Source organism: Carcharhinus amblyrhynchos, chromosome 20 (assembly GCF_965287045.1).
Source record: "Carcharhinus amblyrhynchos chromosome 20, sCarAmb.v2.hapA, whole genome shotgun sequence".
NCBI classification, from domain to species: domain Eukaryota; kingdom Metazoa; phylum Chordata; class Chondrichthyes; order Carcharhiniformes; family Carcharhinidae; genus Carcharhinus; species Carcharhinus amblyrhynchos.
The window spans coordinates 24,642,461-24,714,549 of NC_137343.1; the positions used below are offsets into that span (position 1 = coordinate 24,642,461).

The 72,089-nt window shown below is 40.9% G+C and overlaps 1 protein-coding gene across 1 annotated transcript; it reads left to right on the forward strand.

The window, feature by feature from the left end:
• Window positions 1-11,529: 11,529 nt before the first annotated feature.
• Window positions 11,530-53,060, forward strand: pes (pescadillo). Its single transcript, XM_080208237.1, has 15 exons — window positions 11,530-11,620; window positions 12,703-12,782; window positions 13,730-13,883; window positions 19,240-19,349; window positions 28,339-28,510; window positions 30,532-30,621; window positions 35,327-35,443; window positions 37,768-37,833; window positions 37,917-38,006; window positions 39,841-39,971; window positions 41,091-41,216; window positions 45,228-45,412; window positions 48,067-48,206; window positions 49,829-49,996; window positions 52,468-53,060. The coding sequence occupies exons 1-15, from the start codon at window positions 11,597-11,599 to the stop codon at window positions 52,552-52,554; spliced, it is 1,740 nt and encodes a 579-aa protein (XP_080064363.1). The 5' UTR covers window positions 11,530-11,596; the 3' UTR covers window positions 52,555-53,060.
• Window positions 53,061-72,089: the final 19,029 nt, after the last annotated feature.

A 72,089-nucleotide genomic window follows, 5' to 3' on the forward strand; every position in this document is an offset into this window, starting at 1 on the left:
AAAATAAATGCCAGCCTTGCCTGCAATTCCTGCTGAGTTTATCCAGCATTTTCTGTTTTTATTACAAGTTTCCATTCTTTTTCCCTACCCTTCAGGAGCACCAGTTCCCTCGGTGCAGGGAAGAAAACATCCAGATAAGTTCAAAATCAACAACACCTACAGCTCTCCACATCTTTCAATCTTAATATCTCTCAAGATCAGTACAAAAAAGGTAAAACCAGGAGATTCAATTTTAATAGGATGCATTAGGTTGGAGCGCCTGATAATATAACACATACCCGACCAGATATGCATGCTTGTAACTGCATTAGCATTTGGATAAGTGTGTTTGTTTTTATCAGTAGAGCCACATGATGGCATTAGAATAACACAACATTGCAATTCAGAGCAAATCTATATAAACATTTGGTGTTCCTCGTAGCGCCAGAAGTTAAGAGCCCACCGAATTGTCGCAGCATGTAATGTCCAAATTCTGTTAGGGGTCCAAAGGAAAAGATATGGTTATTCAAAATAACAGCAACAGGTTTGTTGAAAAAGATGTTCTCTGCACAGAACACAAAATGAAACTAAGACAGGGGCCTGTGAAACATGCCAATAACCTCATGATCAAGTCATGTGACCAGATCTTAAAACAATCATGCAACCACTTAAATATAAAACATCCCTCCCCTTTTACTTCTGTGGTCTTGACAAAAAATTACTACGATGCTATACAAAGGATTGACAATACTTGACACAGCACTATGTATCATTAATCATAATACATAGTCAATAAGAAAGTCGATCAGGAGTACATTTATTCCTCTTTGGTTGTATACAACATTCTGGAATTTGGCTGTCCTTGACCTTAAAAGTATGATTTTGAACTTCAGTAAACACTTCTCTTGGAACTAATTCCGCATCATTTTCAGATGGTATAATAGAACAGACACAATCACGAAGCAATTCAGATTCGACTCAGTCTTCCATAGTAGTATTCATGACACTAGGAACTAAAGAAGTTGGTACTTCCAGAGATGGTTCTGAGGAATCATTTCGAAATGACAACAATTGGTCAGCATGGTGTTACCAAAGCAGTTCATCTTTGATTTGAAACACATAAGAACTTGGACATGTTTTTGCTAAAACTATGGCTGGCATCCATTTCTCACTCATGGCATAAGTACAATCTCCTTGTTGAAATGAACATTGTTTTGCCCTCACTTCTTGTTTAATAACTTGAGATTGGTGTTGAAGCTCTATTATTTCTGAAGTTTCTGGAGGCATTAACAAATCAAATGTAATTCTCAACTTTTTCTTTAAGAGTAGTAATGCAAGTGAACTTTGGGTAGTCACATCAGTGAATATATAGGATGCCAAAAAGCTGTTCAACCAACATGATAATGAATCTTCCTCTCTTGAAGCTTTTAAATAATATTTTAAGGAGCGTATGAACCTTTCAGCTAATCCATTGGTTGATGGGTGATAAGATGTGAATATTATATGCTGAATACTCTTTATTTTGAGATAATTCTGAAACTCTTGTGAAGTAAACTGTGAATCATTACCATTAACAATCTGTTCCATTTTACCAGATCTTGTAAACATTTTGTCAAGTCTTTCAATGATTGTTCCGTTGTACTAAATTCGATAACAACTTCTGCCTACTTTGACTGTGCATCAACTATGAAGAAGAACACGTAACCAGCAACCAGACCAGCAAAATCTACATGCAATTTTTGCCATGGCATTGTAGGGGTGTAAAGGAGACAATAGTACTGTATTTCATATTTGTACACAGGATTGACACTGTCCTACTTTAACTTAAATCTGAGCTTCCAAACCCAATCACCAAAAATAACTACATGTTAATTTCTTCATCTGGGCTATACCAGGATGTCCTTCATGTGGTTGTCCAAGAATTCTTCCATGCAGACTAGGCTGAATGATCAGTTGGATTCCCCACAATAGACACCCAGCTAAAATGGTCAATTCAAGCTTTCTTGACACATATGGTTTCAAGTCAGGATGCATACAATGTTTTCCAGCTATCATTCCTTTCAATATCGTATTCATCACCTTCCCCATCATGGGATGATTTACGAGATGACTTGACAATGCCACGGGCAAAAGAATGATAGCAAAACTAGTTGGTGGCATCTGCTCAATAGATAAAGGTAAGCATGATAATGCATCAGCATTACTTTATATCATAACAGTGTGCAGATAAAGTCAGGCAGTGAATTCCAGACCTCATTCACTCTTGTGTCATTAAATAAGCAGCCGTGCTATTGTTCCCCTCTTCCTGAGACCATCCAACTCTGAACTGGAGTTGGAGGCTTGAGAGGAATATATGGTCCTTATTTTGATAGTTACCCACAAAATATTGGACAAATTAAAATCTGGCCTAACACCTGGGTAACTCCACATCCAACTCCTCAATCATCCCTCTGACAACCTCTGACCCAAATCAACTATCCCCCAGCCTCTCTGACTATCCCTCGATCACCCAAACTATCCTCCTGATCTAACCCAAACTCCCCCAACCCAATCTGACCCGAATACCCTGACAAATTAACGACTTCCCAACCGGGCCTGACTACTGCTGACCACCCAGTTACTTACCCAACCTAAGCTAACTACCTACCCCTCTGGATCACAAGACTACCGCCGATCACACAACTATTCTCCCAGCAATACCTGACACTGCCTGCTTCCCCTGCCCCAGATCTGACTACCTTTCCTGCCCACCCAACTACCCCCCTCAACTATGCCTTTTCTGAACCCCCTCCTCCTCTCCTGACCTGACCATGGCCACCAAACTACCGCTACAACCATATCTGACTGCCCTCCGAACCAATCTACTTTTCCTAACTATACGACCACCCTCCTAACCACCCACATATTGCTCCTCACAACTTGACAACCCATCCCAATTCAACCCAACTACTACCCGACCCAACTATCCACTCACCTTCCTACCACCTCATCCAACTCCCTACTTCACCCACCTACCCACTTCCCCATCTCACCGACCTATTCATCTATCCAGTCCATTCACTCACTCACCCATCCACAATCACCAAGAGTGAACCTTCAAACTTACATACGCCAGCCATAAAAAGACATACCCTGACTTCCCCCAACTCTACTCTGAAGGAAGTCCCAGAGGAATGTTGAGCTGCTCATTTCTATGAAAGCCAGGATCAACAGACCCCAAAGGAAATACTCAACAGCACTGAGTTTGTGTAATTTTCAAGCAATGTGCCTGCCTGATCATCATTGCTACTTCTTGGACCATTAGGTTCAGATACGAATAGACTTTTATCAGCTCTTACAATCTGGAGGCTAGAAAACTTGGCCCAACGTTTAGAAGAAAAATTCTGTTCAAATTAATTCTGCTCTCATTTCTCAGCCTGTAATTGCTCTTTGTGCAGCGTGATCCTCAATAAAGCAATTAAAAATTTGTGCTGCTGATCATATACATACATAATCCAAGAGAACTCAGGAGCAGTAATATATCAAGGGGTGCGGGTAATGATGTAAACTGAGAGAACAAGAAGTTCTATCAACACTATCTGACCCAATCGTCTATGATGTATTATTGTTTGGAATTGTACTTGTGCCATCATATTTCAAACTACATTGACAGGATATTCACTGCTTTTAATTATTCCTGTCATATATCATTTCATCACCTGCAGCCCAATGCAATGTGTACCAGTTTGAACTTGATTTCATTGCATTCATAAATTGAATGAGATCATATAATCAATCAGCTATTGTAATGTTTGCTATCAGGGCGGTTTTGTTTGTTTATTATCAGAAGTCAAGGAAATTTTCATTTTTTATCTCCCTGGAGGTTTGACCTACAGTTATTCAATTATCTCAATAGATTAAATAAATTGGGTAAAGTCCATCACCAGGCAGTTTGTACACGGTCTTTTGTTAGTAATGTATTAATCTGGAAAATAGTTACGTGGCAAAGTTATTAATCAGAAAAGTGACCATGAAGATTGCAATATTGCTGTACTATCTCAAAGGGTTCAATAATGTTGTTTAGGGGATGCAGCCTTACAACCCTATCCACTGTGGCCTACACATGGATGTAAAAAATCACTGCTAGATTCAAAAATAAGGGGTAAGCGAATTAGATTAGATACACTGGAAATAAATTTAAATGATTTCAGTCCAGTTAAGGCTGCAAATCCCTGGTGCCTAAATTAGCAGAAATGTCCTTTGGACAATCAACAGCCCAACATAATCGTATTCATAGAATTTTATCTACTAGCCACCATCCAAGGTTCTGGCAGAAGTATGGGCATGACGATTTACAGTAATCTGTAAGAAGTTGTATCAAGCCTGAAGACTGGGGAGGGGTATTGTTGTTGGTCTAAATATCCAGAGACCCAGGGTAATGTTGTGGGACCCAGGTTTAATTCCCACCACAGCAGATGGTAAAATTTGAATTCAATAAAATTCTGAAATAAAAGTCTCACGATGACCATGTTGATTGTCATAAGTACCTATCTAGTTCACTAATGTTCTTTAGGAAGGAAATCTTACGTCCGTATCTGTGTGGCTTACACATGATTCCAGATCCACAGCCATGTGATTGGCTCTGAACTGCCTCTGAAATGGCTTAGCAAGCCACTCAGTACAAAGACAATGAGGGATGGACAATAAATATTGTGTTAAGAGAAACCAACTACATTCAAACCTAACAGCCCAAAGCTAAACATCCATGAGGCTCGGTGGGTCATCAACGGCTGCAAAATTATATGTAATCAAAATCTGTGATCCCCTGGCCCAGCATATGCCTCACCTCTCCATTGTTATCAAGATAGGAAAGTAATATTAGTTCAATACAGAGTACAAAAGGGCATAACCCAGGTACCTTTATAGTGGGGATTTTAATCTTCACATTGAGTGGACAAATCAAACTGACAAAGGTACCCTGGAGGATGATTTAATGGAATCTATTCAGGATATTTCTCAGAACAATATGTTCTGGAACCAATCAGGGATCAGGCTATTGTATACCTGGTATTGAGACAGGATTAATTAATGACCTCATCCAGATAAGAATGATCAAAACATGACAGAATTTGAGGGTGAAAGTTCTGGGTCTGAACTTAAATAAAGTGTCTTAACTTAAATAAAGGCAATTACAAGGTTTAAAGATGGAGTTTGCTGAAGTGGTATAGGGAAAAAAGGGTTTAAAGGTAAGATGGGAGAGAAGCAGCATCCAATATTTAAGGAGATATTTCATAACTCTCAACAAAGAGGTATTCCATTGAGGAAGAAAGACACTATAAGACGGATGTACCATCCATGGCTAATTAAGGAAGTTAAGTATGATGTAAATTGAAAGAAAATAGGTAAAATGCTCCAAAGAGGAAAGGTAGCCCAGGAGATTGGAAACATTTTAGAGACAACAAAGGATGATTGAAAAAGATAATACAGAGGTAGAAAATTAAATATGAGGGAAAACAAGTAAGAAATAAAAAATAGACAAGCAAAGTGTCTTAAAATACTTTCACATAGTCAAGATCACATAGTCAAAAAGCCCAGGACCAGATAAAAGCAAAAAACTGCAGATGCTGGAATCTGAAACAAAAACAGAAAATGCTGGAAAATCTCAGCAGCTCTGACAGCAGCTGTGAAGGGAGAATAGAGCCAACATTTCAAGTCTGGATGACCCTTCATCAGAAGCAAAGTGATGAATGAATGCTGTCAGATCTGCTGAGATTTCTAGCATTTTCTGTTTTTGTTAGCCCAGGACCAGACCCGTTTTTAAAATTAATTTTATGGGATGTGGCATTGCTGGCTAGGTCAGCATTTATTGCCCATCCCTAATTGCCCTTTGGAAGGTGGTGATGAGCTGCCTTCTTGCACTGCTGCAGTCCCTGAGGTGAGCACCCACAGTGCTGTTAGGGAATATCTTGAACTAGTATTTTGACCCAGCAACACTAAAGGAATGGTGATATATTTCAAAGTCAGTGACTGCCCAGGAGAGAACCTCTAGGTGATGGTATTTCCATGTATCCCATGTGCTACCCTTCTAGATGGCAGTGGTCATGAGTTTGGAAGATGCTTCTGAAGGAACCTTCATAAATTCTTGCAGTACATCTTGTAAATGGGACACATAGCTGCCACTGTTCGTCGGTCGTGGAGGGATTGAAAGTTTGTGAAAAGGGTAGCAATCAAGCAGGCTACTTTGCCCTGGATAGTGTCAAGCTTCTTGAGTGTTGAAGTTGCATTCATCCAGGCATGGGGAGAGTATTCCTATAGATTCCTGACTTGTGTCTTGTAGATGGTGGATAGGATTTGGGGGAGGGGGTCAGAAGATGAGTTACTCGCCACAGGATTCCTAGCCTTTGACCTGCTCTGGTAGGCACTGTATTTATATGGCTAGTTCAGTTCCGTTTCTGATCAATGGTAACCTCCAGGATATTGACAGTGGGGGAATTCAGTGATGGTAATGCCATTGAATGTCAAAGGACAATGGTCAGATCCTCCCTTGTTGGAGATGGTCATTGCCTGGCACTTGTGTGGCTCAAATGTTATTTGCCGCTTGTCAGCCCAAGCCTGGATATTGTCCAGGTCTTGCTATATCTGGATATGAACTGCTTCCGTATCTAAGGAGTTGCAAATGAATGTTGTGTAGTCATCTGCGAACATCCCCATTTCTGACCTTACGATGGAAGAAAAGCCATTGATGAAGCAGCTGAAGATACTCCAAAGATTTGCGGGTTAGGTTCATTGGTCATGCTAAAAAATTGCCCCTTAGTGCCGTGAGATGTGTAGGTTAGAGGGATTAGCGGGTAAATATATAGGGATATGGGAGTAGGGTCTGGGTTGGATTGTGATCTGTGCAGACTCAATAGGCCAAATGGCCTCTTTCTGCACTGTAGGGTGTCTACGATTCTATTCTATCGTTGGACCTAGGACACTACCCTGAGGAGCTCCTGCAGCAATTTTCTGGAGCTGAAATGATTGACCTCCAAACACCACAACCATCTTTCTTTAAGCTGGTATGACCCCCATCAGCAGGGAGTTTTCCCACCAATTCTCATTGATTCCAGTTTTGCTGGGGCTCCTTGATGCCATTCTCAGTCATATGCTTGCCTTGATGTCAAAGGCAGTCACTCTCACCTCACCTCTGGCAATCAGCTCTTTTGTTCATGTTTGAACCAAGGCTACAATGAGGTCAAGAGCTAAGTGACTCTGGCGGACCCCAAACTGAACATCCATGAGCAGGTTACTGCTAAGTGCCACTTGATAGCGCTGTTGATGATACCTTCCATCACTTTGCTGAAGATCAGGAGTAGGCTGATGGAGTGGTAATTGACCAGGTTGGATTTGTTGTCTTTCAATTTTCCTGTTGTAGTTGTACTGGAACTGCTTGACTAAAGTCATAGAGGTTTACAGCACAGAAACAGGCCCTTCGGCCCAACTTTTGTTTTAAACCTCTAAACTAATCCCAATTGCCCGCATTTGGCTCATATCCCTCTATACCCATCGTACCCATGTAACTATGTAAATGCTTTTTAAAAGACAAAATTGTACCCGCTTCTACTACTAACTCTGGCAGCTTGTTCCAGACACTCACCACCCTCTGTGTGAAAAAATTGCCCCTCTGGACACTTGTGTATCTCTCCCCTCTCACCTTAAACCTATGCCCTCTAGTTTTAGACTCCCTTACCTTTGGGAAAGGATATTGACTATCTAGCTGATCTGTGCCCCTCATTATTTTATAAACCTCTATAAGATCACCCCTCAGCCTCCTACGCTCCAGGGAAAAAAGTCCCAGTCTATTCAGCCTCTCCCTATAACTCAATCTGTCAATTCCCGGTTGCATTCTAGTAAATCTTTTCTGCACTCTTTCTAGTTTAATAATATCCCTTCTATAATAGGGTGACCAGAATTGTACACAGTTTTCTAAGTGTGGCCTTACCAATGTCTTGTACAACTTCAACAAGACATTCCAACTCTTGGATTCCAACTTCTGTATTCAGTGTGCTGACCGATGAAACCAAGCATGCTGAATGCCTTTTTCACCACTCTGTCCACCTGTGACTCCACTTTCAAGGAGCTATGAACACGTTCCCACTAGGTCTCTTTGTTCTGTAACTCTCCCCAATGCCCTACCATTAACTGACTAAGTCCTGCCCTGGTTCAATCTACCAAAATGCATCACCTCGCATTTGTCTAAATTAAACTCCATCTGCCATTCGTCAGCCCACTGGCCCAATTGATCAAGATCCCATTGCAATTGGAGATAACTTTCTTCACTGTCCACTATGCCACCAATCTTAGTGTCATCTGCAAACTTACTAACCATGCCTCCTATATTCTCATCCAAGTCATTCATATAAATGACAAATAACAGTGGACCCAGCACTTAGCCCTGAGGCACACTGCTGGTCACAAGCTTCCAATTTGAAAAACACCTCTCTACAACCACCCACTGGCTTCTGTCAAGAAGCCAACTTTGTACCCATTTAGATACTTCACCCTGGATCCCGTGAGATTTAACCTTATGCAACAAACTACCATGCGATACCTTATCAAAGGCCTTGCTAAAGTCCATGTAGACAACACAACTGCACTGCCCTCATCTACCTTCTTGGTTACCCCTTCAAAAAACTCTTTCAAATTTGTGAGACGTGATTTTCCACTCACAAAGCATGCTGACTATCCCTAATCAGTCCTTGCGTCTCTAAATGCCTATAGATCCTGTCTCTCAAGATACCTTCCAACAATTTACCCACCACAGATGTGAGGCTCACTGGTCTGTAGTTCCCAGGCTTTTCCTTGCAGCCCTTTTTAAGCAAAGGCACAACATTTCCTACTCTCCAATCTTTAGGCACCTCACCCGTGACAATCGATGATCCAAATATCTCAATGAGGAGACCAGCAATTTCTTCCCTATCCTCCCACAATGTCCTGGGATGCACTTCATCAAGTCCCAGGGATTTATCTACCGTGATGAGCTTTAAGACTTCCAGCACCTCCTTCTCTGTAATATGTACATTCTTCAAGTCACTATTTATTTCCTTCTCTGTAATATGTACATTCCTCAAGTCACAATTTATTTCCCCAAGTTCCCTAACATCCATGCTTCTCTCAACAGTAAATACTGATGAGAAATATTCATTTAGGGTCTCACCCATCTCTTGTGGATCCACTCATAGATGATCCTGTTGATCCTTAAGAGGCCCTACACTCTCCCTTGTTACTCCTTTGCCCTTTATGTACTTGTAGAAGCTCTTTGGATTCTCCTTTGCCTTATCTGCCAAAACTATCTTGTGTCCCCTTTTTGCCCTCCTGATTTCTCTCTTAACTCTACTCCTACACTCCCTATACTCTTCAAGGGATTCACTTGATCCCAGCTGCCTATGCATGTCATGTGCCTCTTTCTTCTTCTTGACCAGAGCCTCGATATCCCGTGTCATCCAGAATTCCCTACTTCTGCCAGCCTTGCCCTTCACTCTAAGAGGAACCCTGGTTAACACACTTTTGAAAGCGTGTCATTTACCAGATGGTCCTCTGCCTTCCCACAAATTCTCCCAATTAACTTTTGAAAGTTCCTGCCTGATACCATCAAAATTGGCCTTGCCCCAATTTAGAATTTTAACTTCTGGGCCAGACCTATCGTTCTCCATAACTATCTTAAAACCAATAGAATTATGGTCACTGGTCCCAAAAGTGATTCCTCACTAACACTTCTGTCACCTGCTCTTCCTTATTTCCCAAGAGGAGGTCAAGTTTTGCCCCCTCTCTAGTCAGGCCATCCACATACTGAATGAGAAATTCCTCCTGAATACACTTAACAAATTTCTCTCCATCCAACCTTCTAATACTATGGCTGTCCCAGTAAACGTTGGGAAAGTTAAAATCGCCGACTATTACCACCCTATTTTTCTTGGAGCTATCTGTAATCTCCTCACATCTTTTCTGGGGAAGGGCTGACTTGTTCAAGAGGGATGACCTTTGTCTGCTCATCCTCCCCCTTAAGAATGTCCTGCAATCGCTCAGAGACGTCCTTGACCTTGGCACGAGGGAGGGAACACTCCATCCTGGAGTCTCGATTGTGGCCACAGAAACGCCTATCTATGCCTCTAACCAGCAAGTCCCCGATTACTACTGCTCGCTTGTTCTTTGCCCAACCCTCACAGCAGAACCACCTGTGGTGTCATAGGCCTGGCTGCTGCTGGTATCTCCCCTGACAGGCTATCCTCCTCAACGGTATCCAAAACAATATGCCTGTTTGAAAGGGGAATAGGCACAGGAGATTCCTGCACCACCTGCCTGCCTCTCCTGGCAGTCACCCATCTACCTGTCTGAACCTGTGGTGTGACAACCTCCCTGTAACTAGTGTTATTGCACTCTCTGCCTCCTGTGTGCTCAGTAAGAGGTCTCACAACACCAGCTTAAAGTCCAACAGGTTTCTTTGATAGTAAAAGCCACAAGCTTTTGGAACGCTGTTCCTTCATCAGGTGAGTGGAGAGTTCTGATCAGAAACAGGGCATATAAAGGCACACACAGTTTACAGAATACTGATTAGAATGCGAGTCTTTACAGCTAATCTGCTATTCAAGTCTTAAAGGTGCAGACAATGGTAGCCTGTCAGGGGGAGATACCACCTTTGTGTGGAGTTTGTATGTGTGGAGTTTGCACATTCTCCCCGTGTCTGTGTGGGTTTCCTCCAGGATCTCTGGTTTCCTCCCACACAAAGATGTGCAGGTTAGGTGGATTGGCCATGCTAAATTGCCCCTTAATGTCGGTCTTCTGGGTGGGCCAAACCAAGCAAACAAACTTAAATTACATTCGGACAAAGAAAAAGGGGGCAGCTCCCCAAAAGGAGGGGGAACGGCCCGAACAGAAACAAAAAGTACAAAGGAAACTTAAAACAAGTCAAATCAAAATGTGATTGTCGGGGTCTATAACGCACCTCAGCCCCTGCGGTGCCCAACGGGCACGGAAGGTTAATGTCAGGGGGACTCGTTAGGGTAAATGCGTGGGGTTATGGGGATAGGGCTTGTGTGGGACTGTTGTCAGTGCAGACTCGATGGGCCGAATAGCTTCCTTCTGCACTGTAGGTTTCTGTAATGACTCGATGATGATTCTATGAATTTGACTGTTTAGTGTTTATGCCAATTTAGCTGTCGTCACATGACCTCAATTCCCTGCCCCCCACACGGCCACGCAACCTGTCAATCATCACAGAGCCCAGCCTCTATAAGCTTCACAGTCTGTCCGAAGTTTGATTTTGACGATCTGTCCCCTGCTTACCAACCGGGGAAAGTTATGTCTCCATCGTGGCAGCATTTTACCCGTCTCCATGGCAACGCCAGCAAGTCCTACCGGGGGCCTTGTCACAGGCGAGGCCAATTCAGTATCCCCAGCCACTGCCTGAAATTAATGCATGTGGCGCTCGATGCTTTACAGTGCCATTTTTTATTTTAAAAACGCCCATTACAAAGAGTGATCCACGGAATCAGTTTGCAGCGTGGTTTCTGAATGTTGCACATTTTGAGAGTGGCATGAGGTAGCCAGCTCGGTCGCGGGGTCCTTCCTTGTTGTCCATGTGCGGAGCGGCGCGGTGGTGATGGGGGGCCTGGAGAAGAAGAAGGTACCGGGGCAGGGGGGCCGAGCCGGGCCGGGAGGGGGTGTACCTCGGGGTGAGGGCTTCCCATGGGCCGCGCATCCCCTCCCTTTGCAACGCCAGCTCCATGGCTTTTAATCGTGACAGGCCTTAGCCCAGCAGCTGCTACACTGACCCCTCTTCCTTCCTTCACCCTAGAAACTAGTATACCGGCCCAGCTCCCCCCCCCCCACCCCAAATAAAACCGGTACACTGGCCCAGCTCTCTCCACACCACCCCCCCTCCTCAAAAACTGGTATACTGGCCCAACCCCCCCCTCCCCCGAAACTGGTATACTGGCCCTTCTCCCCCACCCCCGAAACTGGTATGCTGGCCCAGTGCCCCCTTACACCCCCTCTGGAAACTGGTATACCAACCCACTGCTCCCCCCGCCCGAAACTGGTATACCGGCCCTTCTCACCCACCCCCGAAACTGGTATACTGGCCAAACTCCTCCTCCCTGAAACTGGTATACTGGCCCTGTGCTCCCCTACACCCCCTCTGGAAACTGGTATACCAGCCCCCTGCCCCAGAAATTGGTGTACTGGCCCACTGCTGCCCCCCTGCGCCCTGCCCTGCTGAAACTGGTATACTGGCCTAGTGCCCCCACCCCCCTCTTCCAGAAACTGGTATACCAGCCCAGCACCTCCCAGGAACTGGTGTAGTGGACCAGCTCCCCTGCAGAAACTGGTATACTAACCCAGCTCACCATAGAAACTGGTATACTGCCCCAGCTCCTCCTCCAGCAGCAACTGGTAAACTGACTGTACCACCCAATCACCCAGCAGTTTATATACTGACTTCTCCTGGTACCTGGTATACTCAACACCATCCCTTCAACTCCCGGCAGTAAATCACAAAGCCCTTCCTTCAGTCCCTCCCTTTCTGGACCCTTTTAGTTTTCTTATACTAATTTATGACCCTTGGTAGTTGACAAACTATCTGTGTCCTGCCCACATTGTAGTTGGTATGCTGACCATGCCCCCCCAAACTTCTATAGTTGGTATTTTGATGGCATGTGTTAATATTTTGTGTTTTGCATGAAAATAAAACACTTCCTTTTTTATCAGCATGAAAGAGGAGCTGCCACAAACTACATTACCAGAAATAAAGCCAGGAAGAAATTGCAGCTCAGTCTCGCAGATTTCAGGTAAAATACCTTGCAGAATAAGGTTTAGAAGGGGTGGAAGTTATTCAGAAGAACTGCATTATTTATTCCCCTGATTAAACAATTTTGAAAATGTTTTGCCTGAAGTAAATTAAGATAGCATTGAAACCACTTCAAGAGTATCGTGTCCAATACTGGTCATCATGCTATCGGTAGGATATTACTTTTTGTGAGGGTGTTATTCAAAATTTACACATCCTGGAGGAGAAGCAAAGAGACACATAATGTCTTTGCACTTCTGTCCTTTCTTTGATTGCTTGTTTGGAGTTTACACGTTCTCCCCCTGCCTATATGGGTTTCCTCCAGGTGCTCCAGTTTCCACACTCACTCCAAAGATGTATGGGTTCAGTTGCTTGGCCATGTTCAATGGCCTCTTAGTGACAGGGAGATTAGGAGGGTAAAATGTGAGGTTATGGCGATAGGCCTGGGTGGGATTGTTATTGTTGTAGACTCAATGGGCTAAATGGCCTCCTACACTGTGGGGATCTTATTGTTTTAATGGAGCTGAGTGAAAATGTGAATGGCAATTCAGAATTCATGAAGAAGTGTTTCTAATTTTATGCTAGAGGGTTAGAGGGACTCATGTTGCTGGTGAAGGGGAAGACCATGGAGGGATTTAAAAATAAAGATGAGAATTTTAAAATGCAACGTTACTGGAGTAGGAGCCAATGAAAGTAATGGATAAATGCAAGTTAGGATATGGGTAGCAGAGTATGTTTGAGCTCTTGTTTACACAGGGTGAAAGATGAGAGGGTGGCAAGGGGAGCATTGGAATAGTGTAGACAAAGGCATGAATGAGTGTTTCAGCAGCAACTATTGCAAATGCCCTTCAAAAAAGATTGGCTTATTGAGCAAGTTAATTTTTGCAATGATCCACTTCTATTTCTAAAAAAGCAATTGGATCAAGTATGCTTTATTTCTTTCACTAGGCGATTATGCATCCTGAAGGGTATTTATCCTCATGAACCTAAACACAAGAAAAAAGTTAACAAAGGTTCAACTGCTCCTCGTACTTTCTATCTCATCAAAGATATCCGGTTCCTGTTGCACGAGCCTATTGTCAACAAATTTCGTGATTATAAAGTAAGTTTGCAATCTCTTGTTTCCAATTTAGTTCTTAAGTTAAAGGACTTTGCACTCACCTGAAGAAGGAATAGTGTTCCGAAAGCCTGTGGGTTTACTATCAAATAAACTTGTTGGACTTTAACCTGGTGCTGTGAGATTTCTTACTGTGTTTTAGAAATACCAGGTGTAAAATTGTTTTCTGGTTGAATAAATCTTCAGATGCTGAGATAAGTTTCCAATGATCTATTTGGTATCCAGTTTTTCCAAACTTTTGGCTGAAAATTGTACTTTAGGAGAAATAAACACTCATCATAAGGTCTGTTCTTGCTCATTTTTTAAAAAATTCCTTACTCAGAATGTTTGGCTTCTCTGCATTCCAGCAGTGTCTTGTGTGCCTTCTATCTTCACTTAAGTTAGAAGTTGCAACTCTTGTATCATTTGTAGCAGAGACTTTTTTCTCTGTCATGCTATGATAGGCTAATGAGTCTGATCTCAGTTAACACAGGCTTGGTATGAAACCAGTTGGCAAATTGCTCAAAGTACAGCAGTAATTTGCATTTTCACTGTCCATTCTTCCAGTCAAAAGTTTTAAACATGTTCTGGTATAATTTGCATGTACTTACAAGGTACCTGTAGTTTCATTATAAAAGTGTGTTTCATATATTTTGTTGTGTTCTCTGGTTTAAAAACTTGAAGCTTTGTTTTACTTCAGCCTACACCTTTAATTTTCATTTGAAATCTCCATTTCTCCTATAGTCCTTTGGGTCTCAAAGAGCCCAGTTAACACTTTTTTCTTCTAAAATTGTCCACCATTCCAGGGTGGTCCTGCAAGTCAAAGATAACTGTTTGCATCTTTCCACAAGCAACTGTCTTCTTAAACCTCTCTCTCCTCCACCTATCCTTCCAATAGCAAGTGTGAAGTCCATCTATCATTTAAGATTGAGACCATCGTTGAGCTACAACTCCCTCCTCTAACGCGCCAGGAAAAAAACTGCCTTAGCCTTGAGCTCTTGTCTTTTTTCTATTTTCTCTCCTGTTTCCACCACCCCCCAAACTATCTATCTGCGAGCCCTTGCCTTACAAAATCTTCCAAGGTTTGTTTCACTTTTCCAATCCGGAAGGTATGCCTCAGACCTTGAGTTTCCTTTCATTCTTAACATTCCAGCTATTCTTCTGAGGTAAGATTTTATGGAGGCTGTTCTAGTAACTTTTTAGCTACGCAAGCTTTCTACCTTTTCCTCTACCGATTTTGACTGTATTTGCCTCAACTCCTTGTTTGGGTTATTGGCAGATATCTAACTGCTTTCCCACAGCTTCCCAAACTAATTCTGCTAACTGTTTTCTGCGACACCGCTCGATGATGACCTTTGTAAGGTTTTCCATTAGCTGCATATTAGGCAAATTTTCCATAGAGAAATCTAAACTGAAATAGAGTCTTGCACACAATCCATGCGGTGAATGATGAAGTTAGTATTTTCTCTGCTTGAAATTCAAGCCCAACTGACTATCACTGACCGTTGGTTCTCTCAGTCTAGTACATCATATTGTTACAGCACAGAAGGGGGCCATTTGTGTCATCTTGTCTGCACAGCACTCCAAATGAATATCACGGCTTAGTGCCGTTCTTCTGCCGTTTCCCGTATCTCTGCACATTGTTCCTATTCAAGTAATCATCTAATACCCTCTCAACACTTCTGTTGAGCCTGCGTGCACCATATTTCTAGGCAGTTCATTATAGACACAAACCATTGTGCATCTTTTTCAAATCACTTTAAATCTGTGCCCTCTCATTTTTAATCCTTTTACAAGCAGGTAATTTCTCCCTATATACTCTCTCCAGCCCCTTCATCTCTAACAAATCTCCTCTTAGCCTTCTTTGCACTGAAAACTATTCTAACCTCTCCAATCTATCCTCATAACTGAAGTTTCTCATCCTTGGAATCACCTTGTAAACCTTTCCTGCATTCTTCAATGCATTCACATCCGTGCTATAATGTGATACCCAAAACTGTACAAAATATTCCAGCTGAGGTCTAATTGATGTCTTATGTAATTTCAACATAATGTCCTTACTCTGTATTCTGTGCCTCTATTAATAAAGCCCAGAATACTATATGCTTTATTACCTGTTCTGTCCACCTGTTCTGCCATCTTCTGTGATCTATGCACATCTACACCCAGGTCCCTCTGCTTCTGCACTCTTTTATGAATTTTGCCCTTTATTTTGTATTGTCTCTTCATATTCTTCCTACCAAAATCACACTTCTCCACATTGAACTTCATTTACCACCCATCAACCATTGATTCCACCAATTTGTCTATGTCTCTTTGAAGTTCTACACTGTCCTGTTCATAATGTACATAATGTCATCTACAAACTTTTTGAAATTGTCCCCTACACATCAAGACCTAAATTAAAATGCAATTTTTACCGCAGCAAAGCTACAAACTGTTCCAAAACTGAACTTCGTGTCTGTCAGTCAGCATGTACAGATAAATTAAATAAGAGAACATTCTAACCGTGGTTCCTCCTTGAATCACTATCTCCATGGCAACATGACCTGCTTTGGGATGGTCTAGCCAGAAATTCAAATAAATTATTTTACCTTCAACATGACTCTTTGATTCTGCAACTCATTTGAATAATTTCTATCAGTAATGGTGTTTTATGCTTCTCTCCCAAAATTGCTAGCTTCTGACTTAACAGAGCTTATGCCTCTATTGTTTAAGAGGTCCAGAAATGGGCATTCATTGTACAAGTGCTTACATCTCTCCCTCTCATGTTGTAAGATCAACATAACCTCCTTACTCTATGTTCTGTACCTCCCTGTAAACATCAGGGAGCTTTTAACTAATTAATTCCCAGCTAGCTGGAATTGCATTTACTTCTGAATTATCAGTTCCTCTATCAGGGTTTTACATTTATCTTGCATATAACACTTTAACCTCCAACCTAATGGTGATTATTCCTAAAACTAAAAGTTATATTCTCAAACACACAAATCTCAAACTAGGTATTTGCAACAATAGCCAGAGTATCTCTGGCAAGGGCTTTCGTTGTTATTTCTGCACTGTACCTCCAGATTCCCCCTCTACGTCACCTAACTTTAGCAAGACCTGCATGGTAGGTTGTTGCATAAGATTAAATCTTATGGGATCCAGGGTGAGGTAGCCAAATGGATACAAAATTGGCTTGATGACAGAAGACAAAGAGTAGTTGTTGAGGGTTGTTTTTCAAACAGGAGGCCTGTGATCAGCGGTGTGCCTTGGGGATTGGTGTTGGGTCCACTGTTATTTGTCATCTATATTAATGATTTAGATTAGAATTTGGGCATGGTTAGTAAGTTTGTAGATGATACCAAGATTGGTGGCATAGTAGACAGTGAAGAAGGTTATCTCAGATTGAAACGGGATCTTGATCAATTGGGCCAGTGGGCTGACAAATGGCTAATGGAGTTTAATTTGGATAAATGTGAGGTGATGCATTTTGGTAGATGGAACCAGGGCAGGACTTACTCAGTTAATGATAGGGCGCTGGGGAGAGTTACAGAACAGACATCTAGGGATACAGGTTCATAGATCATTGAAAGTGGAGTCACAAGCGGACAGGGTGGTGAAGAAGGCATTCAGCATGCTTGGTTTCATTGGTCAGAGCATTGAATACAGGAGTTGGGATGTCTTGTTGAAGTTGTACGAGACATGTTAAGGCCACACTTGGAGTAATGTGTGCAGATCAGGTCATCCTATTATAGAAAGGATATTATTAAACTAGAAAGAGTGCAGGAAAGAATTACTAGGATGCTACTGGAACTTGATAGTTTGAGTTATAAGGAGAGGCTGGATAGTCTGGGACTTTTTTCCGTGTGGCGTAGCAGGCTGAGGGGTGATCTTAGAGGCCTGTAAAATAATGAGGGGCGTAGATCAGCTAGCTAGTCAATATTTTTTCCCAAAGGTAGGGGAGCCTAAAACTAGAGGGCATAGGTTTAAGGTGAGAGGGGAGAGATACAAAAGGGTCCAGAGGGGCAATTTGTTCACACAGGTGGTGAGCCTCTGGAACAAGCTGCCAGAGGTGGTAGTGGAGACAGGTAGAACTTTGTCTTTTAAAAAGCAGTTACATGAGTAAGATGGCTATCGAAGGGTATGGGCCAAACACGGGCAATTGGGATTAGCTTAATTGTTTTGTCTTTAAGAAAAGGCACCATAGACAAGTTTGAGCCAAAGGGCATGTTTCCTTGCTGTAAACCTCTTTGATTGTAGCTGTTGCCCCTTAGAAATATCATCTGTATTTGTGTTTAAAAGGAGGGCATGCTCAGCTTCACGTGCACTTCTGACTATACCCCGCCACTGCTTTTCTCAATCCTTCTATAGCTTCTGTATTGTCAGATGTCCAGTATTTATAAGATGCAGTTTTTTGCAGACAAACATTATGATTGAAGGTATTGTCGATGGCCCCCACCACAAATCTCCTACCCTTGCCACTGATTCCATCTTTTTCATGGTTGTTAACCTCAGGTTGCAAGCAATTGTTCAGAACTTTAGCATCTTCTTCAACTCAAGCTTAAGTTCTGACCTTTTTAATCTTCTTTCCATAGACATCTTATTTCCATCTTGCATCGCCTACCATGGCCAATTTTGTTGCTTAAATATTCAACCCTGCCTTTGGTATCTCGAGGGTCAAATAGTGCAATGCTCTCCTGGCCAAACACCCGCCCACCGCCTTATGTGAACTTCAGTGCACCTAAAGCTCTGCTGTCCGTATCCGATCCTACGCCAGCTCCTGTTCATCCATCACCCCTATGCTGTTTTCTTGCCTGGTTCCTCAATGCCTCCAGTTTAAAATTCTCAGAGTTGGACTTAAATCCCTGTGTGCCTCTCCTCTATCTCTATGATCCCTGCTTGTACACCCCTAAAACCTTTCTGCTGCAATTCTCCATTCCTCCAACACCAGATGCCATGTCTGTTTTAATTCAGCTGGTTATAATTGTCTGATATTTCTAACCATTCTGGAATGTAACTGCAGCAAAGAAATTTTCCAAGTTGTTTATTTTAGACCAGTTGTCCATTCTTTTGCTACCCCAAATAGACCTTTTTTACAAATGGATTTACAATTACTTGAACAGCAAAGTAATAAACTCTGAAGGGAAACTCACAAATTTCATAACAAATAAAGGAATTACTGTTTCAAGAACATTTCAGTTTTACTTTCCAGTTCCTTAAAATGCTGTTGCTATTGTACAACTCTCTTGATGCTCGTACAGCTCTCTTGATGCTCTAGATTAAATTACATTCCGTTTCAAAGGAAACTGACATCTTGATTATTTTATTGACTGATTATGACAAAGTAAAACTGTGATACATGCTTCTGTCTTTTCAGGTATTTGTCAGGAAACTTCGTAAAGCCTATGGAAAAGCTGAATGGGGTGCGGTTGAAAAGCTTAAGGACAATAAGCCTGTGTACAAACTAGATCATATTGTCAAAGAAAGGTAATTTATGGAGCAACTCATTCATGTTCATAAAGATGATCCCTTTCCGCTATTTGTATTGTTCCTATTGTGCATTAAACGTGTTTGAAATGACTTGAAAGGTGTGCTCCACTTTTTAGTCTTGGGTGCAGTAAAATTAAAAAGCTTCTTCATAGCCTCTCAAAGTTCAACACAACTACACAGGTTAAGTTTCCCCCTTTTTGTTTTGCTGGTATGAACTAAATGCGTTGGTATGCTGATTATCCAGAACAAAGAAAACTACAGCACAGGAACAGACCATTCGACCCTCCAAGCCTGCACCGATCATGCTGCCCGTCTGAACTAAAAACCCTTATCCTTCCCGGGACTATATCCCTCTATTCCCTTCATATAGTTTGTCTAGGCACCCCATAAAAGTCACTATTGCATCTGCTTCCACACGCACACACCGCCCCCCCCACCGAGTTCCAGACACCCACCACCCTTTGTGTAAAAAAAACACTTGTGTCGAACATCTTCTTTAAACTTTGCCCCTAGCAATTGACTCTTCTATCCTGGGAAAACGTTTCTGACTACTGGGTCACCCCTCAACCAGATTTTCAAAAATACAATTTTAGATCCAATTTGATAAATAATGGTGTTGCTAATTTTTTATCTTTTGCACCTTACCGTAGAGGAACTCTTGACATGAATTTAGAGATTGTAGCCTGCATTTCAAAATATTTTGGGTTTACACACTGAGGTTTGGTATTTTGTTTGTTTTCGAGTATTTTACCACATTTCTCAAAGCACAGCTTTTAGTGAAATAACTCTGAAAGGATTATGTTGAAGCATTGTCTCAGTTGTGCTTTACGGCCAGTGAAGTACTTCTCCAGTGCAGTGATGGACATGTCAGCCAACTTGTGCATCGCTAAATCCCACAATCTCCTAATTTTTAGGTGATGACCTCTTCAGTGTTCTGCTGGAATGTCAGGCTCAATCTTTGTATTCTAGTCCATAGAGTGGAACTTAAGCCCATAATTTTCAGATTTAGGTGAAGGTGCTGTCCACTGAGATAAAATGGAAACTAATGAAGTAGTACAGGGCCACATTTCTGACCTTCTGGTGGAAGGGTGATGGTGTATTGGCCTGGAGCTATGTGCTCTTTGGACATGCACGTCGCTGATGAGGCAGGATGGCACAGTGGTTAGCACTGCTACCTCACTGCACTAGGGATCCAGGTTCAATTCCCAGCTTGGGTCACTGTCTGTGCGGAGTTTGCACTTTTTCCCCGTTTTGGTGTGGGTTTCCTCTGGGTGCTCCAGCTTTCTCCCACTGTCTGAAAGACGTGCTGATTAGGCACATTGGCCATGGTAAATTCTTCCCCCGTGTACCTGAACAGGCACCAGAGTGCTGCAAATAAGGGATTTTCACTAATTCCATTGCAGTGTTAATGTAAGCCTATTTGTGACTAATAAATAAACTTTACTTTTAACTTTAAGGTGCTGCTAATTTGTTAGTTTTGAACTGAATAATAAACTACTTTTAAGAAGCTTTTTGTCTCCATGTTGAGACTCAAAATTAAGTGTTTGAGGAGAACGTGATTATGAAAAATCACATGCTAATTTTAGTAGTTTTTGTGACTGACAGATGTGGAAACAGTGCTCAGTCAGCATTTTGGTCCTCTGAAGCATAGGAATAACTCAAATGTCACTGAAATTTCTGGGATTTCTTTTGCATTGATCCAAAATCTGTTTGTTTCTTTCTGGCCTCTGCAAAATGTTAGAAACAATAAAAATAAAGAGAGAAGATATTGCAGCCTTAAGTAATAAAGGAATTTTCTATTAGGCGTTATTTTCTTGTATCCTATCTGAGAGTGGAAGAGAGTTGCTGGAAAAACTTCAGATATTGGAGCAGTCTTCAAACAATACATTTATTTGGACTTTCTAATAAGATTTTTTTTAAGTAATATTTTGCAGAGGAAAGAGAAAAACATAGAGAAAGCGTGGTATTGACAAATTGAGCAGTGAAATGTTAATGCCATTTGATGGGTGTGGATGAGGTTAAGATATGTTCCTTCACCCGGTACATTGCAACAAGAATGGAGGTTGTGTGAACGAGGGAATACTATTTGATATTAATGAATCCTTTTTTAGGAACAGAGTGGGAGAGGGCAGAGTTCCTGGGAACTGTGCACCCAAATTAATGGACAAAATGTAAATAGGCCAGCGAGTCAGTCACGAATGAAAGGAAACTAACTATGAAAGAATTGGAGAGGAACCATAAACTTGTAATTTGTTAGAACCTGTTGCAATGTCAAAGCAATAACAACACAGTTTTCAAAAGCAGAGGTATAGACATAATGGAAACCCTAATATCCCTGCAACAGATTAGGGTAAATTTTAAAATGTTTTTGATATTTTTTGAAGCTCTTAAAAATCAGTTTTTTTTGTTAGCTATTTGGTTTATAGCTGTTGTAGTTTCTCAGTTAGGTCATGGTGTGGCACTGTTACAGGTGGAATAACATAATTCCTACTACCCAGAGGGACCATTTATGCCTCCAATCAGTGAGTCTTTATTTAACAAAGCCAACAAAAGCATTTACAACTTCCCCACATGACCTCCAGAACTGTTTAACAGGAAGAGCCATGGAGGGAGAGTTTTCATTGTCTTGTGCATTTCCATGTGGCTCTGTATTTTCCTCTGCTTCAAATATTTTAAACATTTTAACAGACGGAATGGTTTCTAGCTAAGCCGCATTATTGGAAAAGAATTCCACAAACCATCAATCCTCACTGGAAGTTTTTCCATCCCATTCCTCAATTCCCTGATCATTTTAAACTCATGATCTCTTCTCACTGACTACAAAATCAGTAAAACCTTTCTCTGTTCAAAATTATTCATTTTTTAAAAAATTCTTTCATGAGATGTGACGATCACTGTCAAGGGCAGCATTTGTTTCCAATCCTGAATTGTGAGAGAAAGTGCTGGTGAGCCACTTCGTTAAATCAATGCATCTGTTATATAAAAGCTTTTATCAAATCACTTGAACTTCTCATTTGTGCAGTGGAAGTAATCTTAGCATCGTTTTCCTGAAAACTATAATTGCCAATTGCTGGTAATATCTTAATGAACCTACACTGTATGCTTTCTGTAGCTTTAACATTCTTTCTATAAAGACGTTATAGAACTTGAGTACTACTCAAAACTGCACTTAATGTGGATTAGCCATCGTCTTGTACAAATTTGTTGGTTTTTTTTGCTCTCAAGTTTTCTACCCTTATAAATCCCGTCATGTTGTTGGTCTTTGTTTTATCTCCCTGCAGTTTTAATCATTTCTATATTTGAGCATAAGAATGACTAGCAAAAAAAAGACCATGTTCAGTCACTTAGCTTTTTGCTATCCAGGGAGTTAGTTACATGATACAGAGAAAATTGAGTTGTTAATTCATCAATCACCTGGACTAACCTACACTAACCTGAAATAAAAAGCTTCAACAACATTGTTGGCTTTATTCCTAAAACTTTTTAATGGCCAGAAAAAAATCAGAATTCAGCCCACTCAGAGACTCAAGCTTCAAAAAGCAGACCTGAGCCTGTCTTCCCTTCAAATCTAATAATTTATTAATTTTATGGATAAATTTGTTTCTCCCTCCCACATAATTTTAGAAATGTTTTTAACTTTTATATGGATCTAAATGAGGAAGGAAAATAATTAAAATCCATGGTTCTTTGAAAAAGTTGAGTGAATTTGGGTTGTATTGTGCTCGCTTGGTAACTTTGTGGGGTGTGGGAAGGAAGAACAATTTGACAAGTTATGATAGCTTTTATTACTTAGTAATTGACCATGATTTTTTTTCCTGTTGGCCTACAGTTGAACAAATGTACCGTTTGTGTTTGACAAGCAGTTGAAGTGGCAAATGTTTAATCCAGACAAGTGTAAAGTAATGCATTTTGGAAGGTCCAATGCATGTAGGAATTGTACAGTAAATGGTAGAATCCTTAGCAGTATTGACAGAGTATACATATCCACTGATCACTGAAAGTGGCAACGCAGGTGGATAAGGTAATCAAGAAGCCATATGGCATGCTTGCCTTCATTGATTGGGGGCATTGAGTATAAAAATTGGCAGGTCATGCTGAACTTTAATTAGGCTTCATTTAGAGTATTGTGTACAATGCTGGTCACCGCACTACCAGAAGGATGCTTTGGAGAGAATACAGGAGAAGTTTACCAGGATGATGCCAGGTCTGGAGGGGTTAGCTATGAGGAGGAGGTTGGATAAACTCGGTTTGTTCTCATTGGAATGACGAAGGTTGAGGGGTGACCTTATAGAAGTTTATGACATTTAGTGGCATGGACAGGGTGGATAGTCAGATGCTCTTTCCTAGGGTAGAAAAGTTAAGTGCTAGGGGACATAGGTTTAATATATGTGGGAAAAGTTTAGAGGAGATGTGTGAAGCAAGTTTTTTACACAGAGGTGCTGAATGTCTGGACCTCACTGCCCGGGGTGGTGGTGGGAGCAGGTACGATAGCAGCATTTAAGGGGTAACTAGATGAATACTTGGTTAGGATGGGAACGGAAGAATATGGACTCAGTAAGCGCTTACCGTTTTAGTTTAGACAGGCATCATGATCAGCACAGGCTTGGAGGGCTGAAGGGCCTGTTCCTGTGCTATACTGTTCTTTGAGTGTGACATTCCTTTCTCATGCACTGCAAACATGGTCAAGATTTTTCCTGATGTAGATAAATTCATTGGAGCACTAAATTGTCGTGCAATTCATGGTATATCTTTAGAGAAAGCCTTAAACATAGAAAAGCAGATAGAAATTTAATTGTCCCCATTTGTTACTCCTCCCATTCACGACCTAAAGAAAAAGCGAGTTAGTACCAGCAAAATGGCGAAATAAAGTTTCTTTTACAATCACTTCTGTTCACTAATACAATCATTATATTGTGTGTCAACCTGGTCATTTGAAGGGTCCACTTGTTTAATTGTGAATATCGAAAAGTGGTCTATTCTCTCTGTTTTTACCCATGTCACTGTCACTACCCCTACCCCTTCCCCTTTGACTTCCTGCCTCACTGCAAAAAAAAACACCCTATTGCATTTCACTTTACAGTATTCATTAAGTAGACAAGTTAGCTGTGAAAAGACCTGGTAATTAAGACAGGAGGAAAAGACACACCTTGAGTTTCAGAACTGGCTGTTACTGATAATTAAAACAGGAATGGTTGGAATGGAAACAGTTGATCAGTGTTTAGGGAGAAATTTAGGTAAATGGTGCTTTCTCCTTTTGTTCAGTCATGAAAGCAGGGTGAACTTGTTGCATACACAAAGTTCTGATCTAAAAAAAACAAATGAAGGTGGCTAGGAACATTACAAAGCAGTAATAATCTCGGGGGTTTTGGATAACCACAAAAGAGCAACGCTCAAGTGACGTCAATCTGGTGTTCTCAAAGATTCCATTTTTGGAAAATCTAATTATCTCCTTGGTGTTTTTCTCTTTTCCTCCTCTCCCCACCACTCCTACCTCAACTACCATTCAACGTGATACTTTCCCAACAGCTTAGCAGCGATTGAATATGTACAAGTAGCATACCAGCCATGTACACTTAGTTCCACTGCTCTGTACTGCCACAGCTTGCAACACACTGCCTGTTCCAGACTGTCTGAGCTTTCACCTCTGCTTAACCACCACCACCCCCCACCCCCCGCGCCAACTACCCTGCAAACAGTAAGCTTTCCCTTTTCTAGTCTTTTTTTACTGGGAATTGGGCATCTTCTGTTAACCAACTCCTCTTCAGCATTGAATTTTTCCCATGTGGTATTAAATTACTTGATGCAGAAGGTGTTTTTGTTTTTCTAAAAAATGATTTTGATGCTAAACAAGCATCTCATGGTGTCATCTGATGATGCAGAATAATTTTTTTAAAACAACTCTTTCTGGATACTTTGTGCATATTTTATAGATTTTAAAAGACCTGGTCAAAATTGTCTTTGTTTTAATGGGGCATATTGTTTCAATTGAAGTTGCTGTTCTAACTGTTAATGATTGACGAGCCATCTGTTAATATATTCTACATTTGCACAGTTATCTTGGTTTCTGTTTACATTTCAGATAAAAGGATTTGCAAGTATTTCAAAGCTTTTAGAAACACAGACATCTCATGTTTCCCCGTGCATTAAAGCCCGCATCCTCACATGTAATTCCATCCATGACCTTGTCCTACCCTCCTCTGCAATCTCCTCCAGCTGATTCTGACCTTCTGTATCTTTTGTACCACCCCTTCCTGATGTTGCTAGCAAAGCTTTCACCCCAGTCCTGTTATTTCAAAAGCTTTCTCAAAAGTATTTGTCCAAACTTTAACTCCTACGCTTTGTCATTGCTGCCTTCCAGATTTGGCAGTGATTGTTCCTCATATTTGTGAAGCATTTTGAGATGTCTTGGCTTATATAAATGTTAATAGTAGCAGTGCTATTTAGTTATATTCACAAATCCTACTAGCTCTGAAACTCCATTCAGTCTTCCTTGGGTTCTAGGGATCTAGACTGTGGAAATCACCTTGCCCTGTATCTCCCTCAGTCTTCCAACAATGGAAGACTGAGATTTTATAATCAGGCCCATGAAAAGCACATGATGCATGAGAGAAAGAGCCTCAGGATTTTTTCTGGTATGTACACCTGTTTTACATCTGACCCCACTCCTGCTCCTGTGCCTGATCTGGGTTTGGTGGGGGGAAGTGGATTTGGCTCACTGGCCCCCTTGTAGAAAACTACACATGCTATCCACTCTTGATTTGATTTATTATTGTCACATGTATTAGTCTACAGTGAAAAGTATTGTATCTTACACACTATACAGAACAAGCAAACCATACATAGAGAAGGAAAGGAGAAAGTGCAGAATGTAGCATTACAGTCATAGCAGGAGTGTACAAAAAGGTCAACTTAATGTAAGGTAGGCCCATTCAAAAGTCTGACAGCAGGGAAAAAGCTGTTTTTGAATTGGTTGGCATTTGTCTTCATTTTCCAATGGAAGAAGGTGGAAGAGAGTATGTTCGGGGGTGTGTGGGATCCTTGATTATGCCTGCTGCATTTCCAAGACAGCAGGAAGTGTAAACAGAGTCAATGGCTGGGAGGCTGGTTTGCATGATGGACTGGGCCTCGTTCGCGACAACCTGTGGTTTCTTGCGGTTTTGGACAGAGCAGGAGCCGTACCAAACTGTGATACGTCCAGAAAGAATGCTTTCTGTGGTGTATCTGTAAAAGTTGATGAAAATCATAGTCGACATGCCAAATTTCTTTATCCTTCTGAGAGAGTAGAGGCGTTGGTGAGCTTTCTTAACTACAGCACCGGTGTGGAGGGATCAGGACAGGTTGGTAGTCTGGATACCTTGAATCTTGAAGGTCTCACCCATTTCTCCTTCATCCCCATAGATGTAGACGGGGCCATGTCCTCCACTATGCTTCCTGAAGTTGATGACTATCTTCTTCGTTGACATTGAGGGAAAGATTATTGCAGTTGCGCCAGTTCACCAGATTCTCTATCTCATTCCTGTACTCTGTCTCATCATTGTCTGAGATCCAAGTCGTTATGGTGGTGCCATCAGCAAACTTGAAAACTGAGTTGGAGGGGAATTTGGCACCGCAGTGTAGGTGTAGTAAAGGGCTGAGGACTCAGCCTTGGGGGTACCAGTGTTGAGGATGATCGTGGAGGAGGTGTTGTTGTCTTTCCTTACTGATTGCTATCCATACTTACTGTTTCTTTGTGCAGCTGCTTTAGATTCCTACTTTCCCCATTCTGGGCCTCTGGTTCTTCCTCCATTTCTCCCTCCCTTTCGTACGTTCCAATAAAGACTTCTGTTCTCTCCACACAATCAGATGCATTGTGTGTACATTCTGGTCATGATGTCACTGCCTAATACACTATCAATCTCCCCAAAATGTTTTAAGCAGTTTTTTTCTGGCTGAGGGCATCGCTTGCAATGCCATTATTCATTGCCCATTTCTAATTTCCTTTTGGCAAGGTGTGGTGGGCCTGCCTGCCTATTCTTTGAACCACTGAAGTCTATATGGTGCACAAGTTGTTGTTAGATCAAGATTCTGATCCAGTGACAATGAAAGAATGACGATGCATGTCAGATTTCAAGCAGCACAGTGGTTAGCACTGCCTCACAGCGCCAGGGTACCAGGTTCAATTTCGGCCTTTTGTCACTGTCTGTGAGGAGTTTACACATTTTCCCCCATGTCCGTGTGGGTTTCCTCCGGGTGCTCCGGTTTCTTCCCACAGTCCAAAGATGTGTGGTTTAGGTTGATTGGCCATGCTAAATTGACTCTAGTGTCAAGAGGATTTGCAGGGTAAATGCATGGGGTTGCGGGAATGGGGCCTGGGTGGAATTGTGTTCGGTACAGACTCGGTGGGCCAAAGGTCCTCCTCCTGTACTCTAGGGATTTTATGAATCAGGATTGTGCTGCTTTGACATTTGTGATTATAAAGGCAGATTGTTCCTGATTGGGTCATAATAGCTTCAATTGGTAGATTAAACAGTGAATCCTTTCTGAAGGAGAATCTCTGCACATTTTACTTGACAAGTAATGGATACATGGACCACTGCTTTCAGACCTCAAAATAAGCAGAACAGTTCCTCACCCTACTCTAACACTTTATTTGCATCCACTGATTTTGACTGTAGCATTAGCAGCAGCACAGGCTTGGATTACAATTTGAGTTTAACAAGAGCACCTATCTCCCCTCATGCCCCAATAAGCATCTTCAAACCCTTAAGCCTCATGTTTTTTGGGAAGTAAGATGTGTGTTTTTTTTTTAGCAAAGGTATTTTAGCTAAGAGAAATGCAGTTCTGTGACCCTGTGTTATAATGAGGCCATGTAAAACTCTTACCTATATCTGATTTGGTGATTTACATGTTATTCATTAATCTCCTTGAATTTTATGGGTCCTGTTTTTTTTTCCCATCTCATTTTTTTAAAGTAAGACTAAACTCCTTATTTCCTTTCTCCTTTAAGGTATCCTACCTTTATAGATGCACTTCGTGACCTGGATGATGCATTGTCCATGTGCTTCCTGTTTGCCACGTTCCCTCGTACAGGTAGATGCCATGTACAGACAATTCAGTTATGTAGGCGCCTGACTGTGGAGTTTATGAATTTTACTATTGCCTCCAGGTCGCTCCGCAAGGTGAGTCTTCACTAAACTGGTGTTGTATGGGATGGTTTCCTGTAATGTAGGCATTTTGAAAAGGGCAAGATGTTAAATGTAGCAGTTTTTTCCACTTCTGCTGCCAGTTTCACTGTGCGCCACACACAGCCCAGCAGGGTGCATGTTCCCGATTTTAACCACATTCAGATGTATTGAGAGGGTGGAAGAACTCCAGAAGAAAGCCTTGTAAGTAAATGTGTATTATCGGTTGAAGAGTTCTAGAAAAACACCTGTGTCATGATTATCAGCGAACATACCACTAAAAATGAGAACACAAGAAATAGGAGCAGGAGCCAACAGTGTGGTCCTGTTCTGCCACTCGGTACAATAATGGCTGATCTTAGACTTCAACTCCACCTTCCTGTTGAAGAACCAATGTACAGAGCTGGTGTTTGAATGCTGACAGCACTCAAACTCGTGGAAAGATTTTGTGGAGAAAGAAAAGTGGTTTCCTGCCAAGAAATGAAATTGCATTAATTCAGAATGTCAATTTCAAACACTTAATAAAGATGGAAAATCTGAAAGGTCTTTTTTGTTCACCTGTTTTTTTTTCGATTGAAACCACTTTGGTAAGCCATGATTTTACTAGTTATGAATTCAGTACGTTGATCATACAATTATGAATGGCAACATGATCCCACAGGAGAACCTGAGATGCTGGTCAGACTTGTTAGCAACGCAAAAATAACAAAGGAGATGAGGTTTTAAATCTAATAGTGCAAATACATGACCGTATAAAGACAAAGTTTAAGTGCTGAATTAGCACAGATCCCACTGTCCATTGTGATGAAGAAATCTAAAAAAGGTACTAGCAGAATTTTTGACCACGTGGAAAGAAGGAAAACCTGACGTGGCTTTCAATGCAATCTCAGGATGGCCTAAAGAATTTCGTAGCAAATTAAGTTAGCTAAAATAAATTATAGAAACACAAGCATTAGGAAGAGGTGCAGAAAAGAGCAAATAAGATTGATCCCAAGGGTAAAGGATAACAATTTGATGGAAAAGCTAAAGATATTTGCAGAGGAAGAAAGGTGTAGAGAATACTGTTTATTCAAAGTGTTACCCCCATTTCATACACAGATGAATTAAAGTAAATTGTTTTTAAATATCCCAGGTCTGCTCCACTGTTGACAACAGAGAACTTTGGGTAGTTTCTGCCTCCTCATTGCATTCCTCCAATGAGGGCTATTATGAGGAACTGAGATTCTCCATTGCAAACTGTGGGGAATGAGACTTCAGACAAGCTAGAGAATCGCTTTGTAGGAGTCACTTGGCTAACATTGTGTGTATTGGTCAATCAGACCCAGCTGCAACAGTCGGATGGGCCAGCATTCTATAAAGCTGTGGCTGTGACGCTACAGCATGGGTACTTCTGTATAATGTGATGAAATAACCCATTACTGTCTGGGATCAAGCGCATGTCAGCTGTGAAACCAAACACAGCAAATAATCAGTGCTTTCAGAAGCTAAGGAATAAAATTGGCAAAATTAATTAAAACATGGTGTTGACAGGATCTCCTGAACTCCAAATTTGGACACTCTTATTCTATAACAGTAGAACTTAACATCAGTCGATAGACAGCCAATTAGTTAGCTAGCAGACCATTGGGACTGGGTGTTTAGAGAGAATCTGGAGATCATTTTAAGAAAATTACGGAGTAAAATTTTAAAGATAAGCAACTCAATTCACACACTTCAGTTTAATTGTCCCATCCACTCAAATGATGAAAATCGTTTACAAAGATTAATTGTAGTTTGTGTTGCCGAACCCAATATATATTAAAAAGCTATAATCTATGCTACATTTGTATACTATATACTACTATTGGAAGTTGTATTGTTTTCAAGAATTCATCGAACCAGATTTAGTTGCGTAGCAATAAGCACATACTACATAATATAGACAAAAACAAGTTATTGTAAATCACCAACACAGTCATGCTTTGCTCTTTTTTAGTGATGCTTTTCCTGTTTTAATTTGAATGTAATTTTTTTGCCAGGTATTCTTATCTATCAAAGGGATTTATTACCAGGCCGAAATTCTTGGTCAGCTGATAACATGGATTGTGCCCTACTCGTTTGCACACGATGTAAGTATCAAAGGCAGTACACTGGCAGATTGCAGTTTTGCTATTCAGTATCTCTTGATTGACCCTTAAAGTAATAACCAGTGGATACACAGAAACGTGGTGTGTACTGTTGTTTCAGGCAGCCAGTGTTTCTGCTGAATGTCTTTAGCATAATAAAAATCCATTAGCTAAGGTTTGTCAACGCTTAATATTTGATATTGAGCTGACCTTTATAAGTTCCATAGTGTTGCAATAATTTTGTAACAGCCCCAGCAATGTTTCTTTTTGGAGCAGGAAAACACGGGTAACAGGAATCATAGCCTCGTATAATCCCTAAAGTGCAGCAAGAGGCCATTTGACCCATCAAGCCAGGACCGATAACAATCCCACCCAAGCTCTATTCCGCCCCCCGGGATTGAACTCTGGTCCTTGGCACTGTGAGGCAGCAGTGCCACCATGCCACTCTTTGTTAATATACTCTTCTACCTTTAAATGGAGTCTCGGTCCAAGTTTAAATGTTCTTCAAGAGAACATGTTTGCCTCACACATTGTGCACTTCATGGTTAAGTGCTTTTTTTTTTAAAGAAAAGCATTAAACCAATGTTCTGGTTTTGTAGAGAATTATTTTTTCTCCTTTAACTGTAGAGCTTGGAAGAAAGAGCTACTTCACATCAAGTTGTGTGTGTTATGATGGTAGCCGTTCCTGTTCATGTTTCACATTGCCGTATAGGGCATGGCAGTGTAATTGTGAATTAGTTCAGATCCTATATTATAATTACAGCAATCCAAGTTCAAAAACACAGACTGGCTAGATATCATTTGCCACCCCACTGCTAAAGTTGCACAGTCACAAAGAATAAAAAGCTTGCACAAAAATCATTTTATAGGAAAGGTCAAATTTTGTTATAGTCATAGAATTTTTCATGAGGTTGTTCAGCTCCTCGTGCCTACACCAGATCTCTGAAAGAACTATGTGTTCAGTCCCATTGCCTAAACTTTGTTCAAAAAAATCTCCACTGATACTGTGCATTGTGGGCATTTGCTGCCCCTCTTAATTTTTTTAATTCATTGGTGGGACATGGGCATCACTGGCTGGCCAGAATTTATTATCCGTCCCTTGTTCAGAGGGCAGTTGAGAGTCAACCACATGTTGACCATGGAGCCACATGTAGGCCAAACCGGGTAAGGACAGCAAATTTCCTTCCCTAAAGAACATAAGTGAACCAGAGAGGTTTTATCGACAGTGGTTTCACAGTCATCAGTGGATTCTTAATTCCAGATATTTTTTATTGAATTCAAATTCCACCATCTGCCATGGTGGATTTCGAACCCAGGTCGCCAGAACATTAGCTGAGTTTCTGGATCAATAGTGTAGGATTAGGCCATCGCCTCCCTCTTCCCCCCAGTCTAAACTATTTTCTCCTGAAGGTTTAATATAAATGCAGCAGCTTAGTGATTTAATTCTTCAAGTATTGTTTGAAAATTAGGAAAAACTAACTGGTGTATTGTAAAACTGAAAGAATGGGAAAGGTTTGGTAAATTCATTTTAGCGCCAGTTTGCAATGCACATAAATGTTTGGATTGTATATTTTTTCCAGACCTTTCCAACTGCGCTTGCAGCACTAAGGTGTAGCTTTTTTTTCATATATGAAACTGTAATGTCTTCAAGTAGCCTAGCAGCAGCACTGTCTTGCTTGCTACCAGATGCCTGAAGGGTACTGATTAATGGATTTCTTTTGGTTCAGGAGAAACTACGGTCGCCTACAAACTTGCACATCTGCTATCTGTGGGCTGAGTGAGAGTTCACACAAATCTTCATCTAGATACCAAAGGCTACTAAAATGTCTTGAAGCTGACTTTTTTGTATTATATCACTTATACCAAGTAAAAATGTACTCCAGTCTTTTTGTTAGGAACCTGGGATCCCAGTTGACCTTTAGAGTATGAGCAATTTTGTTTTAAGGTGATTTTGGGGTGGCACAATTGTTAGCACTGCTGCTTCACACCGCCAGGGACCCAAGTTCGATTCCCAGCTTGGGTCACTGTCCATGTGAAGTTTACATGTTCTCCCTGTGTCTGCGTGGGTTTCCTCCCACATTCTGAAAGATGTGTAGGTGCATTGACCCAAACAGGCACTGGACTGTGGAGACTCGGGGAATTTCACAGTAACTTCATTGCAGTGTTAATGTCAGCCTACTTGTGACGAATTAATTTAACTTTAATGTTTTTGATTTTTAAAAAAATTGTAATAATAAAATTGACCAGAATTTTTCTTTTAAAAAATGATCATATTAACAGCCAATGTACAATTCGAGTTATCATTTAAATTCATTCTTTGCCCAAAATTACTGGGAAATTAAATTCTTGTGTTGCATTCTTCAGAGTGTTGGGCAGCTACTCAACTCAGACCACTATTTGCCTGTCGTTTGCTTAGCCAACTGCTATGCTGTGGGCGTTTTTTAATATTTTAAAAGCTTTCATTTATTGAAAAGGGTTCCTTGTAACATTGGAATGGGGCACTGCAGCTGGCTTCTAGCAATAAAGCCTCCATTATGCCCTAGTGGTAGATGAACAAAGAACTTTGTAATTCCTTCTATTCATTGTTTGAATGGTCCAATATTTAAATCATGTGATATTTCTTAAGCTTAGTGGAACTGCTGTTCCAAAAATGAGCAGTCTGTTTCTGGCAGCCTAGCTCATGAGATGGGGACATTAGCCCCTTCTACCAAATTGAGGTCCAGTAGAATGAATAGTATTTCACTGAAATTGACATAATATGCTTATCTTTAGGGGATTGGATTTCATTGTTTACGCACTTAGTCTTGTTTTATTAGTACCGCTAACCAAATCTGTAGTTCAATGCAGTGTCATATTTGCTCATTACCAAATACTTAATCGCAATCTTCATGTTTTGATAGAGATTTGTCTGCCATAAGGCTGACTCTCTCTAGGTTGCAGAATGATGGGTTGAAGCATTCCTGACTTTGGGTCTCCAAGTGGGCCAGAGGGACGTCTCCTACTGTATGATTAGGAGCTTTGAATCATGAGGGAGCGCAGTTGGTCACATGCCATATACACCACAAATCTACCCTGATTGTTGTAATTGAAGAAAGACACAAAAAAAAGTCAAAAGCTTTCCATGATAAATTGCGGCAGCTGTTTACAGCAGCCAAGTTTGAAAGTGAACAGTTCTGAAATTGTTAAAACAGTGCCAAATAAGTTGATGCCATCTGGCATGACCAAAGGATAAAGCTAATTATGAGTAAAGAAGTTTCCAATTTCTTCTGCCCAGATGAACTGTTTGTTATAATTGCAAAGCCGCAAAATGGTAATCAGTCAATTTGCTGGTGGAGATTTTTTGTAGCAGTACTAGCCAATTTTGTGACATTGCTGAGATTTAGGGCACAGATGTGGTATTTAGCTGTTACTCTGGACACTGCTCAGTACTGACTTATTTAAGTAGATCCTAATGTCAATTTAAAGGCAAGTTTGCAGTTTGTAAATTCCTAACTCCGGTCTTGCCTTTTCTTTACAGTTACGCAGCAAATATCTGCAGCAGATGGATTTGAAAGTGAAGTGTTTTGTTCTGCAATAATGCCTGTGAGAAAGCTGCAAACACTTTACTTCCAAACCTTGCATTGATCATAACTTTAAATTTCTCTGATAATTTCAAAGAATTGAGGTTTGTAAATTGTGTTGTTTACTGCTAAATGTGAGGGCTGCACATTGATAACTTCCTTTGATTGATAAGTATTTCTGAGAGGCTGGATAATGCGGTCGCTCAGCTTACTTGCCTTTGCAATCCAGATTAAAATCCAGCTAGGACTGATGGGATGAATGTTTTCTGTCTAACTTTAAGATTTCTGCATGAAATGACTGTGCAATGTGAAACCAGTCCTAATTTGTGTAGAGTAAAACTGACCATGTTTTTGGCCCTGCGTGGCTATTTCATTCAGACCAAAAGGATGGCTAGTCTGACAAGTGAAAAAATCCACCTTGGTAGAATGGGATCATTCTCCTGTGAAGTGGCTGAAGCATAGCTAGAACTTTGGCCTGCATTTAGTTGAGCTGTAAATTGCTTCAGAAAAAATTAGATGTTGATTCCAGATGCCCAAAATGACAACATTTTGTTCCTTTATCCTGATTAACACAAGTTCCATAAGAAATGATTTATTATATACTTGTTTGAATAATTATTTTTAATTTGAGAACATGACAGCAGTTTAATAAGACTGAAATTATTTGGGGCATTTTTTGTTTTATTTGGCTTTTTAAACAAAATTAGTACTGCATTTGCACATGCTCATTTTGTTTATTCTGAGACAGTGGTACAGTTGACTGCATGGAAAACTGTTAACTGCTCTATTCCTCTGCTTTACATGCTTCTTGAAGTGTGACACTTCTTGATATGAGTATGATCTGGTTTGGTTCACAGCAGAGTCATGCAGGTGCTTTGGATGTTTTGCCCATTTCAGTATATGGTACACACCACTGAACTTGTTATGAAAATCCCTTTTCACTTTTGGATTTTGTTGTTCCCAAGTGGAATCATGTATACTGTTTTTGTTAATTTTTCAAAACAGATATTTTTATTTAATTTGAAAAGCTTTCTGTGCTGTCTGGTTTTAATGACACGGATTAGCTACAATTTCATCCTAGAAATTATAATTCTTATGCTTGCTAAGCTTCTTAACTTGAGCTCTAAAGTTACATTTTGTGCTTTCAGCATCCGACAGATGTGGACTACAGAGTGATGGCAACCTTCACAGAGTTTTTCACAACCCTTCTTGGGTTTGTCAACTTTAGACTCTACCAGAGCCTCAATCTTCTTTATCCTCCAAAGGTAGATTACATTTCTGTTAAGTAATGTTAACATCTTTGCAAGTGTCCAGGAGATGATTTGGATCTTATACATGTGTGAACAATCTGATTCAGATTATGCATTTTCCTCCTTCAGATTTCTTTCCATTGTGCGTATTTCTGCTTTTGTTGCTTAGTGGGCCTAGTTTGATGATGGGTTTGCACCACATCCATTATTAAATCATTGTACATCATCAAGCATACAAAGTAATATTATTCTCCATTTCACTAGCTTGAAGCCCAGAATGATAAAACTCCTGCTGAGCAAGTGTTTCAAATAAGTAAAACTTTTTACTCAAACATAAAATTGGAGAATTCTAATAAATCAACAAAGGTCAAGTCCTATCTTGACTTTCCGCATATATAGTGGTTATGCATTAACTATACTGTTCATAATGGGTCTACTTTTGGTATTTAATGTGGGCTAGTTCTAGAGCTTAAAAAAAAACTGTAATTATACTTTTCAGATGCTGCCAGACCTGCTGAGATTTTCCAACATTTTCTTTTTTGGTTTCAGATTCCAGCATCTGCAGTAATTTGCTTTTATACTTTCCTAATAGTGGCAGCTTTTTCCAGAATAAACCCTTTTGGAATGTTAATTTATAGTTGTAATGTTTGCCAAGTACACGTGGTATTCAGCACCTTGAGAAAGTTTGTTGGCAGTCAGCCACCAAAACACTTCAGCACTGCCCTTAAATCAGCAGCTAATAGACAAATAACTATCGTGGCCTGAGAGGCAAGAGACTCTCCCTGGGGAAAGTTCTTGCTATTTTGTGAGAAATGTCCACAGCTGTGCAGAATTCGATAACCCACTATGTGGGGAATCTTAAGCATGAAGCGGCATTCTGCTGTGTTGTGAAATAACCCCTTGAAAGATGCACTGCCTGATCCAGTTAAGTAAAAGTGTTTTGTTTTCACATTGAACCGTTGGATAGCACATACAAATACTGTTCTGTTGTAATATGACGCATTTCTTTCGGCCCCCTTATTGGATGTATGCACGTTCCTCCTCGTGCGCAATATTCTTGCTTCACTTGCAGTTGTGACCTTTTGAATTATGGGCTATTCACATTCATAAATTAGGAATATGTTACTGCTGATGTTTGGTCAGATCATCTGTTCTTTGAAATGTCGTCCATAGAATAAATCAGAACTGATTTGTCATTTTTAACACTATAATGGCTCAGAACCTTTTCACTAGTGACGTTCGACTCCTTAATAAATTTCACCTTTGGAGAAATTTACACATTAGCTCAAACAGTCTTGATTTAAAATACTAGAAAGGATTTACTAAATGGCTTCCATATTTCCAAAATCATTCATCTATAATTCATGGACTAACTAAATTCAGTGTAAGAATTTGGTAAATTTAAGTTTATTTCTAAATTCTGAATGTGTTATGTTAGTGACCGGGTTAAATAAACTAAAGACAGGAAAGAAAAAAAATCAGATCTGGCTCGTCAATATGTAGAAACACTGTCTCAGTTTGGGAAACTAACACTGCAATCCAAAAAAGACTTGAACCATTTTAAATGAAATTTTGAGCTACTGTCTGCAAACAAGAGAAATATCCAATAGCATGCACATTTACGCTTAAGGAACCATTTTAGCTATGCTGTATATTGCTCCTTGGGTATTTGTCAGTTTTCCCTGTCCTGATACCCCATAAATGTGACTAGTCTGTGTGTGCTGCAGTATTCACTCTTAATTGTAGGATTAGGGCTTAAAGCAGGAAGTTTTTGTTTCAGGTTGCTAATTATTTTACTATATTTGCATGTCATTGTCACATACTTTGAAGTATCTTGCATGCTGCATACTATGTTGTAACTACCATAGTTTGTTTCTTCATTCCTTCATTGGATGTGGCAATGCCAGCACTTGTTGCCCATCTCTAATTGCCCTCTACTCTGAAATGGCCTTGCAAGTCATTCAAGTTGGAGTTGAGAGTAAGCCACACTGCCATAAGTCTGGAGTCAGATGTAGGCCAGACCAGGAAAGGCTGGCAGATTTCCTTCCCAAAAGGACATTCAAGAACCAGATGGGTTTTTATGACAATTGACAACGGAGACTCACTTTTGAATTCCAAATTTAATTAATTTAGTTTCAGTTCTACCAAATGTCATGGTGGGATTTGAACCCATTGTCCCGAGGAGCATTAGCTTGGGCCCCTGGATCACTAGTCTAATGACATTATCACTACACCACTATCTCCACAACTCACTAAAGATCCGTGGTCTAAAATGCCTGAAGGGTTTGTATCCTTTTATTTGTTTAGCTTAACTAATTAAATTGAACATTTATTTTCAGCTTGAAAGCGGGCTGCAGCAAGATGATGATGAAAAATACGCAATGGACTCTGAAAGTTATATGGAGGTAAGTAGTAAACCTGACAGATCTCACCTTCAAAAGATGAAATTATATCCATTGTGCTAATTTGAATTTCATGATTCCTGTAGAAACTGGCTGCCTTGGGCTCAAGTTTAGCTCGTGTGGTACCTTCCAGTGAAGAGGATGATGTCGCACTTGATGAGTTCCCTGCAGATGAAGTAAGTGTCAAACTATGTCACTCATCATATTGAACAGTTTGCTTTCCAATGAGAGGGGAATTTTTGTTGCTGAGCTAGATTTTTAAATAGTCTTTTATAATCAGTTTGACTTTTGCTTCAGATGGTGGGTCATTGTCTAAGGATACAGGGTAGACCTTTTAGGATTGAGATGGGGAGAAATTTCTTCAGCCAGGAAGTGGTAAGCCTGTGGAAATTTCTACTGCAGAAAGCAGTTGAGGCCAAAATATTGTATGTTTTCAAGAAAGAGTTGGATATAGCTCTTGGGATAAAAGGGATCAAAGGATGGGGAGTGGGGTGGGGTGGAGATGGGATCAGGCTATTGAGTTGGATGATCAACCCTGATCGTAATAAATGACGGAGCTTGCCTACTGCTCCAAATTTCTAGGTCTAACTTTCAGTCTTATTTTCACGATGGAAAATTGGTTAGCTTGGTACACACAGCACTGCTCCATGGCTGGCCATAAGAACTCTCCATCAATTCTATGGTAGTAGCCTAGCTCCTTATATATTGGTACAGTCAGAAAATACATTTCTATCCGTAGGGCGAGTTGTTACTATTGTGTAGGTGGCGTTCAAAATGGGGAAAATATAGGATAATGAATTTGTGGTTGTAGGTCATTCGTCAACAATGATTCTCTAAATTGCCAGAATATATCCTTACCAAACACACCAATTGCATGCTGAAAGAGAAAATAGCTTACCAGCCATAACATTTAAATGATGCAATGAACACAAATTTGAAACAGCTTTGAGTTATTCTATGAATCTTCCCCTTCTAGCTTTTAAATTGCAAAGGATCTGAATTAACTTGGAGAATACTGCAGACTTTGATGCTGAAATTCTATAGGATCAAGGCAAAGCTGCTTGACTTAGTCCTTCTGGAGGGTAATTGGAGATAGACAATAAATGCAGACCTGGCCAAAGACAACCACATCCCCATGAATGATTTTTTAGAAAGAGCATTGACGTGCTTATGAAAGGAAAACTTGGTTTAAAACGTGGAGATTTTCAAAACCTCCATAGTTACGCCACAATAATTTGTGGATGTTCGCTGTTGAGAATGGAACACGAGTAGCAGCCATTTGACTGAGAGGAACGCTAACAGAGCATGAAGCCAAACCTCCAGGAGAAGTGGGAGGGAAATTTAAAGAAAAATAAAAAATATTGTTTAATTTCCCCAGGGCACAAAAACACAACAGAATAGTGCACAAACAAGCACACTTACTCCAAAAATAGTACTTCCAAATACAATTGCCTTTTTATTGCCAAAGAAAATTTGCATATCCTTTATATGACTTTGTGACCTTTTGAATGATTTGCAAAAGCACCTAGATTGTGGTCTTTTTCAGGACATTTTATGAGCTCCCACATTTTCATTTGTTTGAATCCACTGAACCAGTCTGTTTCTTAAAAATCAGCTTTCAGCATGTGTTTAAACTTCCCTAACTATTCTGTCAACTTTCATCTCGTTTAAGCACTTTGTGTTGTTACTAGGGAAAGGGATACTAAGTGCGCATTGAATTTTATTGCCGGATTGACGTATCAAGAACAGACGGTGTAATACTGTTTTCAAACTTAATTTGGCCATGGGTTAGCATTTTACACCAGAAATGTATTAACCATGAAATACAAAGTGATGCGTTCCTACCTTAATGGTGTCTGTGTTTCTTTTTCGGTTTAAGTTCAAACTGACATTTAAGTGTTATGTCAATCTGCTGAAACAAAGTATTTACCAGCCGACGCATTTGAGATTGTTATTTATGGACTTATTCTCAGCAGTAGCAATTAATAATGTACCCTGTAATTTATTCAGGAAAATGCCATGCTGCTTGAAGAGAAGCAAAAAGAGCAACAAATGTTAGAAAAGCAGAAAAAATTGTTTGAGGGGATGAAGTTTTTCTTGAACAGAGAAGTGCCACGTGAATCACTGGCATTTGTCATAAGGTACGTGCACCAGGTTGTATAATAGATAAACAAGTTTAAAACCTTCAGCCCCCTCCATTGCTGTCGGTACAGCACTGCTGGGATACAGTTCAACAAATGTCTGTACTCGCTGGTACCTCACACAGATGACTATAATTCATTTGTTAATTCCAGTGATTGCTTTTGCCAGGCTGACTGACTACGGAGCAAAATCCAATTCTGTTCTCTTCTACCTATGCATGTTTCCACTTGTATTGCTGGATAGCGATGTTGCATGGAAACCCTCACTGAATTTTTTTTTCACCTCTCTGCCCCACCTTGCACCCATGGTCAAATGTGGGCCCTGCTGCCCCAAATGAGACATGAAACCTGATATCTTGCTGCTCCGTGTGACTCTATTTGTCTGATAAAGTTGCTCAACCAGCCATTGACGTTCTTAGCTGCAATGACTGTCACTTCTTTCTAATTTCAACGTTGTTTTCCTTTTGGGGCCCCTCAATTTTGAATTTTGCTCAGGTACAGGATTATATGTAAGCAAATCCAGACTGTAAGGGTGCAATCTTAGAAGGTCTTCCTGCCCAACCTTCGGTGAGGCGGTAAGATCAGGCAAGTGATGAGAAATGAGCCCTGTTTCTCACCGCCTCCCTCGATTTTGTATTGGCCCTGTTTTTGCTGCCAGAATCAGCTGCATCCGTGCCCCTCCACACACACACACACACACACACACACACACACACACACACGCGCACACACACACAGGCAAGAATTGCATCCTGGCACACTTTTTTTGCACTAAGTGCTATAAGATTGCGACTTGCAGCTTGCCCAAAAAGCTGGCGCTATTCTCTCCTGTTTCCTCGCTCGTTCGACACTTAGAATTTTTTTCGTAACATCGTGCCCTGTTTGTCGCTGCTGTATTTGATTATGTGGGAGAGCGAAATCAAGCTCAGCCTGGTTCTTGCTCAGTATTCACAAATACACAATTTGCTGCAGGAGTGATTGGGTAGGAGGGTGAAACGGAATTGTGCCTGAGATTTCTCTCTTTGTGTATTTATTCATTACTCAAAAGAACACTGCTTTAGGGAAAAGGCCATTTTTCCAAACCATTTTCAACTAATTTGTCTTATCAATTTTTTTTAGGTGTTTAGGAGGCGAGGTATCGTGGGATAAGTCACTTTGTATAGGTGCATCTTATCCTGTTACAGATGAAACCATTACTCACCAGATAGTGGACAGGCCAAATCTTAATAAGCAGCTTATCAATAGGTATGATTTTATGTGAAATTAAATTTTAGTTTCAGTAAGCATGAGTTACATTTTGTTACCAGTCCTAGTTCTGTTAAACCTAATAATGAAAAACTCATTACATGTCTCAGTTGTTAGGTTAATACTCAAGCACAAAATATTGCAGATGCTGGTGGTCAAAAGCAAAAGTTGTTCCTGATCATGGCACATACTTGCATTTTGCAGTACCCTGTTCCATTTTTGCATGCCAAAAGCTGTCATGTAGTTTTTAGACATTGGCTGGCTGATTGCCCTAGAAACCATCAAGTAAAGAGCAAATTCCTCCTTTTCATGCCCAACCCCACACCAAAAAAATGCAATAAATTATGTTGGCTTTGGTTCTTTCTACATTGACTGGCCAAGCTGAACTTGATTTAAAAATTATTACTTGTTTTGAACAATTTCATCCATTCTTTTAACTGAGATTTAATCATTTGCTTTAAAATATATACAAAATATGTGTATTGTACCCTAACTGATTCTTAAGTGTCAGTTGTTTTCCTTGGACTTACTGGGTAATTTAGTCAGTGATTGAATAACTGCCTGCAATTTTTAATTTCTGAAAAATAGCTAAATTCTTGCTAGTGATATGAGGAAAATGTAGAAGTTAACCAGGACACTATCTGCTTGCCTAACATCACTTGTAATGAGCAGCACATCGTAAGTATATGACTGAGTCCCAAAATCAACTTTTAAGATCATCAAAGCAGTTTATTAAATAGTTTTCCCCTATTTATGTTTCTATATCTGCTTTTCACCTCCTTTCTTGAAATAGTTAGTCAAAGGTGTTGCACTCGTGATCATATTTGCACAAATGAAAAGTGGAGCTTGTTCAAGGAACAAATACTGTGTGTCCTTAATAGGTATGTCCCTGTTAGGCAGGAAGGAAATGGCCAAGTGAAGGAACCATGGTTCACAAAAGAGGTTGAATGTCTTGTAAAGAGGAAAAAGGAAGCGTATGTAAGGATGAAAAACAAGGTTCATTTGGGTCACTTGAGGGTTATAAGGTAGTAAGGAATGAGCTTTTTTAAAAAAAAAAGGCTTAGGAGAGCCAGGAGGGTGCATGAGAAGTCCTTGGTGGATCGGATCAAGGAAAACCCCAAGACTTTTTACGCTTGTGTGAGAAATAAAAGAATGACCAGAGTAAGGTTAAGGCCGGTCAAGGATAGTAGTGGAAACTTTGCATGGAGTCAGAAGAGATAGCAGAGGCAATGAATGAATACTTTTCTTCAGTGCTCACCAAGGAGAGAAGCCATGTTTTTGAGGATGAGAGAGAGATACAGGCTGATGGGCTGGAGGAGTAGATGTTCTGAGGGAAGATGTATTAGCAATTTTGAAAAACCTGAGGGTCAATAAGTCTCCTAGGCTTATCCCCGTATCCTAGGATTCTTTGGGAGGCAAGGGATGAGATTGCAGAGCCTTTGGCTTTGACCTTTGGGTCCTCTTTGTCCACGGGGATTGTGCCAGAGGACTGGAGACGAGCAAATGTCCTCTGTTGAAGAAAGGAAATAGGAATGACCCTGGTAATTATAGGCCGGGTTAGTCTTACTTCGGTGATCGGTAAGTTAATGGAAAAGGTCCTGAGGGATAGGATTTATGACCATTTGGAAAGATGCAGCTTAATCCGGGATAGTCAACACATTTGTGAAGGGTAAGTCTTGTCTCACAAATTTGATTGAATTCTTTGAGGAGATAACTAAGTGTGTAGGTGAAGGTAGAGCAGTTGATGTCGTATTCATAGATTTTAGTAAGGCATTTGACAAGGCTCCCTGTGGTAGGCTCATGAAGACAATAAGGAGGGAAATTTGGCTGATTGGATAAGTAACTGGCTGTCTCATAGGGTGGCGGTGGATGGAAAATTTTCAGACTGGAGACCAGTTACCAGCAGTGTACCACAGGGATCAGTGCTGTGTCCTCTGCTATTTGTGATTTTTTTATCAATGACTTGGAAGAGGGGGCTGAAGGGTGGATCAGTAAATTTGCTGATGACACCAAGATTGGTGGAGTAGCGGATGAGGTGGAGGGCTATTGTAGGCTGCAAAGAGACATTGATAGGGTGCAGAGCTGGGCCGGAAAATGACAGATGGATTTTAACCCTGATAAGTGCGAGGTGATTCGTTTTGGTAGGACAAATTTGAATGTGGATTACAGGTCAATGGCAGGGTTCTGGGGAATATGGAGGAACAGAGAGATCTTGGGGCTCATACCTACAGATCTCTGAAGGTTGCCACTCAAGTGGATAGAGCCGTGAAGAACGCCTATAGTGTGTTGGTGTTTATTAAGGGGGATTTGAGTTTAGGAGCCATGGGGTTATGCTGCAACTGTACAGAACCTTGGTGAGACCACATTTGGAATATTGTGTGCAGTCCTGGTCACTTCACTATAAGAAGGTTGTGGAAGCATTGGAGAGAGTGCAGAGAAGATTTATCAGGATGCTGCTTAGTTTGGAGGGTAGATCTTATGAGGAAAGGTTGAGGGAACTGGGGCGTTTCTCTTTAAGAGCAGAGGAGGATGAGAGGCAACTTAATAGAGGTTTATAAGATGATGAGGGGGATAGATAGTTTCCTCGGGTGGATGTAGCTGTTAGAAGGGACTATAACCATAAGGCTCAAGATGGGAGATATAGGAGAGATGTCCGAGGTTGGCTCTTTACTCAGAGTAGTTGGCTTCTGGAATGGATTATCTGCTGTGATAGTGGAGTTGGACACTTTAGGAACTTTCAAGTGGTTATTGGATAGGCACATGGAGCACACCAGAATGATAGGGAGTGGGATCGCTTGATCTAGATTTCAGACAAAGCTTGGCATCGAGGGCCGAAGGGCCTGTACTGTTCTATGCCTATGTTCTATATTTCTCAGCCAGCAACAGAACTCAGATTATTGGATGCTATAGCTTTAATTACTTTTCCTTTTGTCCTTCACTTCAAGTGTACTATCTGAAAGTAACAAAACCTGTCACCAAGGCGTGGAATTCAAGTATTGCAATGGAATTTAAATCTCTGTTCCTTCCTTTTATTGCTGACATCCTACAGTTACAAATGATGAGAGACTCTGAAATAAGTCATTTGGAAAAGAAAAGGTGAAATGTTGTCGAATACAAGCATGACACATTAGGAGCAGGAGTTCACCCCTCGAAGTTGCTCCAACATTACATAAGATCATGACTGATCTGACTATAACATCAACTCATTACAAGGGGGTGTAAGGTTGTACCCTTCTTATAACTTTGCTTCTCAAGAATCTATCTACTTCTGCCTTGCCATTCGTGCCACATTCCCACTGCAGCAAGGTTGGAGAATTTGGCACCCAGCCAAATCTCTGTTCAATTTAAAGTTTGTTTATTAGCTTCACAAGTAGGCTTACGTTAACACTGCAATGTAGTTACTGTGAAAATCCCCTAGTTGCCACACTCTGGCACCTGTTCAGATGCACTGAGGGAGAATTTAGCATGGCCAATGCATTAACCAGTATGTCTTTCAGACTGGGAGGAAACCCATGCAGACATGGGGAGAACATGCAGTCTCCGCACAGACCATGACTCAAGGCCGGAATTGAACCTGGGTCTTTGGCGCTGTGAGGTAGCAGTGCTAACCATTGTGCCATCATGCCGCCCACTGTAGCGGGATGGGCAAATCTTGCCAGCATGAATGGTAGTAACATTCCGGTCAAAGACTGCTGCACTACCTTTTGAGGGAGAAAGTTAAAACGATTCCTGACCCTTGGAGAGAAGATGATTCTCCCCATTTCTGTCTTTCATGTGTATCCCCTTTATCTTTAAACAGTGACCCCCGAGTTCTAGATTCTCCCACAAGGGGAAACATCCTCTTCTCATCATCTGGTCAAGACCCTGCCCCACGCCTCTCCCCAGGATCTTACCTGTTTGGTGTGCCTACTTTTGGCCTGCTGATCTGTAACCAGCTAAATATCTGTGTGTAATTGCCCTCCGGTGCAAATTATTTTTATCATTGCTCAGCATTCTATTTTTAACTTGCAGATATTATGTTCAGCCCCAGTGGGTTTTTGACTGCGTTAATGCCAAAACACTGCTTCCTGTAGAAGATTATTTTCTCGGAGTGAATTTACCACCTCATCTGTCCCCGTTTGTAGAGGAGAAGGATGGCGATTACGTTCCACCAGAGAAACTCAAACTCTTGGCCATTCAGAGAGGCGAGGATACATGTAAGCTGGTTGATGCATGAATTCACATTTAGTTCATTTAAGTGCAAATATCCTCTGAGATTTATATCAAATATATCCTTATTGTTAAGCGTTATACACTTTTGGGATGTCGTCTTAATGGATTAAAGTTTACAGAATATAAAATTCCCTGAGGGTTGTGTCATACCACTGACCTGAAGACCAAAGCAATCTTGCCTATAATGCTTGCCACTTCGACTTTACAATAAGAAGAAAATACTGGTGATCTGAAATAAAATCAAAGTGTTGGAAAAACTCTGGCAGCACCTTTGGAGAGAGAAAGAATTTACTTTAAGGCTGACTTTTTTTCAGAACCAGAGAGAGGTAGGAGTGTGATGGGTTTTATGCTATTGAAAAAAGTAAGTGTGGCAGGTGGAGCAAAACAAAAGTTCAGGGATTGGTTAGAAGGCAGGGGAAAATAAATAACAAAGGATGTCACAGAACCAAATCAAAGGGAGTGGTAATGATATTATTAAATAAACAAAAGTTTGGTCCAGAGTAGGTGCAAACAGCAGAATAAAGGCCTGTCTAAAAGCAAAAATGTAAGATCAAAATAGAAACTCGTGCTAGGGGGGATCAAAATTCAAAATGGAACACAGAAGTCATGGTCTGAACCTGTTGAACTCGATGTTTAGGTTTGAAGGCTGTAAAGTGTCTAATTGGAAGATTAGGTACTATTTCCCCAGACTGTGTTGGGTTTCACCAAAATAGTGTCGCACGCCAAGGACACAAATATGAGCATGAGAGCAAGATGGTGAGTTGAAATGGCATGCTTGCAGACTGTGAGGAAGTCTTCCACGAAGTCTGCGTTTGGCCTCCCCACTATAAAGGAGACACAAAATCCAAAGTATCTGCTCATCTAATTCTAGCCATTTCACATTGGAAAATAGAGAAGGTAACTCCTTTATTCAAGAAGAGAGGAAGGCAGGAAACTACTGGCCAGTTAGCCTAACATTTCATAGGGAAATGCTAGAATCTATTTTGTCTTGCGCTTTTGTGGAAGAGGAATCGGATTTGACTAGTTTCTAGAATTCTTTAAGGTAGTAACAAGGAACATGGGTGAAGGAGAACCTGCAGATGAGGTGTATTTGAATTTCCAGTGTGACATTAAAAGTTACCACAAAAAATTAGATCTCATGGTGTTAAGTTGTGAAGAGGACCTAGAGTCTGCAAAAGGATATGGATAGGTTGAGTGGGCAAAAATTTGGCAGATGAGGATAATGTGTGCTTGTCCACTTTGGCAAGGAGAATAGAGAAGCAGTGTATTGTTTAAATGGAGAAAAATTCCAGAACCCAGTGGTACAGAGGGATCTGGGTGTGTGAGTATGGAGGTCCAACAAATGATTGGGAAAGCAAATTGAATGTTGTTGGTTATTTCAAGGAAAATGGAATATAAAAGTAGGGAAGCTTTGGATCACTGGAGTATTATGCACAGTTTTGGTCTCCTTACTTAAAGGATATAATTGCATAAGAGGCAGATCAAAGAAGGTTCACTAAACTGACTCCTGGGGTGTAGCTTACGGGGAAAGGTTGAATAGGTTGTGTGCATTGCAGTTTAGAAAAGTGATGCTCTGAAGAGAGAAATACAGAGGAGACTTGACAGGGCAAATACCGAAAGTTGTTACTGCCTATGGGAGAGACTGTAACTCAAGGGCACTGTTTGAAATAAGGTGTCTCCCAGTTAGATAGATATGAGGAGAATTTTTTTCCTCGGTCATTAGTTTGAGGTATCTACTTTCACACAATGGAAGCAAGTTAACAGAATATTTTCGATTGACAAGGGAGTCATACGGTATTGGGAATCAAGACAAAAGCAGAGTTAGGCCACAATCAGGTGAGCCATGATTTTACTAAATGGCAGAGTGGGCTCCAGGGGCCAAATGGCCTTCTGCTGTCCTAATTTTTGTGATCACTTGAACATCCCAGTCCTAATTACTCCACCATCGGTGCTTGCACTTTCAGTTGCCCAAAGCAATCTTGGGATTCCTCCCCTACATGTCTTTGTCTCTCTGTCCCATTTTCCTCCTCTAAGATGCTTCTTAAAAACAAGCCTTTGATCATCTGACCTAATATCTCCTTGTGTGGTTCAGTGCCATATTTTGTATTGTATTGCTTCTGTAAAGCACCTTAGGACATTTTATTCCATATAAGGTATGAATCCTTCACTCTGACTGAAAAGCTCTGCTGGTATCCTGCTTTATCGAACCAAGAGTGGAGTGATTGGGATTAATTTTTTTAAAAGGTCAAAGGGTGATAATAGGGTGGGGAGGGAAAGCTTACAGTTGATTTAAGAAGTGAGAGATCATATTTAGAAAAAGTAGAATAATTAAAATTTACTCATCAGAGTGCAAGTTGTGATTTGGTGTCAAAAGACTAAAGCATTTTAAAAAGAGGTTTATCTTACCCAAAGTGATTACAAAAGGTAATAGTGCCACCTGATACCTGTGACCCTTTGATATCTCCAATCAAACAAAAGAGAGCAGCTTTCTGAGAAATTGGACTTGGATCTAATAACCTTTTGTGAACCTGTATAAAAGACTGGATCCAATTACAACAACAGTGTGAAGCCTTTCATGTAACTTGTTCTGAATAATCTTCATATCGTGAAACTTTGTTTCCTGTTGTATTTCTTACAGATGAAAACCAAACTGAGTCTGAGGAGGATGAACAGAGTGCTGAAGAGTCTGAGGAGGAAGAAGATGAAGATATGGATGAAACAGAAAAGCAGGATGAGGAAAGGCTGAAGAATATGGAGGCTGAGAAAGTGAAAAACAAAGTAAGTTCCAGAAGGAACAGCTTTTATTTAAATTTATGTAACATTTAGTGTTTCATTGATAAGGTGGTGGTGAGCTGTTTTCTTGAGCCATCACAGTCCATGTGATGTAGGTATACCCACATTACTGTTACGGAGGAAGTTCCAGGAGTTTGACCGAGTGACAGTGAAGGAACAGTAGTATATTTCCATGTCAGGGTACTGAGTGGCTTGGAGGGGAGCATCCAGATGGTAGTGTTCCCATCTGTCTGTTGGACTTGTCCTTCTAGGTAGTAGTGGTCATGGGTTTAGAAGGTGATGTCTAAGGAGCTGCTGCAGTGCACTTTGTTGATGGTATGCACTGCTGTCCCCATCTGTCTGATGTGGAGGGAGTGAATGTTTGTAGATGGGGTGCCAATCAAGTGGGCTGCATTGTCCTGGATGGTGTTGAGCTTCTCTAGTGTTATTGAGCTGCACTCATCCAGACAAGTGGAGAATACTCCACCACGCTCCTGGCTTGTGCCTTATAGATGGCAGATAGGCTTTGGGGAATTGAGAGATCACAGGATTCCTAACCTCTGACCTCTTGTAGCCACAGTATTTATGTAGCTATCCAGTTCAGTTTGGCTTGTCATGAAATATAGGGGAGAAAATTAGTTTGATTAGCTCTACTTTTCGGGCAGTGCTGTGAAGTGTATATTAATATTTGAAGGGCAGACAGCACCACAGGCTATGCAGGTATTGGCCAGCGGTGCTGTCTGCTTCCACAGAATCAGTACAAATCTATGTGATGCCACTTGGAGTGGTGCAATGAAAACTACTTTTCCCTTCAGATTGTCTTCAGTTCTGTGGTCCAGTCAAGAACTGACAGTCACACAGCGAGAGGGAAATCAAATTAATTCCAGAGATGACATTAGATTAGAAAGGAATTCCTTAGTGTTTGGAATGATAATGATCTCTAAATTTTTGCAAATAAATTTAACCCACATAATTCAGACAAATAGCATCTCTTGCAAGTTGATACTTTCTCTTTTCGTGAGACGTGGGCATCACTGGCTATCCAGCATTTATTGCCCATCCCTAGTTGTCCTTGGCAGACAGTTGTGAGTCAACCACATTGCTGTGGCTCTGGACTCACATGTAGACCAGACCAGGTAAGGACAGCAGATTTCCTTTTCCTAAAGGACATTAGTGAACGAGATGGGTTTTTCTGACAATTGACAATGGTTTCATGGTCATCAGTAGATTCTTAATTCCCAGGTATTTCTTACTGAATTCAAATTCTGCCATCTGCCATGGCAGGATTCGAACCTGGGTCCCCAGAACATCAGCTGAGTTTTTTGGATTAATAGTCTGGCGGTGATACCACCAGGCCATTGCCTTCCCACTCTCCCACCCCATCCCCTCTTCCCCCAAAAAATAAAAGCCTGGAGCAAATCAAGGAGCACATTGCTTTTGTTGCAGTTTTTCTAATAAGAGTTCAGGATGTGCAAAATTGGTGTAATTTTACTTGAGCCTTTTAGCATCTTCCCACATATCCTTATGAAGTGTTGAGCTGCGCATTGCTTGTTTGTGAATGTCACTAGTTAATAGTCCTTTGATATATTCCTTGGGTCGCTGATTCAATGTTGATGCTGTTTCCACAGCAGCTAAATGTGAAGGTAACCGCAGGGACCGTCAAAGTGGAGAACAAGACAGAGGTGTCCCAGCGAGAACAGGCTGAAGAAAAACGCCTGGCCATCATGATGATGAAGAAGAGGGAGAAGTATTTGTACAATAAAATTATGTTTGGCAAGAAGAGAAAAGTTCGTGAGGTTCGTGTTTCAATCAGTTCTTATTTCTGTTATCTAAAAAGTTCTGCGGTTCTGTATTCTAAGTGTGGAGTGCTGAAGAGATTATACTGTAATTGTACAGATTTTTATATTTTTTAAAAAGGTAATGGAAAGGTTATATTTAAGATTTAAGGCTTAGTTCTTGTTTCTTAACATATTTGGGAAGGAATTAAACCATAATACAGAAATGGGTAATTGATTTTACTTGGAGACTGTTGGGAGCTAACAGTGGTTTGTTTTAAATTGCAAGAGCTTTTTTTTGATTTAAACCTTCAATGTGTCTGCTATTGTTTAGTTTTGATAACCTAGTGGAAAGGACACAGGGCATAAAATGAGTCTAAGTCTGAGGAAGGGAAGCTTATAAAGCTGTTTGAGATGTTATTTTGCTGGCAAATTGAATCATGAGCCTATAAGACCAAGACATGACAATAGAGGAAGATGGTACAAGCTAATATAAAGAATCAATTTAACTGGAATGGCTCTGTGCCAAGACTGAGCTAATGTGGGATGTGCTGTAAGTCATTTTTTGAGGCTGATTTAGCTAATTTTCCTTTGCAGTGCATTACCTTCAGGCTTGAGTGTCTTCCTTGTGTACATTGACTGGAGCACACTGTCGTTTTAGTGCACAGAATAATTGGGAGCAGAATTTGTCTTTATTGAATGGGCCAGTGAAAAGCCACAAGAGATTTCTCAGTCTTCTCACAGATTTTTGTATTGCAACTTTTAGCCCCGTGTTCTAGTTCAATTTGGTTGAAAGCTTCAGCTGTGGAATTGAACATAATCGTCAATATGTACTAGCTGTTCTTTGACCTTCGTGTAACCTTTCGTAACACAATACCTGAAGTTTATTTTTGCATAAAATAAAGTCTCTATGCATTTATTTAAAAAAAAGCATATGCCCACGTTCTTATTGGAAATAATTGAAATTCTTATGATTCTTAAGCTGTAATAGCCCAGCTAGTGGGAATAAAACAGTCTTTCATATTCGCTATGTTCAATTCACATTCCTTTTCTTCTCTTCCCTCCCTCCGCTCCAAAATATGACTGTTATAAGGCTGGCTGATAGCTGGGATGAGGGTTACTAATGACTGCTTTTTCCATAGGGTGTTGGCCAACATCTGAATAGCTTAAACATAGGGTTACACGTTATGTACGACACAGTTACAGACCAGTCAGCCCAACCAGTGCACATCAGTGTTTGTGCTCCACTCGAGCTCCCTCCCATCTTTTCTCTTTTTTCATCTAAATCTACCATTGTAAGCATTTATCCTATTTTCTCTCATATGTTTGTCTGGTTCCCCCTTAAAGACATCTTTACTATTTGCTTCCACCAGTCCTTGGGCTAGCAAGTTCCACATTCTCACCATTCTTAGGTGAAGAAATTTCATCTGGTTTCCCTGTTGGATTTCTTGGTGACTGTGTCATGTTGATGACCTCTCCACACAAGAGAAAGCATTCTCTCTATACGCACACTATCAAAATATTTCATAAAGGTATCTATTACGTGACCCTCACTTTCTTTCCAAAAAAGGGACCCAGCCTATCAGTCCTTTCCTGATATCTACACATTTCTGCTATGATCCTTGCAAATCTTATCTGTACCCTCTTCAGTGCCTTTATATCCCATTTGTAAAATGGCAAAGAGAACAGCATGCAGTTGGCTAAACAAGATTCAATACTGCACTTTTCAGTTCTATCTCTCCAGCAATAAAGCCTCAATTTTGGCTTTCTTTTTTTTTAATGTCCTTGCTAACCTGTGGTACAACTTGTAGCGATTGATGGATTTGTACTCCAAGATGCCTTTTTGTTCCTGCATCTTCCAAGTATTAAATGATCGCCCTGTTCTTAAAATGTGCTACCTCCCGTGTACCTGTGTTGAACTTCATGTGCCATTCTGCAAGTTAATCAATGTCCTGTAATTTGTTACAGTCCTCCTAAGTATTGTTCATTTGCCATTCCACCTTCCCAATTTGGCATCATCCACAGATCTAGAAATTATTTTTGATTCCAAATCGTTAATGTAAATTGTGTACACCAGTGGTCCCAGCACTGAACCTCATGGGACATCAGTCCCCATTTCCTGCTACTCTGAATAACTACCCTTTATTGCCACTCTCTGCTTTCCATCTTCAAGCTAGCTAGAGTCCACTCTGCCACTTGTCCCCGTCTCCATATCCTCTGACTTTAGCAGTCTATTGTGGGACATCTTTTCAAAGGTCTGTCCAGACACAATATATGAAAAAAAACCGACGAAAAACTGTTTGCTGCATTTTGATCAGGAAGTTTGAATTGAGGCAGCCCAGGGGTTCAATTTGATCTCAAGTTTATGAAGTGAAATCTCCAAATGTTCTCATTTATGAAGCGGATTATTTGAATTGTCTAATATTTGAATACTGGTATTTTATCGCCATCTTACACTATCAAACCTGTATTTTGTTTGCCTCCCTCTCCAGAAAAACAAGTTGGCAGCGAAGAGGAAGGCTCATGACGATATACTTAAAGCTGAGAAAAAGAAGAGCAAAAAAATTAAATCGCAATGAAGTACCGAAAACATTGCATATTGGAGATTTTAAGCTAAATCCCGAGAACAGCAATGAGCATCAATATATTGTTCTTTCACTGCCCCTCTTCTGAGGCAGTTTCATTGTGTGCTAGGATTTTGTGCATCCTAGCCAAAAAGAAATCACTCTGACTGTAAAAAGTTATTTAAGGCTTTGCTACAGGACTATTTGAGTAATGCAGCATTAGAGTGTCGCCTTTACAGGGCATGCCTTACGATTTTTGATGTCTTGTCCTATTGTATAGAGGGCTTTATTTTTAAAAATCTGAATGCCCCATTTTGGCATTGTGGACCCATTGTAATCAGAACAATATTGGCCTGCGGAAATATGTAATACGTTGTGAGCTGCTGAAGTTTGCATTGAAGAATAGGGAACATCAAATGTGGAATCATACTTTAAAAAACAATGTAATCTGTGGTACGTTTTGCCATTCTAAATTTGTCTTGTACAGTCATAAGATTAAAACCTATCATTTTAATTTGAAACCTTTTTCATTCAGTGAATTTTTTTAATTTGAAAATTAGCAATTCAAGTAAACCAGAAGCTATTAAAAGGATAGTCAGCAAAATGTAAATTATAGCCATCGGAGAAAAAAAGGGGTGGCACAGTGGTTAGCACTGCTGCCTCACAGCACGAGGGACCTGAGTTCAATTCCAGCTGTGGGTGACTGTATGAAATTTGCACATTCTCCCTTTGTCTGCGCGAGTTTCCTCCTGGTGCTCCAGTTTCTTCCTACAGTCCAAACACGTGTAGATTAGGTGAATAGGGTTACAGGGATAGATAGAATGGAGGGAGTAAGATACTCTTCAGAGAGTTGTTGCATACTCACTGGGCCTATTGGCCTCCTGCATTGTAGGGATCCTTTTTAAAAAAAAGCATGATCACTGCTATAGCATTTGTTCATAAACTTAAAGTTCTTTAAACTATGAAATGGAAGCACAAGCAGCCCATTGAAGGTGAGCTGGAATCTCCCTCTTTCTGATCATTGTCATTTACATCAAGGGTAGTATCACAATCTTTGGAATAAAAGGTTTTTATAACCTGCAGAGAAACAGCACATTTTTAAAAAAAAACTAATATTACTGGAGATGCTGGAATCTGAAAAAAGAACAGGATGCTGGAAAACTCAGCAGGGCTTCCAGCATCTATCAGGAGGAAAACAGTTAACTTTTCGAATTGTGGACTCTGCAGGCAGCCTTGCCGAGCTTTTCCAATGTCCTCCATTCTTGTCTCTGCCTGAGCTTGTTTTATTTTACTGTAAAAGGAAAATTGGCTGCCATTTTTATTGAGCTCTTTCCAAAATGTTAGCCAGTGCACTATTTTTAAAGTTTTTTTTGTGCTCGTTGAGACATGAAACATTGGCACCAGAGAATGGAACAGGTTTTTTCATTTCAAGTACTTGGTGTCTGCAATGTGTTCTTCCAGTTGTATTGTTGAATTCTCACCACTTTGCCCTTAAATGTTACCATTCTGAATATTTCCATTCCTCCCACCCACTTGCTTACAGGTGTTGTGTAAGATTGATATTGAATTGACAATCAGGTTGGTTTGTGCTGTGGCTTGTACTGTTCGGTCTTGGGCTGTGATGACATGTTTATTTCATATTTCAGCATCCTTGCTTCTAACAGAGAATGAAACCTTAATGCATCTGAATTGAAAAAGAGATTAAAAAGAGAATATATATGTCCAGTGTAGTGTAGACCTTGAGCTTCAGGTAGATCCGATTTTTGACTGGCACTTTCTGTTGATGTGTTTGCGCTTTTCATTAAGTCTCAATGCACAATTTTTGTACGTACATTTTTGAATTTTATGATATTTTGATTTCTTATGCTTAAAGGAACATGCCATTGTCATAACTGCTTAGAATGTAACTACTTACACTTGGAGATCTCAGCTTTGATTTTTGTTCCTTTCACTTAAAACTGGAAAACCCAGCTCATAAGTTTGGCACACAATACCAGGAGTAAGATCGGCCTAGTGTTTAGAAAATTGTTTGGGCGATCAGAGATGTCAAATGTCAAAATAATCCCTACTCTGGTTCCACACGAACATAACTGATTTTGTGTGAACATCTCTTAATCTAAATGTTTTCAGTTCTGTCAACCGAAAGAGGCTAAAGTGCTCAATTAAGCACTGAGATCAAGATTGTCTTTCCTTGCATTCACTCATTTGCTGGATTTTTAAATGTTTTTTGTTGGGTTATGTGTGCGCATACATCAGGGTTGTAAGACCCCATGTACTGTTGTCGTTGGGCAGAGAAGTGCAAATTACAAATCTCCCAACCACATCCAGTACAAAGGAGAAAACATTTGATGAACTGCACAATCCTTCAAGAAATTGCATTGACAGATTTTGGTGCTATGCTTTGGGTGGGGGGCGGGGAAGTGCAATGGTTACTTTGGAATATCTTCCAAGAAAGCCTTCTCCTTTTGGCCGACCAGTAATAGCTATTGTAGTCTTTGACCTTCATTCCCCAATAATGAATACAAATATGGTGCAATTTCTGTGTGACTGAAGAAGCAGAAATTTGAACTTTTTAAATTATTGTCATGCTTTCTGGAGTATTAACATACAGGAGGATCTAAGCATACAAGTCCACAGTTCCCTAAAAGTGGCAACACAAGGTGATTAAGAAGGTAAATGGCATGTTTGCCTTCATCAGCCAGACGATTTGAGTACAAGAGTTGGCAAATCATGTTACAGCTTGTTTAGGCCACATTTGGAGTATTGCATACAATTCTGGTCATCGCACTACCAGAAGGACATAAAAGCTTTGGAGAGAGTGCAAAGATGGTTCGCCAGGATGTTGCCTGATCTTGAAGACATTGGCTTTCAAGAGAGGTAGGATGAACTAGGATTGTTGTCACTGGGAAGACGGACGCTGGGGTGAGACCTGAAAGAGGTCTACAAAATTATGAGAGGCATAGGCAGAGTGGATAGTCAGAGGCTTTTTCCAAGGATGGAAGTGTCAGTTAGAAGGGGGCACAGCTTCAAGGTGAGAGGGGGAAAGTTTAAGGGAGATGTACGGGGGAAGTTTTTCATGCACAAATTGGTGGGTGCCTGGAATGTGCTGCCAGAGTTGGTAGTGGAAGCACTCATTAGCAACATTTAAGAGGCATCTGGATGGATAAATGAATAGGGAAGAATTAGAGACATATGGGCCGAGTAAGGGCAGAAGGTTATTTTTAGTTTAGTTAGGACATCTTGAACATGCTTGGAGGGCCGCAGAGCCTGTTGTTGGGCTGCACTTTGTTCTTCATTATATGAATTGGTGCCATTAAATCCCGATGTAAGCAAAGAAATGTCAACAGAGATCTTGTGCCAAACATGCCTGATTATTACAAATGTCAATAGAAAGATGAACTTAATTATTTTTTGGTATTGGCACTTCGTGCTGCAAGATGTAATTAAATCAATCAACTATACTTCGCATTAATGTTTTAAATTATTTACTGAGGTTTCAGATACACTATACCTTGAATAATTAAAATGTTTCATTTGGGAATGTTTTGCTAAATTTTCTCTTAGCCTATTGCAGTATTTTAAGTTATCAAAATTTCATGTCCCGTCTCCTTTTTTAGACGCTTGTATGACAATAAGTGCAAAGCAATCTCTTGAATTTATGTTTGTTCAAGTATTTTCAGGTGTTGCAGTTTTTTGTGCAACTTGTTTATGTACTAGACTACCATGGTGCCATAGGGACCAAATTATGTTGCCAAGAATACCATTTCCAATTCCAATCTTGAAATGAACGTCTCAGGTGGAGGGATCTTATTCCAGAATAGTAAGAGTTACAAAACCATTGCTGTTGATGCAAAGCTAAAGCAGTCTTATCTCTCACACTAAGCTGAAGATTTCCAATAAGTTTCTGCAAGTTTAGATGCATAACCGTATTGCCTAGTCTTAAACTTTATGCTGTCACGTTATTTTCCGTCTGACAAATGATATCCTGGAATGGACAACCCTATTTGTGAATTTTTATATCATAGGTAACATTTTAATAGCCCTAAAAGGACACTAAGCCAAACACAACACCCTTCTTCAAACAGTATTGATGAAGTCCCACACTTTTATCCTTGTTATGCTTTTGCTTTTTTTAGTCAATTATGGGACATGGGCAGCATTAGCTGGCCAGCATTTATTGCCCATCCCTGGATGCCAGAGGGCAGTTGAGAGTCAGCCACATTGCTGTGGCTCTGGAGTCACATGTAGACCAGACCGGGTAAGGATGCCAGATTTCCTTCCCTAAAGGACATTCATGAACCAGCTGGGTCTTTCCGACAGTTGGCAATGGTTTCATGATCATCAGTAGATTCTTAATTCTGGATATTTTTATTCAAATTCCACCATCTGCTGTGGTGGGATTCAAACCCTGGTCCCCAGAACATTAGCTGAGTTTCTGAATTAAGAGTGTAGGCAAAATGCCAGTAGACCATTGCCTTACTTTAACAAGTGAGAAAAAAGCAAGGACCAACAGTAAAGCAAGCAATGACCAGAAACACGTTCCCAATGCTCATTTTGTTATTTTACCAACTAACCTGCAAAAAAGGTTAAAGTAATATACGTGTACAATGTGTGGGTGAGATCACAAGTCCAATAATGGTCTATTACTTTTTAATTTACTAATTAAAAAGCCAATTAGACATATTTGGATTCTCAATAAGCCACATGAGGCAAGTTGCTAACTAATTGGATAGTACTGATATATAAGGAGTGGTCTGGTCTATATTTAGTATATACTTTTGCTGAGCAATACCATTATAACAAGCCAATATCTGAAGATTACACAAATAGTCACAGCGAAAGTGCTGTCTGCATTTGAAACTGACAAGTACATATTTATAAGGTTTGAGCAAGAAATTTGTCTTTGTCTTGTATTAATTTAGTTCTGTCACTTTTTTTGTGTAACTGCATTCTGTTTTAGGTGTGAGGTACTACGTTCACCTTTGTGATAATGTGAAGTGAATAATAGGTGTGCTGCTAGTATCAGCTTTGCGATATAAATAGAAATGAATTTGTAACGTTCTTGCATCTGTGGAGCGTTCAATCACCTATTTACCCTATGTAGTTGTGCAACAGCCTTAAAGGTGAAAACTGTTTATACCTTGTCCTCATTACAACTAAAATGCAAAATCCCCAAGATAATTGAAGCACCTACCATCCAGACTAATGCAATTCCCAGCTGTGGATAACTAAGGAGCAACTGCCTGATGTTTTTAAATTGGTTGTTGAAACTTAGCAGATCTCCGACTCCCTAATTACGTGACGAATATAGCATTTTAAATAAAAAATGCTATATGTATAGTCCAACAAATGTGTATTTATTGATGTATGAAGTGAATTTGAACAGATTTGATCAAATTGTGAATTTGAAACCCCCATGATATTTGCTGAGATAAGAATATACTTCTAAGATAACCAGGTAGCGACCTACACTGCTTCACTGGGCAGTATTTGGACAAAATTGTAAAGAATTGTCATTTGAAAATGAATACAGATTAATTTAGAAATATAGTGCCTTATGATCACTTGTATATATTTATTGACTAATAGCTTGCATCTAAAAAAGAGCCCATTTCACTGTTGACAATTTATTCACCTCTAGAAAACAGCAAACATTGGCAAGTTTTTTTTCGTATTTTGTATTTACAAATTTGAACACATCACACTTGGGATACCTTGAATATCTTGTTGCTGTTCATCCCACTGAAAAATCCCAAATTCTGTTCCCTTGACACTTATACGTCTGAGAGAAAACCAAGCATTGTGAATGTTTACATATTCCATTTGTGCTAATTTAATGGAGAAGAAGCATAATGTGATGTCTGTCTGCTGCTCCTTCACCTGAAGTGCCAAGGAACTCTGCTACGCATACTTAAGCAAAATACAGATTTCCTGATAAAATATTGGCCAGTGGTCCATTTAAAATTTTGGTTAAACAATGCTTTGGCTCCTCAGCTTTAGTGCTGTGTTTCTGAACCCATGCTCATGCCAAAAGCTGTACACTTTAATGTAAATGTTACAATATTGAAATGATTTGCTGCTTCAAACTTTGCACCCACACACATTAAAATCATAGAATGGTTAAAGCCCAGAAGGAGGCATTAGGCCCATCAGTCCATGACGATTCTGCAAGGCCAATGCAGTTAGTCCCAATACTCTGCTCTTTGCATCTTTTTATCTTTAGGTATTTGTTAAATTCCCTTTTGAGAAGTCACAATTGAATGTGTCTCAACCTCCCTCTCAGGCATTGCATTCTAGATTCTAACAATTCGTCTTTAAAACAAAGGTTTCCTCATGTCGCCTTTTGGCAAAATAAAAAAATCACCTTGAATCTGTGTTCTACAGAATCATAGAATGGTTATTAAATAGAAGTCTAGTTGTCATGCGGTGTCTGTGTTGTCTCTCTTGCAAGAGCAATGTATCTAATCCCACTCTCCTGCCTTTTCCCCATAGCCCTGCGAAGTTTCCATTTTCAAATAATGATACAAGTCTCTTTAGATAACCACGACTGAATCTGCCTCCATTATGCTCTCTCAGGCAATGCACGCTAGATCCTGATAATTCAGCACATAAAGAAATTTTTCCTCAGGATGCCATTGCATCTGCCAATCACCTTAAATGGGTTTCCTCTGGTTTTCGATCTTTCCATCAATGTATAGCTCGCAAGAAACAACACTTTTCCACTGTGTCCAAATACATGTGACAATAATTCAATTCAATGCGAGCAGCTTCTTCCTATCCACGATTCATAATTTTGAATATCTCAATCAAATTTCCACTCAACCTAGTGCTAGGTTTGATGGGCCAAATGGTCTCCTGTACTGTAGGGATTCTGTTCTCCAAGGAGAGCTTCCTCACCTTCTTTTGTACCCATATCCCTACTTACTAAGACAAACATACTGTATGCTTTATTAACTGCTCTCTCAACCTGCCCTGCTACTTCAATGATTGGGCACATGTATACCTATTCCTGCACCCTCTTTAGCATGTACCTTTTTAATTTATATTGCCTATTCATTCGTCCTACCAAAATAAATCACCTCACACTTCTCTACGTTACATTAAATTTCATTTTGTGCAGCATTTTATTGAATACCTTTTGGAAATCCATATCAACTACACATTCCCTTCATTTGTCCTTTCTCTTGACTCATCATAAAACTCAAGCAAGTTAGTTAAACATGATTTGTCTTTGACCCAAATTTGCCCAGGTGACTGTTAATTTTGTTCATTTTTAAAACTTTACCGACACCAAGGTTAAACTGACAGGCTTGTAGTTGCTGGGCTTATCCTTACAGCCTTCTTTAAACAGGGTTTAAAATTAGGAAATCTCCAGTCCATCCCTCCACCTAAGGATGATTGGTAAATTATGGTCAGTGCATTCACAATTTCTGTGCCTATTTAACTCAGTATCCCTTCTCAACCTTGCTCCTTGCCTGAGATATGCTGATCCTCAAGTTAAATCGCCATGAGTCAGCTCTTCCCCTCAGGGGAGAGCAGCTTATGGTCATCTTCGATTATGAACAACCTTATCTTCCTACTTCTATACTCACTACTACATGGCATGGAGTGTAATCTGGAGATTGCTACCTTTGGTTCTTTTGTAGTTTCTTCAACCCTGTTTCACTCCTTGTCATTCATTATTCATATGGCAGGACATCTGGTTTTTCACCCTCCTTGATCAGTGTCCTCAGTGCCATCTTTACCCTGGCATCAGGGAGGTAATATCCCATTCTGGATTCACCGCCATTTAGATACTTGTCTGTTCCCTTAACTGTGTAGGGAAATACTGTGTACAGTTCTAGTCACTATTATAGGAAAGATGTTAAACTAGAAAGAGTGCAGAAAAGATTTGCTAGGATGCCACCAGGACTTGATAGTTTGAGTTCTGAGGAGAGGCTGGATAGATTGGGACTTTTTCCCTGGAGCGTAGGAGTGATCTTATAGAGGTCTACATAATAATGAGGGGCATAGATAAGGTCAAGTTAAATCATTGATAAGATAATAGTCAACATCTTTTTCCCAAAGGTGAGGGAAGTCTAAAACAAGAGGGCATAGGTTTAAAGTGAGCAGGGAGAGATACAAAACTGTCCAGAGTGGCAATTTTTTTCACTGAGGGTGGTGAGTGTCTGGGACAAGCTGCCAGAGGCAGCAGTAGAGGCGGGTACAATTTTGTCTTTTAAAAAACATTTAGACAGTTATATGAGTGTAGAGAGAGATGGATCAAATGTGGGCTTAGTGGGGGTATGGACAAGTTGGACAAAGGTCCTGTTTCCATGCTGTAAACCTATTTGACTCTAACTGTAACATCCCCTATCATTATTGCTTTCCTATTCCTCTTCTGGTTCCCGTCTACACCTTAAGCATCCATGCTGCTGTGCACTTGGCCTTGGTTGCATGCCCTAAAGGAACCATCATCCTCACCAGTATTCAGAACTGAATACTGTACCTGCTGAAGAATGAGGTGCACTCAGGAGGCTTCTTTACAACCTGTATCAAATTTCATGATTGCCTGATGGGCATCCATTCCCTTTCTGATGCATCTGGGAGGGGTAACCAAATGCAGGAGCATGCCATACATGTATCTCTCAGCCTTGTGTGTGTGCTGCAGCAACATCAGTTGTTCCTCAATCTTTGAAACATAGACCTTAAGCTCCTCCATCTAATATCTTTAGCACATGTAATTGCCCAGAAGTGAGAAGGGTCCTGGAGTTCCCACATGGTACAGAATGTGCACTCCATGGGACTGAAATATCCTGGCAAGCCTCTATTTATTAGACTAACTGAAGTCTGTGGTTATTTCTGTTAAATTTTAATGTGGAGTTTTAACAATATATCTAGTGTATTAACTTAATGTAAGTTACAGATTTATAATTCTGAATGTGATGCACCTCCCTAGCTTTAAGAAAAATAATAAAACTGCAAAACTCTCCAAACAAATCATCTGGCTGCTGTCTTGTAAAAATTCCTCTCCTTCATGGTTGATTTATGATTCGATTCTGAATCCTCAGTGCTTTGGTGGCTGCTGTTGTCATTCTGTTAATATTTTCAGTCCTTCTCCACAATTGTTCCACTGAGACTTGTACATGTTTTTATCTTCAGTCCTCTTCTACCATTTGTATAATTGGATCAAATGTATTATATCATCTCATTCAGGAAGTCTAACTTCGGTTAGTTTAAAAATCGTGTTACTTTTTGTTTGCAAAAAGCAGGCAACGTTAATAATGTGAATTAAAACCAAATGAACAGGGTCTCCAAAACCTCTTCTCAAACAACGGATAGGAGCTCATCTGCACCCAGTTGTTAGTCTGATCCCATCAACCTCGAGGACTGTCCACACATTCCACCCTCCCACCCCGTCCCCACCGCGGGATAGCACGGTGGCCCAGTGGTTAGCTCTGCTTCCTCACAGTGCCAGGGACCCAGGTTCAATTCCCAGCTTAGGTGACTGTCTGTGTTTCCTCTGGGTGCTCAGGTTTCCTCCCACAATTCAAAAGATGTGTTGGTTAGGTGCATTGGCCATGCTAAATTCTCCCTCAGTGTACCTGAACAGGCGTGGGAGTGTGGCAACTGAGGGATTTTCACAGTAACTTCATCACAGTGTTAATGTAAGACTACTTGTAACTTTAACAATAACTAATAATAATAACATTCCTGGTGATTCTTCATGTCCAGTAGCTCCCAACCCAACATGTCCAGCCAGAGCTCACGTCTCAAATGAACTTAAATTGAAAGTGGGAGCATATTCAGGCTGTCCAATCAAGCTCAAATTCAACTCTATCATTAGCCAGTCAACAACTTTCACTTCCTCAAGCACAATCTCTAGACTGACCCCTTCCTTCAAAGCACAATACAAATTCACAGTTACATTTGTCTTGGTAGCCAATGTATCATGTACTATAAAACCCAAGAAAACAGGCTGAGTCATCTGTTCATTTAGATTAATGCTAATTCTTCTCAATGTGCTTCACAACTTCTAAAGTTAGTTACAAAGTCATTTAATGTGTTCCGAGGCTGCGAAAGTGAACATCGTATTCCTGCACGATAAAAATAATCCAAACTTTTGGATTAGGAAACCTGGAAAGCTGTGATGGCAGCCTGAATTTAAACTAATATATGTTTCATGGTTAGACATGTGGATTGTGTTTTACATAACAGAAGTAAGTATTTTGTATTTCTATAAATGAAGTGTATTTCAGCAGAAGTACATTAATATTATTAGTTTCAATGCTATCTCTGCCCAGATAGTCCACAACACAAGTTAGTTCAGATAAATTACACACATTAAATAATAGGATAGCCTTATCTCATTGACATCTATTTTTAACAGGTTCTTCCTACACTTCTGAAAGTTCTGATCCACAGGAACTAGTAGTTCTCCACTACCCTTTTCCTAATGGAATATGAGTGTCACTGGCTAGATCAGCATTTATTCCTTATACCTAATTGTCTTGAGAAGATGGTGGTGAGCTACCTTCTTGAACCACTGCAGTCCAAGTGGTTTAGGTACACTCAGCTGTCAGGAAGGGCATTCCAGGATTTTGACCTAGCTGCAGTGAAGGAATTCTTGTATCATTCCACATCAGGATGATGTGTCTGCTGCCCTTGTCCTCTTAGATGGTAGAGGTCATATGTGTGGAAAGTGCTATCAAAGAAGTGTTGGCGAGTTTGGCGGTCCATTTTGTATATCATAGAATCGTGGTATTCTGACAGTGCAGGAGGAGGCCATTTGGCCCATTGAGCCTGTACCAACAACAATCCCACCCTGACCATGTCCCCATCACTTATTTACACCGCTAATCCCCTAACACTAAAGGGCAATTTAGCATGACCAACCTGCACATCTTTGGCCTGTGGGAGGAAACCAGAGCACACGGAAGAAACCCACGCAGACACAGTCACCCAAGACCGGAATTGAACCTGGTCTCTGGCTCCGTGATGCATCAGTGCTAACCACTGTGCCGCTGCACAGTGAAGGGAGTAAGTTGGCGGAAGGGGTGTCAACGAAACAAGTTGCTTTGTTCTGGCCTTACCCAAGTGATGATTCATCATGACTTATATTATGTAGTGTGTCTGAAGGCCACCGAACCATGACAGCATTACCGTGATTTAGCCCATTGTTCCTCACATTCATAGACATACACCACGCACGTTCCAGGAGTGGTAACTTGATAGCAGGAACTGTATCTTTCTTTCTCTTCCACCCACCCTGCCAAAGATCAATTGTGGCTGCATCAGCTAACACAAAACTTGGCAGAAGGGTTCAAACCCGAGATCTTCCAGGTCTGCATGGGATGACTATCAAACCGGGTGGTGCACATCTAGACTTATTCGAAGGATTAGAATCTGGTCAGGAGCCTGTTGGGTGTGCAGTTTGGAACTTTGTGTACTGCTCACATTTTTTTAATCAATAAAATAGTCAGGCGTACATACTCAGAATTCCACTCTCTGCCGGCTGCAAGTAAAACTCCCTGCTGAGATTGCAAACTCGTAACATTACCTCAGACTTGTCTAAACATAGGTGCTCTAGTTAGCTGCTCTAGATTCATGGAATCCCTACAGTGCAGAAGGAGGCCACTTGGTCCATCAAACCTGCACTGACAACAATCCCACCCAGGTCCTATCATCATAACCCCACGTATTTACCCAGCTACTCCCCCTAACACCAAGAGTATGGCCAATCCACCTAATCTGCACATCTTTGGACTGTGGAAGGAAACTGGAGTACCTGGAGGAAAATCCATGCAGACACAGGGAGAACATGCAAACTCCGCACAAACAATGACTGGAGGCCAGAATTGAACCTGGGTTCTGGCACAGTGAGGTAGCAGTGCCACCATGCTGCCCACTCTTGAAGATTATTCAGTCAGGCGCCTTGAAACTATTCATCCACCAGGGAGACTAGCAGATTAAATATGTGTGGCTGCAGGGATAGGGGCAGAATGGGAAGTGCAGACTCAATGGGCCTAATAGCCCCCTTCTGCACTATAGGGGTTCAATAATTCCATGTTTTGAAAGTTGGATTAAGACAAATCGAAAACAGGAGACCATAGCACTGATTTTGTATGCTTCAGTTATTTTCTATTTGACCTATGTTAATGAATATTCTATATTATCAAAGTGCAGTGCGCCATAAGCTAAATCTAACCCAACTGTGCCATGGGCAAAACTGGAGATTCATAGCTTTTAGTGGTTTAGTGTGAGAATGTACACTGTCATGCTAAAGTATAGCAAACAAAGTATGTATCTTTGAAAAGATTTTTGTTATTTTAATCATTTTGGAAAACTGGAAGGCCAGTACAGTTAATAATCTTTCATTTTGTGGAATTTCCAGCAGAGAACATCAGTCCAATCATTAGGTGTGTGTTGCATGTGCTGTTGATAATGACGTGTATCATGTTCACAAACTAATTCATTTATAACAGGTTGGCAAAAATAGCAATGAATGGTCCATGGGTCATTAAACCTGACTGGAATAAAGTTGTTTACACATGCTGCTGCTGAGTGCCGGTTCTGTCAGGCCCATCTTTACATAATGTGACATGGAGGGTACAGATGTCACATTTGTCTTCTGTAAGATATTTTTCTAAGAACAATCCATCCAGATAATGTCCCCTCCTGTAAATATTTTCTGCATTGAATGTTTCTGCCATACACTTTACTTGGAAGGTTAGGCAGCATCTGTGAGAAAGTTGGTCAGTTGCATTTCAGATCCAAGCCCCTTCCTTAGCACTGGACAATGTTGCAACGTTTCAACAATTGGAAGAATGGCAAGCGAAAGAAAGGGAAAAAGAACACACGTTGGAAAAGAAATCAAGTGATCCACGTGTGTTTGAACAGAGAACAGGAGGTAATTGAACAGCAAGGTGATATCAGTAGGCAGAATTAGACATAATTAAAGTAATAAAAGACATCTGAGACTCAATGTGTGAATAGCTGAAGAGCAGAAAGAGGACAATTAAAGCTGGCAAGCAGAATGACTCCTGCATACAGGGAGTCTGGTGTGAACCATCAGGAACAGACCAAACTTAGTTCAGCAAATTGAAATATTCCCAGTATAGGAGCAGCAAGTTATACCCTCGGAAGCAGACGAGGTATCAGATCTGGGTGAGCCCAAAAGAGGATGCAATCTCAGTAGAAATGAACAGCAAAGATGGAGGTCACAGGTAAAACTCAGAGCCAGCAGTGAAATGTCCCCTCTCAATTCTGTCTCCTGAAATTCCCTGCACCTTCCAAGATGGCACCGAAGTGTGACGACTTCCTACAAGCTGTACCCAGCACACCCCCTAATTCTATCTTTTACTCTCGTTCTATGCTTTTAAAACTCTATTCTAACTCTTTTAAACTCTGTAACAATGCTTTAATTCAATCTCTTACAGATTTGGTGATCTTTGACCGTAAAACTACATTCTGCACCCATTCCTTTCCTTCGCTGTGAACAGTATGCTTTGTCCATATGACACACGAGAAACAATAGTTTCAGTGTACACTAATGCATGTGACACTAATAAATCAAATCAAAATCAAATGAAAAGTTTTTATTCCTGAAATTGCCTGCATGAATGCCTCACATCACTGAAAGAACCTGAATCAGAATTATAAATGGCTTTCTCTGTGACCTTGATCATGCTGTAATATCTTTCTTTGACTTCTCTGCAGCTTTCTGTACAGTTAATTACCGAATTCTCTCTGATGAGATTCCTCTGCTGTTTAACTCTGCAGGGTTGTCCTTGCTTGTCAACTCTTATCCTTTTGTTGGCCCCTTCACTACCTCATCTGTACATTGCACATTGGCAGTCTCACCTGTAGATGTTGGATCAGTTCCCATGTGATATCCAGCTCTGATCTTCCACCACATCCCTTGTTCCTGTGCAGTCACATGATTATTTGGCATCCAGTCTTGGTTGAAAATCAACTAACCTTCAGCTAAACACTGTGAAAGTCATAGCCCTCACCAACAGTGTCTGCCTTACACTCCCTGATTCTGGCCACTGACTCATTTTGAGCTGCACAGGGTTTGTGTATTTCCATTCATTGGGCACCAGGATGCACCTTCCACAGGAACCTACAGTGCAGAGACAGGCCATTTGGCCCATTGAGTCTGCACCAACCACAATTCCGTCCAGGCCCAACCCTCATATCCTGACATATTTATCCACTAATCCCTCTAACCTACGCATCTCAGGACACTAAGGGCCAATTTTAGCATTGCCAACCAACCTAACCCACATCTTTGGACTGTGGGAGGAAACCAGAGCACCCGAAGGGAACACACACACAGACATGAGGAGAATGTGCAAACTCCGCACAGACAGTGACCCAAGCCAGGAATTGAACCCAGGTCCCTGGAGCTGTGAAGCAGCAGTGCTAACCACTGTGCTACTGTGCCGCCCAGCTGTATGGCTTCTTAAAAATGGATAAAAGCAAATTACTGCCAATTCCTTACCCTCTGCTTTATTTTCTTTCCGCCACCCTCCTGCTATTTCATCTTTAAAATGGTGAGCAAAGGAATGTCTATTAGACACTTCAACACACCACCCTGCTCTCCTGTCCACATGTCCGTCCTAAGCCTTTTACAATGTTCCAGCGAACCCCAACTGAAGGAACAGCACTTCATCTTCCAGTTGGGCACTTTCAGGCCTGCTGGACTCAACATTGAGTTCAACATTTTCAGAGGATGAACTCTCCCCTCCATCTTCACTCCATTTCCATTTATTTTATTCCATTTCATTTCATCCCGTTCATCCATTTTATCAGCCTTCTTTTTCACTTCTGATTTTCCACTTCTCCATTCCAACTCTCCTTCTTTCCACACCCTTCCTCCCCTTCAGTGCAACTGCCACATTTTTCAGGCAGTCCTTTAACAGTCTGTCCCTCTGTTCTGCCATTCTTGTATTCCGGTCCCTTAATGGACAATCTTAGCACCTTCTCAGCTTTCTGTATCCTCACTTACATTTCCTTCATCCAATTCCAACCCCAACCCCAATAGTATAAATCTCTGCTGATTCTCTTTGCTCTTAGTTCTGATGAAGGGTCATCTAGTCTCAAAACATTGGTTCCATTCTCTCCCCACAGATGCTGTCAAACCTGCTGAGATTTTCCAACATTTTCTGTTTCTGGTGTATTGAATGCCTATTAGAAATCCCATACCTTGTCCGCAGAACAGTTCACTGGTGATTGTGGCAAAAAAAATCCAGTGATTCACCTAAACAAGCAAGGTTAGTGCTGCCTGGGAGCTTAGGAAGTGGGGAATGGAGAAGAAGCAAAAATAAAATATCCCAATAAGTTCTTTCCCAGGTGCAGGAAATTCACAGTGAGCCCCTGCACTCTTTAGACTTGGAGGTTCCTCATTTTGTCTGATTCTGGCTGCAGGTACACCCAATAGGTCCCAGTCAAAGTTATTGGTTGAGTATGATGGCTGATGAGGGAAAGGAATTGGAGAATGCAGAAGGACTACAGTTAGACGAACACATTTCACCATTCCTTCACTGCCACTGAGTCAAAGTCCTGGAATTCCCCTCTTAGCAGCACTGTGGGTGTTCCTACACCTCAGGGACTGCAGCAGTTCAAAAAACCAGCTCACCACCTCCTTTTGAAGGGCAACTAAAGATGGAAAATAAATGGTGGCCTAGCTAGTGACATCCTGTAAATGAATTAAAATTAAGCATATCAAGGGCAGCATGGTAGCACAGTGGTTAGCACAGCTGCCTCACAGCATCAGGGACTCGGGTTCGGTTCTGGCCCCGGGTGAGTGTCTGTGTGCAGCTAGGACAAAGGGTCATCTGGACTCGAAATGTCAGCTCTATTCTCTCCTTACCGATGTTGCCAGACCTGCTGAGGTTTTCCAGCATTTTCTCTTCTGGTTTCAATAATTTTCACATCCTCTCCAATCCCTTTGAAAATGTGGCCCAAGAGACCATTGGAAACTTTGTGAAACCTCCTGCAGTTTGATGCTAATGTTGTGAGCAATGCTAAAGACAATAAGCATTTGTGGCTGAATCATTAATATGGGTTTATGCCACCAGTTAAAAGTCTCCTTCTGCTTCAGATGTGGGGTCTTAGGACTGCACTGCTCACTTGGATTCACCACAGAAACTTCCAACAATCAATTGTTTTATGATAGTTTCATCTGAGCTGAAGAATATGACAACAGCCAGTATCAAGATCCTTATCCGGTAACAGTTTTAGATATCATAGAATCTCTACAGTGCAGAAAGAGGCCATTTGGTCCATCCAGTCTGCACTGACCACAATCCTATCCAGGCCCTGACCCCATATATTTACCCGCTAATCTCTCTAACCTACACATCTCAGGGCATTAAGGGGCAATTTTAGCATGGCCAATCAACTTAACCCGCACATCTTTGGACTGTGGGAGGAAACCGGAGCACCCAAAGGGAACCCACGCAGGCACGTGGAGAATGTGTAAACTCCACATAGACAGTGACCCAAGCCAGGAATCAAACCCACATCCCTGGAGCTGTGAAGTAGCAGTGCTAACCACTGTGCTACCATGCCGCCCCAATGAATGTGCTATCTCAGTTTTAACTATATATCCTTCTTCCCAAGAAAATGTGTGACAGAGAGCTTCCAGGTTGCCAGTAGTACATTATATCTCATGATTATCAGAAATGCTTAGTCAGACTGGAAAGAGGACTTTTTTTTAATCCTTTTCGTCCTTCAGCTTTCACTTAGGAAAGAGCCAATATGAACTACTGTTGCACAGAAGAAAAAAACAATTTGCACAGAATTATAATTCAGTCCTTTCAGTGAATAGAAATATGCACTTTAAACAAATGTCAACTCATGCAATGCTAACACAAACACAAAACATAGTTCTAAGTCACACATTCACTGGGTGATACTAAGTACAAGGTCACGGTGCCAAGTTTCAAGTACAAGAATTGAATTTGCATTCCAGCATGCCTTTTCTTGGTTTGCTGGTTGTAATTACAACTGAACATCAGGGAAGCAGCAAGCTGATTGATATAGGAGGAAAAATTTAAAAAGGCCTTTTTCTTATCCGTTGTGGCCCTGATGAAGGGCAGACAACATTACTGCACAAAGGGAAAATTGGTAATCAAATCTGGCACGGCTGCTTAAAAATGGATAGAAGCAAATTACTGCGGATGCTGGAACCTGAAACCAAAAGAGAAAATGCTGGAAAATCTCAGCAGGTCTGGCAACATCTGTCAGGAGAGAAAAGAGCTGATGGTTCGAGTCCGGATAACCCTTTGTCAAAGCTAAAAGGCATGGAAAGTGGGAAATATTTATACTGCAGGGGGAGGGGATGAAAGATGAGTCATAGCCACAGAAACCAGGGGAAAAAGCTACTCATAGCTGTCCAAGGATGTGAATGGCCAAACAGCAGAGAAGCCATAAGCTGTGACAGATGGAGATGTTGGGGGAGGAGGGACCGGGGAAATGGGACAGAGGTAGAATGTAGAAAAGGGTAAGGGGGGAGGAGAAAAGGTACGGGGGATGAAGTAGGGAGAAGGAAGGAGTGAGACTGGGGGGGAAGAAAAATGGAGAAAGACATAAAGAAATAAAAGGCAGAGAACAGTAAAAAATTAAATACAATAGAATGAAAACAAAGGGGTTGAGGTGGGGTGGAGCAAATCATCTGAAGTTGTTGAATTTGATATTGAGACTGGAAGGCTGTAATGTGCCGAGCCGGAAGATGAGATGCTATTCCTCCAGATTGCATAGAGCTTCACTGAAACATTGCAACAGGCCATGGGCAGACATGTGGGCTTGGGAGCAGGATCGTGTGTTAAAATGGCAAGCAACCGGAAGGTCAGGGTCCCGAATGCGCACGCTGGAGTTGGCAAATGCTTTGCATGCTGAGGCTGGAGGCAGCCTGGGACTCCATCCCTTTCTCTCAGCTCCTTCACCTCTGTCGCATTTGTTCCGCTGAAGCCACTTTCCAAAGTGGTATTTCTAATATGTGTTCCTTTTTTCCTCAACCACGCATTCACATCTACAGTTGTTGACAGAGCCCTCAACAGCGTGCAGTCCATCTCCAGCGCTGTGGCACGCACCCCCTCCCCTCCCTCCCAGAACATGGATAATGTCTCCCTTATTCTCACATTTCACCCCGCCAGCTTCTGCATGCAAAGCATAATCCTCTGCCATTTTCACCAAATCCAGAATGATGCCACCACCAAACACATCTTCCCTTCACTCCCTCTGTCAGCCTTTCCCAAGAGACCGTTCCCTCCTAGGTAACCTAGACCACTCCTCCACTATACCCAACATCTCTCCCATCACTCATGGCACCTTCCCATGCAATCGCAGAAGATGTAATACCTGCCCCTTTACCTCTTCCATGTTTACCATCCAAGGTCCAAAACACTCATTCCAGGTTACGCAGCGTTTCACTTGCACCTCTTTCAATTTGGTGTACTGCACTCGCTGCTCCCAATGTGATCTCCTCTATATCGGAGAGACCAAGCGTAGTTTGGGTGATCGCTTTGCTGAGCACCTTCAGTTTGTGCGCATTCAGGACCCTGACCTTCCAGTTGCTTGCCATTTTAACACACGATCCTGCTCCCACGCCCACATGTCTGTCCTTGGCCTGATGCAATGTTCCAGTGAAGCTCAATGCAAACTGGAGGAACAGCACCTCATCTTCCAGATAGACACTTTACAGCCTTTCAGTCTCAACACCAAATTCAACAACTTCAGATGACCCCACCAGGTCCCTTTGTGGTCATTCTATTTTATTTAATTTTTTTTACTGTTCTCTACCTTTTTTTATGGTCTTTCATTTTTCTTCCTTCCCCCCACCCCACCCCCCCCACAGTATCTCCATTCATCACAGCTTCTCTGCCGTTTGGCCGTTCACAGCCTTTATTCTCCCTGTGGATAGTTATTAGCAGTCTTTTCCCCAGGTTTCTATGGCTATGACTCATCTTTCATTCCCTCACCCCGCAGTATAAATATCTCCCACTTTCTATGCCTTTCAGCTTTGACAAAGGGTCATCTGGACTCGAAATGTCAGCTCTTCTCTCTCCTTACAGATGCTGCCAGGCCTGCTGAGATTTTCCAGCATTTTCTCTTTTGGTTAGCACAGCTGCTTCACAACTTCAGGGACCCGGGTTCAATTCCAGCCTCAGGTGAGTGTCTGTGTGGAGTTTACACATTCTCCCCGTGTCTGCGTGGGTTTCCTTAGGGTGCTCCAGTTTGCTCCCATAGTCCAAAGATGTGTAAATTAGATGGATTAGCCATGGGAAATGTTCAGGATTATGGGGATAGGGAAGGGGGGAAGGGGGGACTCTGAGACTCTGTCTCAGAATCGGTGCAGATTCGATTGGTCAAGTGGTCTTTTCTGCATTGTAGGCCTTCTATGATTCTAAAAAGAATAAGAGAGCTATTTCTGGTGTCCTGGTCAATATTTATCTCTCATTTAGCATCACAAAAGCAAATTATCTGATAATTAACACATTCCTGTTGGTGGGAGTTCGATGTGCACAAATTGTTTTTTTTACCTTACAACAAAAAGCGACTAC

Excerpts from the sequence above, each read along its gene's own strand:
- pes (XM_080208237.1), top strand. The coding sequence starts at position 11,597 with ATGGGGGGCCTGGAGAAGAAGAAG. Across the intron at positions 13,884-19,239 it reads ACAAATTTCGTGATTATAAA|GTATTTGTCAGGAAACTTCG; the intron begins GTAAGTTTGCAA and ends CTGTCTTTTCAG. Across the intron at positions 37,834-37,916 it reads ACTCTGAAAGTTATATGGAG|AAACTGGCTGCCTTGGGCTC; the intron begins GTAAGTAGTAAA and ends TGATTCCTGTAG.